Raw genomic sequence first — 60,948 nt, 5'->3', positions numbered from 1 at the left:
GCAGGGTTCAGGGTGGGCAGGGCTCCCGCGCCAAGGACGGTTATGTGGCTCTTTCTCTATGGCACACGAGAGCTTCTAGAGTGGAGGGTAGCAGAAAAGCGATTTAACTCTTGTTCTGCAAAGACATCCCTGGATGTTGACAAAGGAGAAAAACAATCACAAGGAGACTGGAGTGGGAGCCAGAAGTCAAGACACTGGGTATCTTGACTGGGTAAGAGCTGTAAGGGCAGTGGTGATGGGCCAGCATACTCCGGGCAAAACTGGGCAGAAGTAGAGGGATTCTGGAAGTACTGGGAGTAGACTAAAGGATGGCCGACCCCTCTTGACACCTGATGGTCTCTTTAGCACCCTTTTTTCCTGTGTGTCATTCAGTGCTGGGGCATCTAATCACCCCATGATAGGAATACCTGAAAAGCAGAAGGGCCTGGGGGCAAGCTGAAGGATTTTGTTTTGTGAGCTCCTTGTCTTGGAGCTGTTGACTTCTCCATCAACTCTGAGAAAGATGTCTGCAATAAACCCTGATACTTTGGTACTCAAAGTCATCTCCAGAGGGATCAAAACAAGGGGTTCTGTTCTTCTGTCCTCAGTTTTGCAGGCGGGAACATGAGCTGTTTGTACATCCACTTGCCCTCCTCCTTCCCAGCTCTCATATGAAAACCAAAAATTTGGTGTCACACAGGCTGGTTATCAGAGTCATGGTGCCCCCTGTGGCATTATTCCTGAGCAGAGGCCATGGAGAGGAACTGTACTGAAGAACCAGATCGTGTATCATAAAGTGGTTGCTTCGCACTGACAGTAAGATGAGGAGAGGGGGCTGGAGAGACAGCTCAGGGGTGAAGAGCCCTTGCTGCTCTTGCCTAAGACCCTGGCTCAGTTCTCAGCACCCGCAGCAGCTCACAGCATGTGCAACTCCATTTCTAGAGAATCTGTCGCCCTCTTCTAGCCCCCACAGGCACCAGGCATGGTGCACACACACCCATGCAGGCAAACTCTCATGCACATAAAATAAATCCTTTTTTCTAGAAAGATGAGGACAGAGCTATCCCATGAGTGGAGGCCTCGCCGCAGGCATCACTGAACACAGGTGTGGCTTGGGCTCGCCCTGGCAGGCATGTGCTCAGGCCTTGGCTAACCAGAGGCAGCAGGGAAGTTCAGCCGAGGCTGTGTGGCACAGATGTTCTCCAGCCCCTCCCCCGGTCAGCTCAGACAATTGCTTGGCATGTACACTGAGCTTCAGTAATACCCACGGGCTGGAGATGAGCTTAGTGTGAAGGAATGAGGACTCGCCCTTCTGCATATAGCCAACTCAGCCAGTTTCCTCATGGAACATAGAAGGGATGAGCCATGGCTGCAGGTGTGAGGCACATCTGTGTCCACTCCACGCCCTCCTTTCTTGGACCCTAGGGAGCCTCTACTCCTCCAATCAGTGAGCTTCACTCCCTTGCTCTGAGTCTGTCTCTGTCTCTCACTGCCTGCCCACACAAGGTGTTTGAGAAAACACCTGATTTACAGTTGCTCATAGATGTCAAATAAATTTGAGAAATGCTGCACTTAATAAGAGTAATTTATTCTCTCTCTCTAGCTCTCCTTCAAAATGCTTTAATAAGTTAATGTGTACTGAAATCTTGAAGGAAAATCTCCAGAAAAATATGGCATCATCCAGGAGGATCTTTGTTAAGGCAGAGAAGGGGAAAGATGGGGACGAAGGAAGGAGGAAGAGGAGAAGAAAACATGCCTGACATGCGGAAAGGGAGTTGCGAGGACCTTAGACAACAAACTTCTGCTGACGTGGCCAGGTGGCAGGGCCTGGGGAAAGCAGGCTCCACTGCTTTGTGAGAGAAGAGGCCCACAGGTGTCTTCCTCCTCATAGAACCAGCCAGTTCCACTGCTCAGAGCGGAGCTGGCCTCATGCCATGCTCTTCTAATGGGCAGGAATCATTTGCAGCACACCGGCCTAAAGGGTGGGCATGCTGAGACCATGACTCTCACATAGTGGGTGTTTTTTAATGAATCATAAATATTTGTACTATTATGAGAATATCCCAGGTATTGATTCTGTGTGGGTTTTGTAAGCAGTATAGTATATAGCTACAGTGGTACTAAACGTTAAAATTACCTGAGAAACACAGAGAAATCAACTGGGAGTTGCTGCTGCTGAAGACTGAAGCCTGGGTCCGCCTTTCTCAGAGCCGAGGCCCAAAGCAGTTTGGGCCAGAGAGCACCTACATGGCTGCCTGGAGAGCTGCCTCTCAGGGCTGGCTGGCTGGAGTCTACAGCCTCCTCCTCAGCCAGATGGCAGCCACCAGAGACGGAGGCACAGGATGTGTTTCCTCGCCAGATTCACGCTTCCAAAGCACACAGACCACCACCCCTTTCCACAAGTCTGCTTTCCTACAGGGACCAGATTTTTATTCCTGTTCATTTATTTTTAAAATGCAAACAAAGTGCATGTTGTCGACAGGACTAATAAGACATCTCAGGGAGGACCTCTTCCTTGCACAAGGTCGGTTGACTTCTGTTGCCATGGCTACCTCTGCCAGGGTTCCACCCTGGAAAAGATGGTCCTATGGAAGCACCAGCTGGGCGGGTCCTTGACTCCTTTCTCCAGCACTCCGCTAAGTGCCCAGATGTATTTCTCTTATGCATGAATTCCATTTCAGGGTGTCAGATCATCACCTAACTCACTCTTCAAATGTGGTCATGGAAAGAGCTAGGGCCTGGGTGCCAGGGGCCCTGGTTTCTAATCCGTACTCCCCAGAACTTTTACAAGCTGCAATCCAGCGGCCGCAGCTCAGGTGCCAGCAGTGGGCGGCAGCACTGAAGGCTGGGACAGGGCATGAAGAAAGCCCAACTCAATTCTCCCTCTCCTTGCTCACCCCTAGAGTAGTCTGAAACCTTGTGCGCTTAGCCGGGGCCTGGGGAGAGAGCTCAGTGGGTAGAGGTGCTCACTGTGTAAACATGAGGACTGAGTCCTCAGCACCCACATGCAAAGCCACACCAGTGTGTGGATCTGTAACCACAGTACCGGAGGGGTGGAGACGGGAGGTTCCCCAGAGCCTGCTGGCCAACCAGGGAAGCCAAATTGGTGAGCTCTGGCCTCAGTGGAAAACTGTCTCCAAAAATAATGTGGGAAGCACAGACCATCCCCAGTCTTCATAGGCATGCACACACACACACACAACATTAATTTGTGCTACAAACAAAAATATAACCTTAAGTTTGTCTGTGCCTTCTACACTTAATTCACGGAGACATGTTTTTCTCCCAGCTATAATCAGATCAGCCCAGGCATCACCTCTGCAGGACCACTGTTGGAAACAGTCTGTATCTGCTTGTTAGGAAAACAAAACCTCCACCCTGACCCAGTGTGAGATCTTCGCTCCTCTGCACTTGAAGGAAGGCAGGTTGTGTCTCCTAGCCTGCCTATGCTCTTCTGAGCCTAGCCACTGTCTGGTCCGTGAGCCCAGCTCCTGCCTCAGGCTGGGCTGGTGTGTAGAAGGTCCTTACCAGCTAGCTGAACAGTAGGCCCCACAGCTAATGCTGCCTCTTCTCCTGTGCTCTTTCCAGCTTTGAGACCCTTCTGTAGTTCCCTTGGTGCAGGCGGACTCCCCCAGCGTTGCTGGTAACCACTTCCATAGCCTCCAGGTCCAGGGGTTACCACCTGCTCTGGCTCCTGAAGACCCTCCCCTACCTAATGGCCTCTTGGACAGACCCTACCGGGCCCCCTCCTGCATGGGCCCACAAGTGACACTCTAAGAATAAACAGGCGGCTGCCTTGACCCTGTCCCCACTATCTACCTCACCTTCTCAGATAGAAGAACTCTGTGTCCACCCCTTCAGGGGACTCATTTCCAAGCGCTCTGAGTCACTGGCTAGAGATAGCCGCTCTAGCTCTCCCCTGTTCCCCTGGAGGAAGAACAACGGGCGGTACATGTCCCAGTGTTGCTGTCTCTTCAGACACTCCCCCCACAGTCTTTTATGGCCTTAGCTGTACACCTGGCGAGGAAGGCCGTGAATCATGGGGTCAGTTGCTTGGTTCAGCATCCCATTGGTGCGTCTTACATCCTGGATCCCAGTCAAAACGTCCATTTTAACATTCATGACACCCATCTCAGGTTTCAGTTAGTCACGTTTAAATGGAAGCTTGGTGGGGGCTTGGCTTCAACCCATTCATTCCACATTCCAGCATAGAGTAGGCGTAATCACTAAAATCATGAATTAACAGTAACTAGAGGAGCCCCCATGTTCTCAACCTGTGAGCATTAGACATAGGAACCCTACCATAGGAATGAGCCCTACCCCTGCCCCCAGAGCTGGGAACCAAACCCAGGGCCTTGCATTTGCTAGGCAAGTGCTCTACCACTGAGCTGAATCCACAACCTCCAAAATGATTTTTTATTTACCATTTGCTGCACCACTGGAAACTGCTGGCCACAGTAAGCACCTAAGAAAATGGTTATGAATAAAATAACAAGCCCAGGCAAGGGGCTACAGTGTGTGTGTGTGTGTGTGTGTGAGAGAGAGAGAGAGAGAGAGAAAGATCTCAGGATGGCCTTCTGATCCTCGTCCTTCCACCTCCATTGGCAGGGTTAGAGGCATGTGACACTCCATCTGTTTTATGAGGTGCCAGAGCTTGAACCTCAGGCTTCATGTGTGCTAAGCAAGCACTCTACAGCTGAGCCACATCGCCAGCCCAGGTCTAGGCTAGATCCAGGACAGCGCAGCATCCCTCCTGCCCTTCCTCCAAACCTCCCCTGACCACACTGTTTAAAAGCCCAGTAACAGATCCTCTGTGCTGCATGAGTCTTTCCTGACAATGTGGACCTCTCCATTCAGCCAGGGCAGCTGCCAGCCACTGCCCTGGACACAAGAAAGGGCCAGAAGGCTAGACTAAAGAGCCTGCACGGTGCAAGCCAGGAGGCAGTGGGCAAGGGAGTGGGCACTGTGAGAGGTTGGCAAGAAGGTAAAGAGAAAGGTTAGGTAAGGCCAATGCATTTTAAGGGCTTCCTGCTGGCACTTCGCCCTCCCATGCAACTTTTAAGAATCGGTTGATTTCTAGAGCTAGAAGGAATTGTTAATATTATCAGATTCTGTGGTTTTTAAACAGATCTGAGCCAAAGACGAAGATGCTTATTTAAATGAACTTTTACCAGTCAGCCAATAAGAAAATCAGATAAATGCCGTTCATCTGGTTCTGAGTGGAGAATGAACACACACATAGGTATAATTACATGCACACAAACACATACATATCACCTATGCAAATGCATACCTACACATATAGATACACATACATTCACTCTACATACCCACACGAACACACATACATATATGAAATACACACACACAAACATATATCAAGAAACACAGACACACAGTTTTCGCACCGGGTCAGTGAGTGCTCATGAAACAGCGTGTCCAGACACCGTGAGTAGAAGGCTCTGAGCACCCTCCACCACCGCCATGGTCAAGGGCTATCAGAGGTCAGGAGTAGACAGCAGTAGAGCAACATCTCCCTTGACCACAGAGTGCTGTCCTCTTCTCAAAGGTCACCCATTCTAGTCTATTAGCATTTGTGGAGACAAAAGAGCCCTTTCATGGGGCCACTGAGTACTTCCCTGTGGATTTACTGCCACAAACCCCGCACTCCTGTCACAGATGCGCATTGTTGTATTAACCAGGCGCGCAGTTCTTTCACCTTCTCAGAGCCATGTAAATTGCAGCTAATTGTGCAGCCCCATCGCTATCTTTCCTTTAAATGTGCTTTGCGGCAGCGTGGAGTGATTTGCTGAGATGCAGATAAACTCCATCTCTCAGCCGGTCTGGGAGTCCAGTAAGAGTTGCAGAAAAAAATGAGCACAGTTTGCTCTCAACAAACCTTTGCTCAGAGGTGACCACTGCTTCCTGTCTTTGGGACTTAGAAGCAATCTGTTGAGTAACGTGTCTAGGCTCTTGCCAAGGACTCCAGTCAGCAATTCCCACCAAAGTTGCTTAAGGTTTCCGGACCTCCTGCTCTTGCTTGCTGGACAGCGTCCAGGTCACAGATATGTGTTGGTATGTTTTCTTTTAATGTATACACCTTACCCTTGTTCATTTAAATACTGATTTTTCCCCCATCCCACCCCCAACTCTCTGGTTTCAATCCAGATATTGCATTGTGATACTCATTCTAAGCATCCTGTCTCAACTCTTGTATAAACAGGAACAAAATAAAGCAACTGGACACAATGTTGAGCAGGGAGGAGCCAGAGGACAGGAAAGAGGGGAGAAGCCAGAAGGCAGGAAAAGAGTGGGAGGAGAAGGGGCGAGAGAGAGCGAGGAGAGCAGAGCGGGAGGACAGAGCTTAGAGGACTTGGAGCATGAACCAGACCTAAGATTTCACAAAAAGCAAGTATAATGTGGGAAATCTAAATGTTAGGAAACTGAGGGCTTGGAGGTTTAGGAGGGACTAAATTTTGCCCAGCATTGTGTTCTAGGTTAACTAAAAACCCAGTCTCTGTGTGGTGATTTGGTTTTACAGTTGTTTAAGATTAACAGCAAAATTTACTAGAAGATAAAAAAATATATAGTAAATATTAATAGTCGCCTACAACAGATATGGCTTCTTCATCTCTGTCGCTCTACGTTTTATCGCAGGTATGGGCTACTCTCCCCTGGAGTGCTCAGTTCGGTGTAATTATTTCTGTATCAGCAACCCAGGCAGAGCTCAGGGCAGCTCAAGAACAGACTTTACAATCAAGCCTGCCTCCTCACTGTGAGCTGCTACATAATTACCTCTCTGATCCTGAGAGATGAGCTCATGGGAGAGCTTCAAGGATCGACACAGCTCCGTACAGGAGGTGCTCCCATGGTGTCTGCTACCTATCTGCATGGTGTTACTATAAGAAGGCGGGAGAAAGCAGAGCAGGCGTGGATGGAGGCCCACATGTGAGGAGACATTTACGGGAACACAACTGGGTTACATTTCAAGGTCTCCTTTGGCAGCTTGGGTTCTCACAGAAAAGAAATCTTGAGAGGTTGTCTATCTCTGGACTGTGAATCTGCAGCCCGGGTCAGATGCAAGTCTTAGGGGGTGCCGGAGCCAGCCAGCAGAGTGGAACGGTTCTTGAGTTGGGAATGAGGATTAATATTATTTAAATAAACACACAGCACACAGGAAACTTTTTTAAAGGTCCAGACTCGACAGCCACAGCAAAAGGCAGGCTGCTGCATCAAGCAGTACAAGCAGCAAGTCTCAAGTCTCTGCCTCCTCCTCTGCCTCCAGCCCTCTGTTTCCTAACATTTAGATTTCCCACATTATACTTGCTTTTTGTGAAATCTTAGATCTGGTTCATGCTCCACGTCCTCCAAGCTCTCTCCTCCAGCTCTGGTCTCCTCGTGCTCTGCTCTCCTCATGCTCCTCCCACCCTTTCCTGTTCTCTGGCTCCTCCCATTGCACAACATTGTATCTAGTTGCTTTATTTGTGTCCTGTTTACACAAGAGTTGAGACAGGATGCTTGGAGCATCATCTTCAGCCTTCTTCTGCAGTAACTGTCTTTATTGTAGAGTTTCTAAGCCAGAGTAGAAACATCTCAGAACAATGGGGAAGAGGTGTGATCCTCACAAGCTGTCCTACCTGCTGTCACAAACAAAAGGAGATGGACTTGCAAATTCTACCCTGCCTTTAGTAAAGGCTTCCTAAAAGCCATCTCTCCATCAAGATTTAAATATCAAAGCAGGCTGCTGGAGTCACAGCTCCCGACAAGGGGGCAGCCCCTGCTGATTCCTGGAAGAGCCCACCTTTTGGGGTACACACAGTGGGGTTCGTGGGTAGAGGCTTCTGGACTGTTCTTAGTGCTGAGGGAGCTCACCAGAGGATTTGGATATTCCCTGAGGTCTCTTGCCTTGGAGAGACAGGACCAGGTACAAGGCGGCTCCACAGAACACTGCAAACCCAGCACGCAAAAGACAGCCCTTGTGTGGAAAACCGCAGAAATGTCGTGCCAGGCCTTTCAGCTGCACTGGGCTTTACATGTTCTAGGTTGATTTTTAGAGCCAATTTGTGTTTGTTTGTTTGTTGTTGTTGTTGTTGTTTTTTGCAGGGGGGTTCTTTTATTTTTTTCAGTTTAAAACAAAAACAAAAGCAAAGGTTGCGAATCCTTTCATATTCTCTTGTTATAGATACGTCAGCAGGGGGACGCCATTGATTGTCCTCTGAAAGTGACCCCTCCAGTGCTGCCTCGGCATCAGCCCATCAGAGAACTCTGCAGCACTCACTCTCCTGGCTGAAGGCGAGGCAGTGACCTGGTGGGTGGCTTTCTTTTTCCTTAGGTACCTACTTCCGGCTGAATGGTCTGGGCCTGACCCAGAAAGGCCGCCTCTCCCTGTGCTAACCCTGACCAACGTCCAGCAGGAGTCTGGAGTCACTGAGAATGAAACCCCAACAGCCAGGAAGCCAAGCCCCAGAGGTAAAAGGCACACAAAACATCTGGCCTCTGCACTCATAGCCTTAATAAACACTGGCAGAAACCCATAGCCTGTTAGCTGTCCCGTCCCTCCTCCACACCCTGACCACGGTGCATGTTGGGGCTTTGACACTAGCCTTTAGCAAGCAGTTCAGAGGAGGTCCAGGTTCCTGCTCTGAAAAGCTCTGCAGTTTGTCCAAAGCTGTGGTGCCACCTTGGGGAGCCACACCAATTCACTGTAGGGCATCCTGCGAGGACGCTTGCCGGGTGGGTAGTTACCTCACACAGCTGCTCTCAGTGCAGGCCAGAATGGAATGTGGCTTCCCCATGCTGGCTTAGGGACTTCTTCAGCTGACTCTATTTACTTATGCTCCAGAGCTGGCATCTGTTCCTAAACCACTGCTGTGCTAATGAAGCTTCTCAGTGCACCCTCGTGCCCTGCTCCCATTTGGCAGGCATCCTCGAACCAAGTGTCATCCGCATGGGAGTTCAAAGCTTGCCCTGCGGTCCAGCTGAGGCCAGAGCTGCCCAGAGAGGAGTAGCCTGAGCATAGGCTCCAGGCCGGGATTTGTCCCCTAGCTTGCGCCCTTCACTAAGCACCCCGGTATATGCATATTTCCTCGGGGGCAGGGTACACACGTGCCCCTAAGTAGAGGCCAGAGAACAGCCTGTGGGAGTTGTTCCTCTCTTTCTTCGCTGGAGATCAAACTCAGGTCACAGCAAAGCACTCTGCAGTGAGTGCCCTGACCCTCTGAGCACCTCACCAGCCCAACCCTGTGTGTGTGTGTTTCCGAATTGGCTCTTAGCTGTTGACAACAGAAGCCACACACTAGAAGGACATTTTATTGTAGGAGCTGGTTGTTTAGTTCATTATCATCATGGTAAGAAGCATGGTGGCATGCAAGCAGGCATGAGGCTAGAGAAGGAGCTGACAGTTCTACATCTTGATCCACACACAGCAGAAAGACACTGTCTTCTGCAGGCAGCCAGGAGGAGGCTCTGATTCCACACTGGGTGGAGCTTCAGCATAGGAGACATTAAACCCACTGACACAGTGACAGACTTATTCAAACAAGGCCACACCTACTCCAACAGGGCCACACCTCCTAAAGTGCCATTCCCTGTGAGCCAAGCATTCAACCACATGAGTCTGTGGGAGCCATTCCTATTCGAACCACCACAGAAGGGACTTGGGGAGCAGGGTACAATCAATTTACTGGTGTGGGGTGTGGGGGCTTTATAATGGACCTATGGCAAAACCTGGGTGTGCTGGCTAGTTTTTTGTCAACTTGATGCAAGCTAAATTCATCTGAGAGGAGGAACCCTCAACTGAGAATATGCCTGCACTAAGACTGAGCTGTAGGTAAACCTGTAGGGCATTTTCCTCCTGATTGTTGTGGGAGGGCCCAGCCCATTGTGGTTGGTGCCACCCCTGGGCTAGTGGTCCTGCGTGCTCTAAGAAAGCAGGCTGAGCAATCTGGGAGGAGAAGCTAGCAAGCTATATTCCTTCACGACCTCTACATCGGCCCCAGCAAAGAGAATCTGAGGACTGCTGCTTTGGGGACCCTGCCCTACCTGAGCGTTTTCTCTCTCCTGTTCTCCTGGCAGTGTGACACCAGCAAGGGCCCTCCCTAGAGTCTGACCTCCCTGGGTCTCCTAGGTGGTGATTTCAGCTGCTGCTATGCCTGGTCCCTGAGTCTCCAGCCACACTGACATCACCCCTGTTGTCTTGGGCTCTGTGGTTGCCTGAGACAATTTCCATGATTGAAATCCATATTTGAGAGTCCATTTCTCCTTCAAAATCTCATCCCATATGGGAGTAACTTTTCTCTGTCTCACCCTGACATCTGTCCCCTAAATTATAAGCTCCACTCAGTACTTTGCTCCACTAAAAAACTGCCTGGAATCTCTGACATGGGAGTCTAAACTGGGAAACACGGGATTAAAAACAACAAAAACAATAGGTTCCCTAGCGATCTTTGTCAGACTGTAAGAGGGAAAATCTGAGCAGGAAGAAAATAGGACATCTTGTTAACTTTTCCAGTATCTGACCTTCTCAAGACTGTTTCTGTTGCATGCCGGAGGTTCAAAGTGCTTTCTGAGATTATGAATTATTTCTCTGCTCTAATTACTGCTGCATGTCCTAGGATCTGTAGAGATGTGTCTTTTGGTATGCTTATCAGCTGGGGGCTGGCAGTCCCATGTAGCTTCAGGATGGGGCTGCTCAAGGTAAATCAGAGTTAGGACTTTCAGCCAATCCCAGGGGAGCAGGCAAAGATCTAAAGACGAGCTGATCTTTAGCAAACAATGTAATAAAGCCTCCATAAAACCCAACAGGACAGGTTATTACGGGAGTAGCCAGGTGCTGAACACACAGAAATTCCTGGTTAAGTGCTCTGTCTGCCGCTACAGAGGGGCTTAGATACACTCCTCCACAGCTTCTTCCACCCCTGGCGTAAGGCAACCAGAGTGATAGACTTATGACCCGGGCTGTAACTTCACTAAGCAGCTGAACTCCTACTGTGTGGCAATCTGGAGGTGGGGCAGTACAGCAAGGTCAGCTGCCTGCCAATCAGGCACAGAGCAACCTAGCTATACCTTGATATATCTTGAACCATCACTAAACCGCTGAGATCAGAGATTCCTCCCTGTGAAAGCTGGCTGTCGTGTGCCAGCCTCTCCCACTGCAAATGACAAGGGCGACCACAAGGTATTCCATCTGAAATCTGTCCTAACGCTTCTCTATTAAACCTGAAGAGAATCTTTATTATTTAAAAACAGTTAGTGATGGGTTGCTGGGAGGCCCCAAAACTTGTGTTGAAACATCCAGGGCTAAGGAACTGGAGAGCTGGCTAGCAGTTAAGTGCACTCACAGCTTTTGCAGAGGACCCAGGTGCACTTCTCAGAATCCATATGACGGCTCAAAAACATCTGTTCCTCCAGTTTCAGGGAATCTAGCACTCTCTCTGGCCTTCACAGGCACCATGCATGCACGTAGTACATATACATACAGACAGACCCCTCCATGATATGGCTAAGGGAAAAGTGTTTATTGTGCATAGAAGAGAACATCCAGAGGCATCTGGAAGAGTCCAAACAGAGAGAAAGTAGTAGATTGAACATGGCCAGCAGACTGGACCTGTCAGGGATAGAAGCAGGAGCAGAGCAGAGAGGAAAAAAATAGAGGGGGAGAGAGGGGAGACAGAAAGGAAGACAGAGACAGAGGCAGACAGGCAGACAGACAGACAGGCAGACAGACAGACAGAAAGTAGCCAAAGGAGCAGGGTTATAAGGAGGATGAGTGGTGGAGGGGAGGGAAGCCTGTGAGCTGGAAGGAGTTTAGGGGAGGGGAGGAGGGGAGAAAGGCTAGGGAGATACATGGACTTTGGAATGTGTAACAGGTACTTGTGGTGCTGAAGGACCCTGAAGATGGACGTGCACTTTGCTGTGCTAATAGGCACTGCAGAGAGCTGTTTGTCCCTTGTGGAATTTAGGGAAAGAGTTTCCTTTGGAGCTGACAACTCACACACATACAAGTAAGATAATGAACTCCCAGGGCTAGTCCCTATCACTCATGCACAAGCAGACAAAGGGTTTAGCAGTGTCAGAAATTGCCAGAGCTAAGTTGCACGGATGTGCCTGTTCTAGGATGCCCATGGATGTGTCAGATTCCGGGATTCTCTGGTTCCTTCAAGGCCTTGTACAGGAATATATATTTAGCTATCATGTTGAGCTGGGGAATCCAGATTCTAGAAGATCCTCCATGGCTAAGAACTCCCTCAGCTGTTTTATGGCTGGGGTTCCGGATGATAAGGAGCCACTCCTAAAGTGACTAGAAAGGCTCCTTTTGCTTGGAGTTAGCATTAAGTCACAGGAATTGGAGATATGGGCCTTAGAGAGGGAAACATTACATTCAAGTGAGGCTAGCTTTTAAAGAGTTATATTGTGCAGGTTTGTTTGTTTTTAAGATCTTGAAGAACTGAATTCAATTCCTCTCTTAGTCATGTGAGAAAACACAACATAGAAACATACCCGATGGAGAGAGCAGGCTTCATGCCACCCAGAATCTGCTGGTGTCTTAATCTTGACTTGGCAACCTCCAGCAGCACAAATAATCAACTTCTCTTTCTTGTATATCTTATCAAAACAGGTGTTTTTAAAGGTCAGGAAGAAAACAGAATACCTGGCTACGGCTCCTTCACCCACAGCTGAGAAGGATGATTTGCTGTGTGGACAATTCAGGTGGCATTTGGCTTTTGTTTTTGTTTTTGTTTTTCCAGACAGGATTTCTCTACATGGCCCAGAATGTCCTGGATGTCACTCTGTAGACCAGGGTTAGGGTTAGGATTAGTGTTAGGGTTAAGGTCAGGGTCAGGGTCAGGGTCAGGTTTAACATTAGGTTAAGGGTTCAGGTTAGGTTTAGGAGTAGGGGTCGGAGTAGGGTTAGAGGTAGGGTTGGGCTAGGGCTAGGGTTAGGGCTAGGATTACTATTAAGGTTAGGCCTAGGGTTAGGATTGGGGTTAGGGTTAGAGGGGTTAGGGTTAGGATTAGGGTTAGGGATAGGGTTAGAATTAGGGTTAGGGGTTAGGGTCAGGGTTAGGGTCAGGGTCAGGGTCACGGTTGGGGAATCAGGGTTAGTGGTTGGGGTTAGGGTCAGGATTAGACTAGTTAGGGTTAGGGTTAGGGTCGGGGTCAGGGTCAGGGGGTTAGGGTCGGGGTTGGGATAGGAGTTAGGGTTAGGGTTGGGGGGTTAGGGTTAGGGTTAGGGTTAGAGGGTTAGGGCTAGGGTTATGGTTATGGTTAGGATTAGGTTAGGGTTAAGGCTAGGGTTAGATTTCGGGCTAGGTCTAGGGCCAGTGCTAGGTCAGGGTTAGGTTAATATTAGGATTAGGTTTAGGGTTAGTGTTAGGGTTAGGTTTAGGGTTAGAGGGTCAGGGTTAGGGTTAGAGTTAAGGTTAGTTTTAGGATTAGTGTTAGTGTTAGGGCTAGGGCAAGGATTCGGGTTAGAGTTATGGTTATGGTTAAGGATAGGGTAATGGTTAGGGCTATGGCAAAGGCTAGAGTTAGGTTTACAGTTACAGTTACATTTAGAGTTAGAGGGTTAGAGTTAGGGCTAGGGCTAGGTCTAAGGCAAAGGCTAGGACTAGTGTTAGGTTAGGGGTAGGGCATGGTTAGAGTTAGGGATAGGAAAAGTTTAGGGTTAGGGTTAGGGTTAGGGCTATGTCTTAGGCAAAGGCTAGGGCTAGGGTTAGGCGTAGGTGTAAGGTTGGTGTTGGGGTCAGGGTTAGACCTAAGGCTAGGCTTAGGGCTGGCATTAGGGTTAGTGCTAAGGTTAGGGTTAAGGCAAGGGCTCTAGCTAAGGCTAGAGGTAGGGTTAGGGTTAGGGTTAGGGTTAGGGTTAGGGTTAGTGCTAGATCTATGGCTAGGGTTAGGACTGGGGCTAGGGTTAGTGTTAGGGTTATGGCTAGGGATTGGGCTAGGGCTCATGTTTGGGTAAGGGTTTGAGTTAGGGTTAGTGTTATGGTTAGGGCTAGGGCTACGTCTATGGTTAGGTTTAGGGTCAGGGTTATGTTTAATGTTAGGGTTAAGTTTAACGCTAGGGCTAGGACTAGGGTTAGGGTTAGGGATAGGGTTAAGGCTACGGCTACAGCTAAGGTTAGGGATAGGGATAGGATTATGGTTAGGTTTAGGGTTAGGTCTAGGGCTAGTGTTGTGGCTAGGGCTAGGGCTATGTCTATGGTTAGGGTTAAGGGTAGGGTTAGTGTTAGGCCTAAGGCTAGGGCTAGGTTTATGGTTAGGGTTATGTTTAGGGTTAGGGTTAGCACCAAGGCTAGGGCTAGGGCTAGGGCTAGGGCTAGAGCTAGGGTTAGAGCTCAGGCTAGGGCTGTGTTTAGGGTTACATTTAGGGTTAGGTTTAGAGTTAGGGCTAGGGTTAGTGCAAGGGCTAGGGTTATGGTTAGGGCTAGGTTTAGTGTTAGGGTTAGGGCTAGGGCTGGGGCTAAGGTTAGGCCTACCTAAGGCTAGGGCTAGGGTTAGGGTTTGGGTTAGGGCTAAGGCTAAAGATAGGGCTAGGGTTAAGGTTAGTCTTAGGGTAGGTTTAGGGTAAGGGTTAGGGTTAGGACTAGGGCTAGGGCAAGGGTTAAGGCTAGGGTTATGGTTAGGGTTAGGGTTATGGTTAGGGCTAGAGTTAGGGCTAAGGTTAGTGTTAGCATTACGGTTAGGGTTAGTATTAGGGTGATGGTTAGGGATAGAGGGTTAAGATTAGAAGGTTAAGGTTAGAGTGTTTACATTAAGGTTGGGTTAGGGTTATGGTTAGGGCTAGGGCTAGGGTTAGTGTCATTCATTCATTTTAATGACAGTATCAAAGCTGTCATTAAAGCTGAGATACCATCTAACATATTAAAATTTTTATTTATATAAAAGTCAATCCCATTTTTATCAACAGTATCTTCATGGGATCCTAAGCTTACATATACATTTAAAATAACCTTTTTTCTAAAGTTTAATCTTATATTTTTTGTGGGGTCTCATCACCCCATTTTCTGTAATTAAGTGAATTAAAATAAGACATTTGATAAAGGAGGAGGCTACAGCTGGGATACAAAGTGAATAAATTGTATTAAATAATAAGAAAGAAAAATTTTAAAAATAAAATAGGAAATACAAATAGGACAAAAACAAGCAAACAAATTTCAAAACACAAAAGACTCATGTGAGTAATGGCACTCATTTGGCATGTGTATGTGTGTGTGTGTGTGTGTGTGTGTATTCTGAGATAAAATACACATAAAATTTATGTAACATAGGCAGGAGAACCTTAGATTAATGTGGAAATAAAATAAATATGATTTAAATATGTTGTTTGAGAATGAGGAAAATACAATTTAAAAATTTGAAAATATCCTTTATGGAAAAATATCATAAAATACCATTTTTTTAACTCTGGAAATTTTCAAGATCTTCCAAATGTTGAATTTATCTTTTACCTGTGTCACGAGTGCTTGATTATGCCGGAGGACTTTAACTGAGATGCCACAAAGGGCGGCAAGGTATTGATAAAAGCCAACACCAGAATGATTTTTGAATGCTGCTTTAGTCACACTAATCACACAGATATCTTTTATGGGGAATACAATCTGGCCACATGTAGGGTAGGCTACGTAATTTTATTGTGTATATTGATGGACAAGAAATTAACTTTTTGATGCAATTGTATTTTAAATAATCATGATTGTATTGTCAGTATTTTAATTTTTGCAGTATTTTAATTTATATATAGTTTCTTTTTACCTCAAGTTAATCCCTTCATTGTCTCAATTCCCTCAAGACCCATTAAATTTTGTGTTCATTTTTCACTTTCTTAGAGTATTGAGGTTCCATTTTATATGGGGATGACACCATGAAAATTAACTGTTCTATGCATGACACTGCTAATACAAAAACATCATTAAAATAAAAAGTAGGCCTGTCAGAATCACCCCAGACTTCTCAACAGAGACTATGAAAGCCAGAAGGGCCTGGGTGGATATCATGCAGACACTAAGAGACCACCGATGCCAACCCAGACTACTATAGCCAGCAAAACTTTCAATCAACATAGATGGAGAAAACAAAATATTCCATGACATAACTAAATTTAAACAGTATATATGCAGCAACCCAACCCTACAGAAGATACTAGAAGGAAAACTCCAGTCCAAAGAGGTCAACTACACCCAAGAAAACACAGGTCCAAATTGAGGCCAAGACCAGGAGAGGAAGTCCATGCCTGACACTGCCTGGATGAACCAGAGTCAGGACAGCCTAGAGACCCAGGATATATGTAAACATGGCAGGCAAAAAATGTCAATGAAAGATATTCTGCTATAATCATAGATTTGTGCCTAACCCAGTTATCATTAGAGAGACATCACCAGACATCTGATGGGAGTAGATGCAGAGACTCACAGCCAAACACAACGATGTATCCAGGGGAACCGCACAAATGAAGAAGGAAGTATTGTAGGAACCAGAGATATTGAGGACACAACAAGAACACGGCCCACTGAGTCAACGGGGCTCATAGGGGATCACAGAGACTGAAGCAAAAAAATGTAAATAGTCTGTGGGTCTTTTGAGCTAGGTCATCTGCACACACCTTATGATTACTAGCTTGATGTTCTTGTGGGACTTCCAACAGTGAGAGTGGGGGTGTCTCTGACTTTTTCCTGATCTAGCCACACTTTCTCTCCTTATGTACTGCCTTGACCAACTTTGAGGTGAGGGATTGTGCCGAGTCTTGTTGTAACTTGTTAGGCCATCAGATTTGTTTTCATTGAAAATAAAGTAGCAGTGGATCTGAAGGAGAGGTGAGGTGGGCAGAGTGGAGGTGGATACATGGAGGCTGGGAGGAGGAAAGGGTCAGGAAACTGCAGTTGGGATGTAATGAATGAAACAACAACAAAAATAAATGCTAAATTAAAATAAACTATCAGCAGCCAGGTATGTTGGTGAATGCCTGCAATCCTAGCACTCAGAAAGTCAGAGGCAGGTGGATCTCAAAGAGTTCTACAAAGAGAATCCAGGACAGCCAAGGCTACTCAGAGAAATCCTGTCTTCAAACAAACAAACAAACAAACAAACAAAAACTGTCAGCGTTTGTCTTTCATATTTGAGAACTTTGTTCTATGTCCCACTTTTTAACAGGGTTTTTGTTGTTGTTTGTTTGTTTGTTTTATGGTTTCTTCATGTCTACATTTTATGAGTTCTTTGTACGGTCTAGATATAAACCTGTCTTATGCGTAGCTGGTAAAGACGTTTCCCATTCTTTAATCTGCTTCATCACCTAAAGTATGGATTGCAAAAGCTTTTTAGTTTTTTGAAGTCTCCTTTATTCATTCATGGTCTTCATGTTTGTGCTTGTGCTATTTTGGCCCTGTTCTCCTGTTCAGCAAGTCCTTCCCCGCAAATTCAAGGGTAGACCTTATTTTTCTCTACTGCTTTCAGCATAACTTGATTACGTTGTAGTTCTTCCTTGTTATTTATGAAGGTGAGTTTTTTGCATGGTGAGAGATAGGGATATTTTTAATTTGGAGCTATACAGCTTAGCAAGCACTACTGAAATTGTCTTTTCTCTAATATTGCTTTTCAAGATTATATGGCTTTAAGAGTGTTTGGTTTTTTTTTATTGTTGTTGTTGTTATGGTTCTTAATTCTATTGTAGTATACAGTGAGTCCATTATTAAGCCACTACAATGCTGTTTTTAATTACTACACCTCTTTAATTTAAACTGAAACATGGCAATGCCTTCAGAAAATATTTTTTTGGTTAAGGATTGTTTTTTGTTATTCTTGGTCTTTTTGGTTTACACGGGACTTCAAGACTACTTTCAGTTTCTTTGAGGAATTTTATCGAATGTCTGGTGGAGATTGCATTGAATACGTAGCTTCCTTTCTAGGGTAATCATTTTAGCAAGGTTATTTCTGCCAATCCATAAGCATGTATGGTCTTTCTATTTTCTGGTTTTTATTTTTCCAAGTGTCTTAAAGGTTTCCTTGCATCTGTTTGGTACATTTGATGTATGTATTATAATTCCAGAGTTACTCAGTTTAGTTTATTTACAGATAGCCTGTTTATGGATAATCACTGTGTTTGGGTAAATCTTTTGTTTTAGATCTGTGTTTCTTTTATGAAAGAGTGCATTTGCATTTGCTAAATTTTTTAAATGAGTATAAAGTTCCACCCTTAGTCTATTGACTAATTTTAGATTGAAGTACATTTTGTCAGGCATTAGAATACCTATATACATGGTAGTTTTCTGGTTCCATTTGTTTGGAATTATTGTTGGCCATTTACTGTAGGTATCTATGTCTTTGAAGGGAGGTTCTTAGAGGCAGAAAACACGAGAACCCTGTTTCTTATTGTGTCTGTGTTTTTAGTGAGAAACTGAGACCAGTAATGTAGTTATTATTGAAAGATGTGCATTGATTCTTATCATTTATTTCATTTCATGCTGTTTTCTTGGATCTGTTTTAATAAATACAGATTGGGCTGGCAATATTCACTTGTCACTTGTGACATCTTGGGTGTGTTTGTCCTTCACTTCAGACTGAAGTACTAGCATTCCTCCTGATTTCCTCATTAGGGCCCTCTTTATACTCACAAACTGATGCTTCGGGAGTTAGAGTACATCTTTTGATTTTCATCTGACCTCAAAGCTTTTATCAAACCATCTGGTGTTATTCTAAAAGGCTTGCCTTTATAAGTTACTTGATCTTTCTCAATGCAACTTTCAATACCATTTTTTTTTATTTTGTTTCTAGTGTCTTGACTATAATGCATCATGGAGAAAGTCTTTTCCAGTCGTGTGTATTTGGTGTTCTGTAGCACTCTTGTACCTTGTTAGGCATCACCTTTAGTAGTTTCGGGAATTTTTTTCTATACCTTTACTGAAAATATTTTCTATGCCTTTGCTAATGTTTTTTCCTTCTCTTTCTATGATCAAAATTCAGAGATTTGGCCTTTTGTTGATATCCCCAAACTATCTCATGCTCCATTCATATGCACTGTTAAGTTTCTCCTTGCCTGTTATTGATTGATTCAGCTCCTCTACTTGGTCTTCTATCTTTAAATCTCTGTTTTTAGCCTTGTCAATCCTGTTAGTGTTTCCTTGTTCAGAGTTTTATATTCAATCTATTGGGTTTTGCTTTTCAGCATTGTTTCAGTTTAGGTTTTCTCTAAAAATTTAAGCTTTATTTTCAAGTTATAGATTGACTTCCCTATGTAATTTTTTTTGTCTTTGTGTTCTTCAAGTACATTTGTACTCATTATTTAAATTCCGTGTTTCTAATTTCTTCCGATCATTCTCACTAAGGGAAATTAATATGGGATTTAAAATATTTGCAGGTGACGTGTTATCTTGGTTTTACTTGTATTAAAATCAGTTATTAATTAGTTAAAACATAATTATATAATTTCTGCATTGGGAGTTCACTTGTTGGTTTCAATTTTTTCACATCACCATTCATCGTTCACCACAGTGTCTACAATGTTCCAAATAGTGGATTCACTCCAGTCTTGGGAAAATTTAAACACTTTTTACCCTTTTAATTTTGTGTGCATTTGTGTTTTCCCACATGTATGTCTGTACATGACATGCATGTATGTTACCTGCAGAAGCCATAACTAGGCATTTGAGTCTTCAAAACTGTAGTTACAGAAAGTTGTGAGTCACCATGCCAGTGCTGGGAATAAATCCCAAGTCTTCTGGAATAGCAGCCAGTGACTTTAAGTGCTGAGCCATTTCTTCAAGAACAATGTTGGACCCTTGACTTACTCTGTGTGGTATTTAAGGCTACAGCCTTGACTCAGGTAATTTTTTTTTTCTTGGCTACAGCCCATAGCTTCAACTTTTAGAAAAAGAATCTCTAAAAAGGTTCTTCTGGCAGTGTAGAGTGGTCCTACGTTTCAAATGTGGATAAGGCCACTAAATATTGTTAGTAAGGCATATTGTCATTATCTTTCACTCATGCATGGTGCCTCCAGATTCCCTGGGTCTTCTAGTTTTAGTTTCTATAGGGTCTGTTGTATAAAGTTTTGAGTGGGACCCAGAGAAATACAGGTCAAGGGGAAGTGTAGACTTACTTTTTTTTAATTTTTATTTTTTTATATTAATCACAGGTTATTTACTTTGTATCCCAGCTGTAGCCCCCTCCCTCATTCCCTCCCAATACCACCCTCCCTTCCTCCTCTCCTCCCTGCCCCTTTCTAAGTCCACTGCTAGGGGAGGTCCTCCTCCCCTTCCATCTGACCCTAGCTTATCAGGTATCTTCAGGACTGTCTGCCATGTCCTCTTCTGTGGACTAGCAAGATTGTTCCTCCCTCAGGGGGTAGGGAGGTATAGGAGCCAGTCATTGAGTTCATGTCAGAAATAGTTCCTGTGTCCCTTAATAGGGAACCCTACTTGGTTACTGAGCTACCATGGGCTACATCCTAGCAGGGGTTCTAGGTTATATCCATACATGGTCCTTGGTTGGAGAAACAGTCTCATAGAGGACCCCTGTGCTCTGATATATTTTGTCTTTGTGGAGCTCCTGACTTACTTATTTTTTAATTTTACTATTAACTATTAACTCAGAAATTGACTGATATGAAAGTAAATACAGTATTAGCATAGTTTACTGTTCTAGCTAGAGATGAGGGCTTGGAACTCAAGACTTTTACACATTAAAAGTCAGGACAGGAGCCTATTTTTTCCAGTCAATATCATCTGCTTACTAAGTAACTTATATTTCTTCAATGTTTATCCTTAAATACTTCTTAGAAACTAATTTTCAGCATCTTATGTTCTTTTCAGATTATGATGTCTGTATCATCAATAAAGTGATTGTATTTTTATAATCACTCACTTCACACATTGTAAAAATAATTTTTGTCAGAAAATAACAAGAATAAAAAGATTTTTTAAATCCCCAGTCCTGTTACCAGGACATTTTCTCAAACGCATGTGTTTAAGTGTCATGGATATCCTGAACCAAAGAATATTGTTGAATTATTTGTTCTTCAGGCTGAATTCTCTGTGTCTAAGGGAGGAAAAATTTTGTGTTGATTGAAACACAGGTTTGCCTTATTATTCAGGATTGTACTGAATGTGATTTACTGAACACCAGGTTTTTCTATGGCTTTTCATTACATACAGTTTTATAATAGACAGTTTTCTGCTATTATCTACTCATTGCATGTTGTTAATCTGAAACAAAAAATAAAGTCCCAACAAGCTATGGTTTGACCTGTTAATATTTCTTAATATAGTACTTTTTTGTTTAATTTTTTTTTTGTCACTCTACTCACCCATTCTTTCTTAGATGAGTCAATTTATTTGGGGGACCATTCTTTCATTACCACATCACAATACACAGCACATTCACTGCCTTAAATTGCTGGTTGCTAGAAAATAGAATTCTACTCAATATAGCTTCCCCCAGACTATTAAGTGAAAGAACACACTGTAATGCCTTTAAATTGTTATACTTTTTTACAGAATGGAGAAGGATTTCTCACACACCCTAAAGATTTTAGAGCATGGTAAGCAGTTGGTGAGCACACTGACTTAGGTGCAGGAATGGATTACAATGATGCCTCTACTCAAAGATTAAAAGAAAAAAAGACTAAGAGTCAAGTAGCTCAAATCTAAGGAAGTAAACAGGGGACTTGATTATTTTTACTGAACTTAGGTAGATAATTTGGAAATGAGGAATACAGCAGGACTATAGTTTTCCCAAAGTGACCAATAAGCTGATTGTGTTGGGTGCACTCGTCATATTGTTCTGCATGTGCAAATGTGTAATAGAAGAAATTTGTGAGGCACCTATAGTCAGTAGAGTAGACTCCATTGTTGTCTTTGGGTTGAAAAAGCATGATCCCCTTATTGTCTTTGTGTGTGCATGGCATGAACATTTTCAGGCCTTCTCCTGATTCCCCTATCACAGGAACCTCTGCTGTAGCATGTTTTCATCAGCCGAAGGTGTTTTCATATGAAAAGTTCCTTGCTTCAAACTTGGCCGAAACAGCCCAATCAGAAAGTTGATCCCTAAAGTACAGCTGTCCATATTCTTGTCTGAAATCATGGTGCCTGTGGTTAGAAGATCCGAAACATTTCCAACTTGTTTTCAAACAAAATACAGGACCCCCAGATGCAGAGCCTAAGGGAAGAAAGAATTTCATAACTCTCAGAGTCAGGAAGAATTTGGGGTGATTAGTGTGACAGCTACACTCATTAACACAGTGAGAAACACACATGTTCACAAAACTTGAGGTGAATTATACCTGCTGGACATTGTTAAATTTGTATTCACTAGTCTTATGGCTGGGTCTGTATTATGTTAATATGATGTTCTGGATTTTTATCTCCTGGCTCTTGTATATTCCCAATTTTGTTTGGGCCTTTTCTGACAATCACTGCTATGTAACCATAAAGGAAGGTTTTACCATCAGGAAGATGTGATGATCGGCGCATTTTCCCTCGTGTTTATCACACAGTGTCCCTGACATAAAGAACACACACTATTTCCAGGATGTTCACATACAGTTTCCCTCGTGTTTATTACACAGTGCTCCTGACATAAAGAACACACACTATTTCCAGGATATTCACATGCAGTAAGTCCAAGTATTCACTGTACAAGTGCAGAGTTTTTCCGACTTAAAGGATTTCTAGGTTAAAACTTTGTTTTTCACAGTCCCCGTTTTCCATTCTCAAATCTCTTCAAGTATATTTCCCTTTTTTTGTTTCAAAGGAAAAGTAATGACTTCTATGTTACTCATTTTGCTTTTTTCATATGAGAGTGGAACTTCACAATCTTCTTTTGTCATACTTGTTGTGCCAGACTATTTAAATATTTCTGGTGCTATGATATTAGAGTGTGGATAATTTAATCTAAGAACAACCTGGTACTTCTTTAAGTCTAAATGTGCTTGTGAGAAGAGTCGATGTTGCTGAATGCAGAGACTACTGAGCTCCTGGAATGCTGCTAGACTGGCAAGTCTTGATTGTTTCATGCAGCTGATTTCACAACAGGACAGCCACCAGGACATTTGGGGAGCAATTTTGTACTCCACACTTATCTTTGTATCTATGATTTTTTTGCATGTTTTGTTTTTGTTTTTGCTAATCTTTTTTATTCTCATATTTTATAAGTTTACCTGTTTGCCATGTTCCCAGTACTTTGTCTCATTTATATGGATGTACTCAGTAAGATGCTCTGTGAGGGTGGGCATTTAAGGCTGTTTTTAGCCTTTCCCAATTTTTTTTAATTCCCTCAGTTTGTGTTTTCTTTATTGATTTTATTTCCAGGTTCAGGTTTTGAACATTTTTATTTGTTTATTTAGTTTGTACTTTATTTTCTTTTTTTAAGAAATTTAGTTATTTCCTCCATTTTTTTTTGTGTGTGTGTTTTCCTAGGTTTGTGAGATTTATTCATTTTCTCTTTAAGGACCTCTACAATCTCTATATAGTTTGTGTTAAGGTCCTTTACTTGTGCTTCATGTATGTTGGAATATTAAGAGGCTGTTGCGATAGAATAGCTGGGTTATAGTGTAGACATATTGTCTTATCTGTTATTGATTGTACTGTTATGGCATCACCTAGGCATCTGAGTTCATGATGATTATATATCTAGGAGCTGATTTCTGAGTGCCTTTCTAAGGTGGATGTTTGTTCCTTGGTTTCTCTTTCCTCTCAGGACTTTTGGAGAGTGTGATGGTTTTCTTCTGGTGTCCTTAACCTCACTGGCTCCTTCAATCCTTCCTGCCTCTTCCACGAGGTTCCTCAATTTCTGTGTCAAGTTTAGCTGTAGTCTCTGTATCTGTTTCCATCACCTGCTGGGTGGAACCTCTCAGAAGACAGTTATGCTAGGCTCCTGTCTACAAGTATAACAATATCATTAATAGTGTCTGGGGTTGGCTCTCTCTCTACAAGTATAACAGAGTATCACTAATAGTGTCTGGGGATGGGTCTCAAGTTGGGCTAGTCATTGATTGCCCTTTCCCTCAACTTTTGCTCTTTCATTACTCTGTACCACTTGTAGGCAGGACAAATTTTAGGTTGAATGTTTGGTGGGTGGGTTTGTGTTCACATCTCTCCAGTGGAAGTCTGGTGTGGTTACTGGAGGGGACCATTTCAGGTTCCATATCCCCTGTTGCTAGGAGTATTAGTTAGGGCCACACTCAGAGATTCCTGGAAAGTGTTCCTTGTCCTATGTTTCTGCCTCATCCCAGAGATGTCCCTCCAAGGAGTCCACACTTACACAAGTCTGGAAATCATTTTTGTGGTTTCCAAGAAAATTAGAAATACTTCTACCTCAAGACCAAGCTATATCACTCCTGGGCTTATATCCAAAAGATGCTCCACCATTCCACAAGGACACTTGCTCAACTATGTTCATAGCAGTTTTATTTGTAATAGTCAGAAACTGGAAAGAACCTGAAAGTCCCTCAATGACAGAATGGATAAAGAAAATGTGTTATGTTTATACTATGGATTACTACTCAACTATGAAAAACTTGGACAACATGAAATTTGCATGCAAATGGATGAAACTAGAAAATATCCTGAGTGAGGCAACCCAGACCCAGAAAGACATGTATGGTATAAATGGATATTAGCCATAAAATACAGGCTAAGTATGCTACAATCCACAGACCCAAAGAAGCTAAGTGACAGGAGAACTCAAGGGAGAATGCTTGAATCTCACTTAGAAGGGGAAATAAAATAGACATCAGAAGTGGATGGAGGGAGAGGGGGTGGGTAGGGATACAGGAAGGATCATGTGTGGGAAGGACAGAGAAAAAGAAAACTAGGAGAGAGATTGAAAATAAAATATTCTTTTGTCGAACATTCCTCCCCTGCACTTTAACTATATGGTAGGCACATAAACATTCAATATGCACAGAGCAGGAGCATGTCAATCATTCAATTCAAACAATATATTTTAAAAATGTATGTTATTTTCTATTAGTGATTATACACAAAAGTGAAAGTAGGAGCTGGAGAGATGGCTCAGAGGTTAAGAGCACTGTCTGCTCTTCTGAAGGTCCTGAGTCCAATTTCCAGCAACCACGTGGTGGCTCATGGCCACTATAATGAGATCTGATGTCCTCCTCTGGCCTGCAGGCATACATGCAGATAGAACACTGTACACATAATCAATAAATAAAATTTTTAAAAGGTGAAAGTAGGGTAAAATGTAAATGTGATAACAATTTTAAAAATAAAATTAAAATATCACTGATTTAATATTTTAGAATAAGGAAAGCATATTTTTTTAAAAGAAGGGTTATTCTTACATAAATTAGTTAATGAAACACATATCATACACCTTAAGTCAGAGAAAGAATTCTATACTTGAAGCATACATTGTACAGTAGAAAAGAAACAACAAAACACTAATAATAGAAGCAAAGGAGTTAAGTTGTGATTGTTGAGAAAATATCTTGAGAAAAAAATTGATTATAGTTCCATGATCACCAAAGTAGGAAAAACAAGACATCAAAACAGATTTGAGTCTACTGAAAATAAACTTGATAAATATTTAGCTCAAACTATAAAACAGAAAAAAATCCATTGATAAAGTGATGTTTTCATAAATACACAAAGTTTTAATGTAGTAAAAATATGGCATTATAAACAAAGCTTCATATGTGTTTTAAGATAAAAGTCACAAATACCAGCAAAGTATTCAAAACCTAATTTTTTAATACCTAGAAATATTTCAATAGTTCTCTCCATAGATGTTAAAAAATAGTGCTATATCTAACTGCAGCAATATATCACTAGTGAATCATTTAAGACTCCAGAGTTTAATGGCATTTATTATTTCACAATCATTCCACATATGAATCAAATTGGAGTACCCAATGGATTTTCTGAAAATAAGTAAATATGGGTTCCAAATCTGAAAGCACCATATAATAAATGAATTTCAAAGAATATAGTTCATGTTGGATAAAATGTACGTCCAGAATTAGGAATTTTTTCATAAGGGGATGTAAGAATCAAATTAGGATTATGCAATATAATTCTGTAATCTTATGGCCTATTGAATAGATGCAACAGAGTCACACATTCCAAGTGCTGGTGTTGAAGATGTGTCATTGTTTCCAGCCATGTTGTGTTGTGTTCCAGCCATTTTTTCCTTCTTTGATTAAAAATAAATAAATAAATTCAATGGAATTGATTTCATTTGTCTTTGAACTCCAGAAGATTCTCTTATATTCTCTGTGTAAACTGAACCTTGTGAAATCACATTGTCTGTCAAGCATCATTTAAACAGGGTCTGATTTTCAGAAAGTTTCATGGTTTAGAGTGACAGCAGAAACTCTATTTTTACATCTCATTATTTTGTTAAAAATGAAGCCTCTTACTGCAGATGCCTAATTGGTAAGTAGTTGTTGTTTAGAAACATAGATCTCAGGAACAGGATGTGAGGGACTGACCAGGTGTTTCATAGGCTCTGATGAGCATAATGCACTGGAGCAGCGGCAAACAAGGAGAGTTCAGTTGAGCAACAGGCATTATGTAAGATGGAGTTTCTAAAACTCAACAGCAGAGTAATACGGATCTTATATAATTCACTGAGAAAAATGTCTTTCTTTCTTACGGAAGTGGAAGTCATGGATAACTGACAATGGAAGTAGAGATGTCATTTTAAGTGAGGTCAGGAAAAGACTTTGAACCTGTTCATAGAAACCATGTTTGGATGTTCAGTAACCGTGAAGAAAATTGACGGCTCTATAAAAACAGGATGTTAAAGACCCTTATTCTAGTACCATCCTAAACACCATGAGTGTAAGTGAGAATTAGCTGATGCAGTTTGGACATCTGCAGTCTCTTATGTGGTATGACTGAAGAGGTGGGCTTTTCAGAGGTGGGTAGGGAGGTTTAACTCCATGGATGCTGTTATATTTAAAAAGCAATATAGAAAGGGAGAAGGCAGAAAGAGACTAGACTGCCTTCAGCAGAAGTTACCGTTTGTTTCCAATAGCAGGGAAAGACATTCTCCAGTTGGAAAAAGGGTACCTGGGAAAAGGGGTACGGGACCCAGAGTTTATGGGGGGCGGTCAGAGATGAAAATTTGAATGCAGATTCATGTGCCTATGTGCTAGCCTCTACTCCCTGAGTCATTTCTTCATATGTGCCTGTTCTATTTTAATAATTGCCTTGTTCTGACTACCATGATGGATGTGGAGGTGGGTGACTGATTTAGGAAAGGGCAGTGAATGAGAAGGGGTTGGGGCTTCAAAATAGAATCAGTAAATTTCAGCAAGCCTTAGTGGAATTAAAAGTTCTTTGTCTTGGTGTAAACATCAGCACTTACTTACCAAGCCAGTGATACCTGATTATGGTCAAAGGATATTTCATCTTTTAGGCATGGGTCAGAGGGGCTACATGAAAATTAGGGATGTGACAAATTTATTGCATGCAGCAAGAATTTTAACATCATTATCAGAAGCAGGATATGATGGAAGTTTCCAGAGAGAATACAATTGTAACTGCCAGGATACAATGACATCTGCAAGCTATAAGGGTACACAGAATTAATGTCTAATTAATTAAATGTTTACCAAGCTTCTGGATGTTTTCCTGACTTCTAGGGAAGACAGAGAACACAGGTGGCTTGAATGTTCAAGTCTCTGAGGGAGTTCTTTAAGTGTTGGGACACACTGAAAGGGACACAGTGCTTCAGGAGCTAAGGTCTCTAAACTAAAAGACCACTGGCACATGCTTCTCATACCAACTGTATGCCAGGCCAAAACCATAATTCCCCACAGGCCCTCCCCTTCTTAATTCAAAGTATACATGTCAAAATTCAAAGAAGACATGCAGAAGCAAATCAGTCTCAAAGCTATAATGCTTCTCCGCATAACCAACTAAAAAATCCCAAAGAAATTCCTATGGACCACATTTTAGAGCCCAATTAAAATTAGAAAAATAATGACCAAAAATCTTTGATAGGTTTTGCACAGTAATGAAGGGGGGAATTTATCTAAATTTCAGGGCTGATTGCTAAATAGTTCATCATGCAAAGCCTGAACATCACTGCCTCGATTGTCATGTGACCATCTTTGCCTAGGGAACAGTATGATCACCAGTAACAGACGTATTCAATAGCGACAACACAGCAAGAAACAACACCCATCCACCAAGACTTCAACTCTTTTCCCTCAGTCAACTAGTTTCTTCATCTGAATCATTGCTGACAAGGAGACTCTTTTTCATGGCTCAATGACTCCATCACCCCCATTCACTTTCCTTTCCTCAGGTCTAGCCCCTGCAGACACTTAGGGCCTTCTTTGTCCATCTTCCACGGGTCAAGTCAGTCTTTCAGGTATCTACCTGAGTTTTCCATACCCTGAGAAAACAAACAAACAAGCATAAGCTCAGTTCCATTACTGGATCTGGGCAGTTCCAATGATATGACATAACAACTCTCAAAAGGACCATGATTATGAATTTGTTCAGGAGGGCCCAAGAAATTTTCTGTAGCAGTAGACTGTCCTTTCCCAGTTTTAAAAAAATTAAGTATAAAAAATAAAAGATATAATATTATTAGGGATATCCATACAATGCTTCTCCTCTCCTTTATTTTAAATAATATTTCAGCTGTCCATTGCTTCTTCCGTAAGACTGATGCTGACAATTATGTGGAATGCAAGTGATGTGGGTTATAGCATATGGCTGTCAATTTTTTTAATGAATTCTCTTGAAATAAAAGAGTTGGCAGTATATACAAAAGCATTATCAGTTTTTAATCTTTTACAGGAACTAAAATAGCTGTCTGGCATGCTAAACTAACATTCTTGTATGTCAGTTGCTTGACAGTAATTACTGCTGCCTCTCCATCAACCATAATGTGACTGATGACCTGAAAAAAAGATAAAAAGAATCTTGATATGGCTTATCAGGCCCCTCTGTAATTTTTATGAGTCATTAGTACTCAATTTAATTAAAATGAACAGTTTAGAAGGACTGCAATGGAATAGTGTTTAATATCAGCTTCTGGAAAATCACATTTATAGTAAAGAAATGCAACATGCCAGCAGAAGATGCAGCTCCCATTGTTGTACATGAATGAAGTGTGGTATGATAGTGCTTAGGCCGGGCCACAGGAGGAAGAGAAATCAAAGAGCATAAACCTCCAGTCTGCTCTTTTTCTAGATTTGAAATTCCACACTGGATTTAAAAAGACATTCATTATGTTAGACACATAGACGCTCTTTACAAACATAGCTGCTGTGCATTTTAACTCCACACATCATTGTTCCAGTCCTGTATGAGCTCTCCCACAGGTACAACATCTGCACACAAAAGCCCCCAGTACTCACACCGACAGCATCGGAAGTGAGTTTCTTTTTCATCCTTATAGGGAGCCGTGCTCTAGTCACTGTTTACTCTTAGAGCACTTCTGGCTTTGGTCATTTATATTAGAGCAAGAGAAAAGTAGCAGTTAATGTAAAGTAGCAATTAACTAATGTAATTCCTAGACTGCTATTACACAGTAAAATACGATTAGAAAAACAAACAAAGATCCCCTGCCACATTCATTAAAGTGGCAATAACTGTATGAAAATGAAAAAGGCTGTAAACATACAGAACAGTTAAAATTTTTCTTCTAAACAAATTACAAAATGATTTTTGCTTTTATCCTTGAGTGTCATTTAAAAACGCAAACCTGTGGATCCAGTTACCTCAGAGACTTATCCTAAGCACAGCTTTGACCTTAAAGTTTGGTCTGAGCTAGTTTGGTCTTCAAGTTTTATTCTAAGTTTGTCCATGAACTCAAATGTATTCAAGTAGTCAGAAGGTGGTACAATGGGTAAGCCATTAATGTAGTTGCTTATTGATAGTTATCATTGATTTACCTTTTAGTTAAACTGCAGCCATTCCTAACCCAGCTGTCTACCAAATCACCACACAGAGACTAGGATTTACTTAATTAACCTAGAGCACAATGCTGGGCAATGTTTACACCTTCCTAAACCTCCAAGCCCGCATAGCTTCATCCCATTCAGAATTTCCAACATTGCACTTCTTTTAATCATATCTTAGGTCCGATTCATCTCTCCCCATGGTTCCAAGTCCTGTCCTGCTGATCTCTGCTCTCCTCTCCCCCCACTCACTTCCTTCTCCTCCCCTCTGGACATTGATCTCCCACCTTATTCTCTCCATTGCACAGCACTGGTTGGTTGTTTTATTGAAAATACAGAGCACAAATGGTGGCATGTTTACACAAACTTGAGACAGGTGATGCTTAGAATAAACATCACAATGCAATGTCCAGATTGAGACCATAGAGTGGGGTAGAGAAATCAGCATTTGAATGAACAAGGGTAAATTGTATACATACCTTAAAAACATTACCCCTTTAAGTCCAATAAAAAGGCTCCTTTTCTTTCAATACAATAATAATTATAAAAGTTATGAAAACTTTTGGGTAAGATGTACATGTGCAATGTCCGGTTCAGGTGCATTTAGCAATTTAAGAGAAAGTATGTGTTTATCCAGCCTATCTTGACAAATTTAGAGTTCTATACCTAAATTAACTTTTATCTTTATTGTTCTTACCTATATGAAAACATTTTCTTAAATTCAAAACAACTTAAGATTAATTGTGGAACTATAACTATTTGGTCTTCAACCCCACCAGAGACTTGAGAAGGAATAAAATTAGTTACTGGAGTAAATAGGAAGTGCATGTTAGCAGCTTCCAAAAAATAAAAATTGACAGAGACAGTTAGCTGCCTGAACAGTCACCCATAACGCTCTATAACGTTGGAGCATCATCTTCAGCCTTCTGGCTCAGAATATTTGACAGACACATATGTGAAGAAGGAACTATTTAGGACTTGCTTACCCTGTCTTGGCAGAGTTCGGCAGTCGATTTGTCCTGCATTTAAGTTTGCCCATTTTTGGCAGAAGTTGTCTGTTGTGAAGCGAGGCTATTTTCTTTATCCGAGTGGCTTGTTTGCCACATTTGAAGCCATCTCCATATGGAGGTTCTTCGAAGCTCATCATCTTCTTTGAGGTGGGTGGGGTGCTGCCAGGAAATGACCTGTCTCATTGTCAAAGAAGCTTTAAAATAATAAAGACTTTTTAAATTCCATATTCTTTAGATTTCTGAAGGTTTTGAGGACTTACCTATCTTTATGTAATCGACCTGTCTACAAAATCGTATCTATCTGTTAAACCTAGGATGTATATTCTCGCGATAAATTAGATGAGAGTCTGACATGACTATGAGTTGATTAGCTAGCGAGTAACTTTCATTACCTAATACCTTAAACAATTTAAAATTATAGGAAGCAAACCTGAGTTTGTAGCAATAAACTAAAATTTACCAATGTATTAAAAATAGAATTTTGCATTAATATACGAAATCCTACACCAGAGTTAAAAATAACCATATTTGAAAATAACAAATAAAACCTTAAGTTGAGTAGATTCAATAATCTACCTTTTGTTGTATCATTCCTATAAGATATCCCTGTATTCCCCCTTATTTCTTTCCAACCCCTTTTCTCCTTATCTAAGAAGGAAAGATAGAGAAAAGAAAAAGGGCAAGAGAGAAATCCCTGAGTCTAACCTTGTTTTCTCTCTGAGTAAGACCACTAATAATTTATAACCTCCTCCCAATGACATTAAATTTTCATAGCGCCAGAAAACAACAAAAAACCTACCCAGCCCCCTTAAAGGAAACTGGATGTCGTTCTCATGAATTTTTTCTAGCTGACTTTTTGGACATGCAAAAATCATATTAGGGGGCCCAAAGGAAATTGGGGAAAATGGTTAATTAAGCAAGCATTAACATTTGTGGTCCAGTCTTTGAATGCTGAGAAATTTTAGGCTTAATAGAAGTCCTGTTTAGAACAGTCTAAAATGCTGCACCAATTGAGATTAGTAGCTTTCTTCAAAGCTCTCTTGGGAGCAGGCTTTGATGAGGAATAGCAATTGAAGCAGCTGAGCCAGAAACAACCAGAATATTGGAACATGCAAGATGCTGGAACAGATGTGTCAACTTCTCAGCATGCTGGAAGGATGAATTATGCCAGGTCTGATCCAGTGTCCCTGGTGTCCAGTCTTTTTGTTCTCCAAACATATAAATTCTCACAAGTACTATACAGTCCTAAAATTATAAATGTATGAGATGTACAGGATAAAACTAAACTGTAAACCAATTTTATCTATCCCAATTAAAAGAATGGCATAATATATTTTGAGGAAATTGTAGCCAAGGATTTATTGGTCATGTATTGTTGAAGTTTGGGCTGGAGACATTTTTGTCTCAGTCAGTTGTCAGAGTTGTTCCCATGTAAAGGGATCAGCACTTTATGTTACATTTCTGTTTTAGTCTTCCTGATTTTTCTCTTCTTGTGTGTGGCCAAGATCTTCAAGTGGTCTTCCTCTGTCATATCTGATTTTTATTAGTTTTGATGGAACCCATAATTTCTCTTCTCTTGCATAAATATACACAAAACCTCTTCCCCAGCATAAAACATTCCCTGTTCTCCATTTTGGAATTAAGAACTTTATATGCTGTTCTAATTCAGCAGTCCTTTCTAAATTCCGCTGTGTCTTAGGAGGTGTGCTACTTATTTCATTTAAACATTTTAAAATTGGCAAGCCCCAATTTGCAGTGGTTTCTCCAAACATTCACTATCTCTGACAAACATGTAACCTTAGGATCATGCTCTCCAGAATTTAAGGCAAAAGGCCACTGGAATTCCGAATATGAATCTATGGCATGATGCATGTGTTTCAGTTCTCCAAACTCTGTGAAATGGAGCAAACCAGCCACTGTATGACCTTTATCCAAGACAACACTAAACAGGATCTGCATTTCTACTTCAGCACATGGACTTTTATCTAGTACCTGAACCTTCAGAATATACATACAATATCCAGTGTGATTAAGTCAGCCTATAGCTGAAGACTTTCTCTCCAGCATCTGAATGGGCTGCCATTTTGCAATATCCTCAAGCCTCTGTGGATTTTTCTCATCTGGAACCACCTCTTTTGCTGTCATTGTAAGTACCAGATTGGATTGCTCTGAAGGCCTCTATTTTGATTCAACGATTTCCCAACCTCTGTTCTATGGCCTTTAATTTAGCATCTATTTTCTTAGTCTCTTCTTTCTCAAGTCTGTCTTATCTTGACCTTTTCCAAAGAGGATATACAAAACTGAAATCATCAGTGCAAAATTATTTGTATGCAAAGAGAAACAAACGCAAAGAGTATCCAGAAGCACTGTGTCACTGTGTCTTCCTCCATTTTCAACATAGAAAATTATCTTTTTTATTAAATTTTTGTTTTTATATTAATTAAAGTTTATTTACTTTGTATCCCAGCTGTATCCTCCTCCCTTATTCCCTCCCAACCCCACCTTCCCTCCCTCGTCTCCTCCCATGGCCCGCTCTAAGTTCATTGATAGGGGAAGTCCTCCTCCCCTTCCATCTCACCCTAGCTTACAGGTCTCATCAGGACTGGTTGCATTGTCTTCCTCTGTGGCCTGGCAAGGCTGCTATCCCCACATGGGTGAGTGGTCAAAGAGCCTCCCATTGAGTTCATGTCAGAGACAGTCCCTGTTCCCCTTACTAGGGTACCCACTTGGATACTGAGCTGCCATGGGCTACATCTGAGCAGGGGTTGTAGGTTATATCCATGAATGGTTATTGGTTGGAGTATCAGTCTCAGAAAAGAACCCTGTGCCCTGATATTTTGGTTCTGTTGCTCTCTGTGTGGAACTCCTCTGCTCTCCAGTTCTTCCTATTTCCCCCTTCTTTCATAGGATTCCCTGCATTCTGTCCAAAGTTTGGTTATGAGCCTCAACATTTGTTTTGATACACTGCTGGGTAGAGTCTTTCAGAGGCCCTCTGTGGTAGGCTCCTGTCCTGTTTCCTGGCTAGACACAAAATTAACTTAAAAAAATCAGAAGCCCTCTTGTATACCAAAGACAAAAGGGCCAAAAAAGAAATTAGGGAAACAACATCCTTCACAATAACCACTAATAACATAAAATACCTTGTTATGACTCTAACCACGCAAGTGAAAGACCTGTTTGAAAAAAACTTCAAGTCTCTGAAGAAAGAAATTGAAGAAGATATCAGATGATGGAAAGATCTCCCATGCTCATGGATCTATAAGATTAACATAGTGAAAATGGCCATCCTGCCAAAAGCAATCTACAGATTCAATGCAATTCCCATCAAAATATCAACACAATTCTTTACAGACCTTGAAAGGCAATTCTCAACTTTATATGGAAAAACAAACAAACAAAAAAACCCAGAATTGCCAAAATGATCCTGTACAACAACAGATCGTCTAGAGGTATCTCCATTCCTGATCTCAAACTGTACTACAGAGCAATAGTAATAAAAAGTGCATGGTATTGGTATAGAAACAAAATGGTGGGTCAATGGAACCAAATAGAAGACCCAGAATCCACACACCTATGGACACTTGATTTTTGACAAAGAAGCCAAAACCATACATTGGAAAATTATCATTTTTAATATCTAAATCTTTCCCTAAGGACTTTACTTTCTTAGACCCTGTTTCCCTTTCAGACCTTACCAGTTCAGATGCTTGAGGTTTCTAAGTTTATCTCTGGCTCCTGTTTCTAGGGAGAGGTATTTTTTCTGCCTCCCTCACTGGATCCTGACCCCTTCCTCACTCTGGGAAGTTATTGGGTCCACAAATGTTTGCTCTTCAGATGAACAAGAACCCTTTCTCAAAGGGATTGAATTTTCTGCCTTGGTTAGCAAAGTCTGGCTTTAAGAAGCTTTCTTGTTAAAGAGCCACTTTTATTCTGTACCTAAGGACACTGCCTCTCTGGGATTTGAATGTATCACTTTTGTTTTTCTGCAGCCTGCTGGAGGCCTTGGGGCTCTGCAGGGGGTCTGTCTAATCAAGAATCTGTGAGCTCCTTGTTTAGGAACTGCCTTTGCCTTGATTTTAAGGAACGGAACTAAAAACCTGCTCTATAGTTTTCCTTTCTATGTAAATTCTTACTAGATTGTTGTAAATTCTGCTACACATTAGTACGCCATTTGTTGTTGATTATTAATACTTATCACTGGTTTATCTTTTAGTTAAACTGCAGTTATTCCTAAACCATCTGTATACCCAAATCACCACACAGAGACTAGGATTTATTTAATTAACCTACAGCACAATGCTGGGCAATGTTTACACCTTCCTAAACCTCCAAGCCTGCATAGCTTCATCCCATTCAGAATTTCCAACATTATACTTGCTTTTAATCATATCTTTGGCCTGGTTCATCTCCCCTCATGGTTCCAAGTCCTGTCCTGCTGATCTCTGCTCTCCTCTCCCCCCACTCACTTCCTTCTCCTCCCCTCCAGACCATGATCGCCCACCTTATTTTCTCTATTGCTCAGCATTGGCTGTTTGTTTTATTGAAAATACAGAGCACAAATGGTGGCAAGTTTACACAAACTTGAGACAGGTGATGCTTAGAATAAACATCACAATGCAATGTCCAGATTGAAACCAAATAGTGGGATAGAGAAATCAGCATTTGAGTGAACAAGGGTAAATTGTATACATTCCACAAGAACATTATACCAACACTTTAATGCAAGCAGCAAAGCCCTTAGTCATAAAGTCAGTCAGTAATCTCAATGCAGACTTTGCAAAGAAGCTGAGCTCAATATTGTTTATTAGCTTTGCTCTGTGTGCTAAGGCTCAGGGCCAGGCAAAAGTGGAAGCAATGGGGTTGGTGGATGTCTCCTGTCCTTTCTGGTACATGCGGTGTGATAGTGCCATGGGCAGCCTTGTAAGACCTGGGGTCTCACAGCTCAGGAGTTTAAGATTGCGCCCTTCCCAGAAACTCCCCCAGACCAGGACTCCTTGCAAAAGCAAGAGGTTTATTAACCATTGCGCAATGGGGTCACCCCTGCCAGTCAGCAAAGAGTGGCACCCTTTCAGCCTCTGCTTCTACAAATCAGCACACTGGTGATCGTGCCAAGGGAGCCATAACATTGGGCAATGGAGTCTGACTGCACATTGCCATTGAAAGGGTTAGACTAACTTTGTAACCTGTATGTCTTCTAAAGCCTATAGTTTTGAGTTTTAGGTCCAGGTTAAGCTGAAGCCTCTTAGTACCTTTCCAGAGAATGGAGGAATGTGACCCTATCTGTGAGGACAGATATAAAAAGCAAGCAAGCAATGACCTTCACTCAGCAAAAAGAAGGACCATTGTCTTGGAGACCCCAGGTCTTACACCATCATAGTTTTTACGGTCCCAGATGAAGCATTCCCTCTGATTTCACAGCCTGGGCCACCATGTCATCAATGAGCCTGTGCTCACACTGCTCCTCTGAACTTCAAACTGGAATAATGTGTTGCTTGTCATAGATCTCCTGAAAGATAACTTTGAAGCATTTGTCATACTTCTTCAGAATCGTGTTTTTGGTGTTTAGAGACAGAAGCCATGCCTTGAACGGAGCCATTTTGAAGGAACTGTGTGCAAAATCTTCAACTGATTTTGCAAAACCTGCACTCCTGGTGCAGGGTCCGTACCGCTCCCTCCCCCAAAGTGACTCACAGACCGTGGTTCGATGCAAAAGCAAGAGGCAGTTTATTCCGATCGTGATGGGGGTCGTCCCTTCAAAGCAGGAGACGACCCGAGCACACAAAGCACAGAGTTTTTATTCCTAAAAAATCAGGCCTTTACATCGATTAGTCAGCAGAAAAGATAGCAGTTATGCAGTTGGCAGCTGTAGCAGGGACCTCACAGGTCCAAGGACAGTCCTCCCATCTTTTCCCATCTCTCGGTTCTGTAGCGGGCCGCTTACAGCTTCAAGGACAGTCCTCCCCTAAATTGCCTGACTTGTTTTTTTTTTTTTCTTAGCTGGCCCTTATTCAAGGTCCAGTTGTTTTTTCGTTTTTTGTTTTTTTTTTTTTTCTAATTTGGGATGGTCTCATTTCTCAATTTGTCCTGGTTGTACATGCCATGACAACACCACCACCTTCTTCAAAGTTACGTAGCATGTATGTCACCTTTTGGCTTCTGTCGTTTGATGTGTAGGTTATCTCTACTTTTTCAGGCCTGGAAGCAACAAAATCAGTTGCTCAATATTGGTCCCCATAAGCATGAGAGCCAATGATGATGGGTTTTACCCAGCCTGTCAACACTGGGGGATATTTGCATATAATAGCTACTCTGAAGACAGTGCCACCCAGAATGTTTCAGATGGTGCCTTTTGGTGGTTTCCACATTTGTTTCAACTTGAACTCCCGACCCTCTTCTCATCGAGCAGTGAGAGTAGCACACTTGTTACCAATGTTGTATTTCTTTATTGCCTCTGCAGAGTCCTTAGTGACCTAGTCATTTTTAGCCGCATGATTCTTATGCCTAAGTCATAACTATGCAGATCCAGTTCCACATATGGAAGACTGAGTTTTTCTTTAATCAATTCCCAGATGTTTCATGCCATTTCATCCCCTTACATCTCCACCACAGAACCGCCATGGATTTTTCTGGACATATAACCCAGCTCACAACTGCAGGCACACAAGTGGTCCAGACCCAGCCCCCAGCTGGCTCAGCATCCACCACAACCTTTGTGACTGCCTTGGTAATTTTAGAAAGATCCTCTTTCTTTGCTTCTTTGTTTCTTTCTTCGTTTCTGTCTGTCTGTCTGTCTGTCTTTCTTCCCTCCATAACCCTCAGGAGAACATGTAATCTGCCACTGAGCATCACTACACATGCCTTCTCTCGCTAACATCTCAAAAGTTATAGCAGTTTATTTTGATGATTTCTGTCAGCTTAGTCTTGACATCTTTCTGAATAATCACCCCTACGCAGTAAATATTCAACCACAATAAGACATGCTTTTGCTAGAATCTTTGAATCAAAGAGAACAAATGTATCTCCAGAGATAAACTCAAGGAGAGACAATGTAAGGAAAGCAGTCTGTCCACGCTGAGAACAAGCCTACTTAAGGTCATTAAGAGTCTTAAATGAAATTGGTATATAATTTTAACTTGTTGCCCTAGTTTATCAGGATTGGGCATTTCACAAACCAGGGAAAGAAAAATAAAATCCTTTCTCTCTCCCTTCTCCTGGACTCAATGCAGAGCCTCTTACACAAAAGACCTGTAGTGTGACTTAAAAGTTGATTTCTTTTACCTGAAAGCTCCTCTTGTACCATCCATTGAATGTGTGTATGAATATGTACTGGTATATAGTCTAATTGTTTGCCTATATGTGCACATGGCCTGATACCATGCAACCAGCAGCCTAAACTTGCTGCAGTTTCTGCAGAGGAGATGCTGGCTAAAATCAACACCGTTGTCGCGTGTAAGTTTGTGGGAGTTTGTTACAGTGAAGTTTTTTTACTTCATCCACCCTTTTTCCTTGAGCTTGTGTGCATGAGTGGTCAGTGCTTACTTACTCTCCTCTTTTCCTTTTCCTATTGATTCACAAGGTGTGCAGATTCAGGACCTAATTACCACCCTTATAGGATAAGCCAGCCAAAGTTTACTTTATCCTGTGGAGGCCTCCACAAGACCTGCTCCTGCTGAGAAGCTGCTCTCAGATCAAAGAGGCCCCTTTTTCAACCCCTTGCAGTTTTTACTAGAAGCTGTTTTTACAACTCTATTCAGAGATGTCAGGAGCGCTTGATTATGCTGGAGACTTTAACCGAGATGCCACAAAGGGCAGCAAGGTAAAAGGCAATGCCAGAATGATTTTTGAATGCTGCTCTAATCACACAAATCACACAGATATCTAAGAATTGCATAGCACATTATACATCCTATGGGGAATACAACCTGGCCACAGGTAGGGCTCGGACACTTTGCCTCCAGCATCTGGAGTTCGCAGTTCCAGCCAGACCTCAGATGACTTGATGGGCCTCGAAGGTTCTCTGCTCCGGCCAGGCCTCAGATGCGAAGGAAGCTGCGGTTGCCTTCCAGGGCCAGTCTGATAAGGTGGTCCTTTCAGGGCCGGTTTGTTAAGGTGGTCTGGGATTTTCAAACAGGCGTTGGAGAATAGGCTGGTTATCGGCAGTCTATCAGCTTCCTCATCATGAGTCTAGCCTGCCGCGCCTGTGTAGGCTTGGGCTGCATTTTTATACACTTTTTGGGGGCATGACTTGGCTTATCGCTCTTTCACACACACCAGCTGCTAATCAGCTGACATCACCTAAGTTCATTACTTAATGCCTTAAGGGTGTTGCCCAGTCACTGTTACCAAAAATGGCTCTTAATTTTGCTCCCGACAGCTCTGCTGTCTCACAGGCTCATTATATTCCACCCCCTAACACCTGAAATGAAATCGGCATAAAAGGTGTCAACTTGCGCTCACAGGCGAGGGGTTTACTTTCCGATGTTCCTCTGCCTCCTGTATCTGTTGTCTGTTATCAATATCAAAAAACCTCAAAATTGGTGAGCAGCTGACTAATTATAGATTGTAAAGTTCCTCTTTCTACGTAGTTAATATGTAATCTTCTCGATTTTTTGTAAACTAAGTAATATATGCTGAAAATTCAAACAATAAGTCTCTATTAAAGTTTCTACTGAAAGCTCTAACACAGTAAGCTTCGATTGATTTTGGTTCCTTTTTCTGTGCTAATGTATCTAGAGTACCAATCATCATCCAATAACACGAATGCCCCGTGGGTTGTGTATCTTACCAGGGACCTGCACATCCCATAGTTTGGTAGTCGCTTTCGGTAACATAGCAACTCAGTAAGGAAGCCAATGCGTGCAGGGCTCTGTCAAATGCATGTTTATGTATTGGGTTCCATTCCCTTGGGTAGTGGAACACTACATGCTTTATTATTTCAGCCATCAAATCATTATTATTATCTCTATGTCCCAAATACATCATAGACGTTTTAGATTTACATAGGTAACAATTATACATCGGGTTTCCAAACAATCCCGTTCTAGTAAGTACATCCGCAATTGGTTCCCAACATTTACAATAATAATAATTTAGCCATTTTTTAATTTTTCTTTTTTGTAGAAAATCAATTCTCCTCCTTGATCTGTTCACATTTTGTCTCTTTGCCTCAGGATTCCCTCTCCTTTGGGATGGCATTTCTGAGGAGAAATAAACTGATTCTGATAATAATTATTGCAATGACTATATATATTACAGTCCAAAAATTGTTTTTATCCAGCCCCACCAAGTGTAAATAGGTGTACAAGTAAAATCCAGGTGTACCGTTCTTGCGTTCTGGCTAGTGTAGAGTATGCCAGAGAAGATGTCTGCATGAATCCTCCTCTGCAATAATTATCAGTGGTTTAAGAACTTATAAATCTATGTTTAGGGAAATCTTCCTAATTCTAGGAAATAATATCACTTGGGCCACGGCAGTTTTATCACATTTGGGGGGAGAGATCATCTCTGGGAAGCAGAGCTCAGAGATGTGTTGCCTGGTTACTGGTCTCTGGTTACACATGGGGACCTGACACGGCTATCCGAAGTGGGTCACATGGATGCTCACATTGACATAATTATCAGCTTTGTTTAGTGTGAAGAAAGCAAGACCACAGACTCAGATTGGAGCAATCAGAAGGGTCTTCAGTTTCTTCCACACAGCACCAACTGCAGTGAACCTCCATCTTCCCGCTTACCTGTTCATGTTGCAGTGGCTTCCCGACAAGGTGTCCTTAGTGGAGGCCGCCAGGCAGAAAGCATTCTCCTTCCCTCTGTGGGCCTCTTTATCTCCCTGGAGTCTTCTTTGTTGTCACACTGGGCGGTAATAAACAGAAGCCAATTAGCTTTGGGCTCTAAGAAGTGCCAGTGGGCTGCAGGGCACTGCCTGTCACACAGCTGGGCCTCTTGGGAGTTGTCCCCACTTAGCTCCTCTAAATAAGGCAACAACAAAGGCCCTGGCATAGTTTCCACTCAGCAAACTGCTGGAGGTGTCCTGCTGGTTGAGGTTGCAGCTCTTGTTTGGACCGGATAGCCATGTCCAGTTTGGTGCTAAGACTGAACTCCCTCCCCTCGGCAGGGTGCCCTGCTCTCTGCATAACTTCATCTGGAGAGTGCCTTTACATTATAGATTCCCCTAGCCACACTTGACAAAGCTCCACGCTATCTCCCCCAAACGGGACCTGATCTATATGCAAGTCAGGCATCCTGGAAATGCCTAGTTTCAGCCACTTATGTACATCCCCTCTTGTAGCACCTAACCACTCCCTAGGGTACACATTCTTTGTTCTCTGTAAATAGTTAAACTAGCCATCAGCTGTTCCCCGGGTGTGCCATTCCGGGCACACTTCTGCTCTCCAGCCCCTCCTGACTTCGTGGGCTCCTGCGAAGAAGCCCCCAGGCAGGAGGAGAACAACTTTTGGTGCCAGTCGTCAGCTCTGGACTGCACCAAGAAAAGTGTGTACCCCCTTTTTACCCCGGCCTTCCCTTGAGGACTGACAAAGAAGGAAGGGAAGGTCTCAGGCGCCTAGGGTCCCGGTTTCAAAGCTGCAGTTTGAAGTCCCCCATCTCGATAAACAGTGGGCAGTCTGGGGCCCGAGGCCTCTCCCGCACAGACAGTGGGTAGGGAGATTTGCCCAAGCGTCCCATCCTGAGGACGGGTAACTTTCTCTGTTTAATTTACAGGTTCGCGCTCCTTAGAGTGTCCCACTGGCCTGAACTGAGTGTCCCGAGACTGTAAGCGTCTCTAACGCTCTCCTTCCTTTCTGAACATGGGGATCCAACACCACGTCAGAGAGATTCCAGATTCGCTCCCTTAGAGCTCCACTAAACCTGGAGGACTTAAAATCTCACCAAAGAAAGGCTATCATTTGTCTCCTTTCTCCCAGTGATAGCCGCTACTAGACGACAAAAAAAAAAATCCCCATCATGGGAAAAAACACGCAGGAGGACAAAGGGCAGGACTAAAATTAAAAAAAAAAAAAAAAAAAAATTCCAAAAAATTGTCTAGTAGCTGCCAAAAAAAAAGCAATGTTCTTAAACAATGCAATGTTTTTAATTAAACAAAAGCTACTCTTTCCCATCTCCCTCCCCCTTACAAGTTTTCACTGACCACGGAGAACAAAGACCCTGACTTCTCATTGGCCAAAGAGAGTGAAAATGCAGGAAAGACTAAGGCTCCTGCTGGGCTTTCGCCTCGGCAACGCTGTCTGGTCCTACATCCGCCTGCAGCACCTCCCCCCATAGAACAGCTTTGCAACTAGAGATCAACAGCTCTGTAATCTCTGAGTTGCTGGCAACAGTGGCTCTCAGGAAGAAAACCAGTATCCCCAGCTACCCCAGACTCAATGGCCTGTGGCCCAGGGACCTCTACCGGTCAAAACCCTCCCTGTTAATCTACATTTAACTAGACAATACCCCCTTTCAGCTACAGATTTAAAAGGGCTACGACAAGCTGTTCCTGAAGATGGAATTCATGACCCATGTACCAGATCTATTTTACAAAGCTTTAATAGAAACCTTTTAACTCCCCAAGAGATGTATGCATATCTTCTCTCCCCAGCTCCTTGTTGGTACAATGGGAGACCCTATTTAGAGATGAATGCCAGTTACAGAATAGAAAAAAGAAAAAAAGAAAGGAAGAAAGAAGAAATAACCAACAAATAGGACTCCAACAAGGAATAAACTGGGAACTATGACCAACTGTTCGGCCAAGGCGATTTCTCTACAGGAAGCCAGGAGGCTTGACTCACTGCCAGCTGCCTGGACCAAGCCTGGACATGTGCACTTCGGGCACTTTAGCCCAGGAACCTGGAGAGTCTCTCCACTGTCTCTTTAAAACAGAAACTTTACCAGAATTTATACTAAGGATTCATGCCAATCTAGGCAGAAAACTAACAGGCCCTGCCACAAAAGCAGTGCTTTTAAACAGTCTCATTTGGGATGGAATGACCCCTGAACATAGGACTAAGACATGCCAGTGACTAAGACATGATCCTTATGACAAATGGATTCTAGCAACCCATGATATTGGGACTGCCTCTTATCAGGCCTCCTCTCTGTCACAGCCTTTGCAGCTGCAACACACAGTGACTCATCCTGCTTTAAATGTGGAGGGGATGGACACTGAGCAAGAGATTGCCCAAAATATAATTCAGTTGCCAGCAGACCTCCTACAAAACCACGTCCTCATCGCACGATGGGTGTGCACTGGAAAAAAGACTGTAGATCAGGATGTGATAAGGAAGGCGGAGTCCTGCCACCTTTAAGTTTATTGAGGAGCAGCCCTCAACCACACCAACAACAGGGAGAAACAGACATATCAGAAAAATCTCACCCTAAGCTCTCAATAAGAGTTGACAATAAAACCTTTAAATGCTTAATAGTCACAGGAGCTGATAAGACCATTTTAAGACAAGCTGAGGTCCCCTCACATTGGACTCTCCTACCAGGCCCCCAACTGATGGGAATCAGTGGCCTATCTAGCATTTATTACCCAAGATTCTTATAAGTGGGAAGACCTAGATGGAACAAATGGGACTATTAGGCCTCTAGTGGCTGATGTGACCACTAACTTATTAGGCAGAGATCTCTTAGAAGATTTAAATGTGGTCATTAAATTCTACTGGAGAAGAGGGAGACGGCCTCCAAAAAGAGTGACTAAGCAGATCAAAACCGAAAACACCACCAATTCTAAAGGCCACTGTTGAATACCTTACTTCCTGTGCTTCTAGCAATAGACTCTTGCTGACAGCAGTATCAGCTAATACTACCCTTCTTTACCTCAAGGACACAAAAAATTTCACCACTTCTGGCCTATCAGATATTCCTCTATTTGACCAGTCGTCTAACTATCCCGTTCGTGTCTCCAGCAGGAATGGACTCACTCACCACCAATGCCTCACTAAGATTACTCTTGCCAGGCCAACATGTGTCATTCCCCCTCTTCTTCTTTGGTGCCAAAGAAATGCCCAACCGTATGTTAATCTCTCATTGCCCACATGCTGTGTACCTGTAATGAGTACTCCCCAGGTATATCTGTTCAAGGAAAAAGAAGCTGCCCTTCTCCTCCAGACCCGTTTGCAGAGAGAGAGATATCTTCATCCATCTTCTGGTGGGAATCGGACTCACCCTCTCCCTGGGCGCTGGGAGCACTGCAACTGTCACGGTTGTACAGACCCATCATCTAGCAGGAGACTTTCAGAGTCAACTGGACCAGCCCATAGTATCAACTACTGCAAGCCTGGAGTCACTACAAAGACAGAGCGCTCTTGCTGGAGTAGTTCTCCACAATCGAAAAAACCTCCATCTGAAACTGCACAACAAGGGGGGACATGCATGGTCTTGGGGAAGGAATGCAGTTTCTTTGTCAGTGATTCCAATTTAATGGAACAAAATGTAAAAATCCTTAAGGCCCTCTGTAAAGATCTCTTGACCTGGTATAATCCTAAGGAACTTCTGTCCTGGTTTTAAACCCCCTTGTTTTCTTGGCTCCTACCCATTATTAGCCTTTAAATTATGTTATATTTTATTTTGATGCTTGTTCCTTGCATTATACAGTTTCTCTAATGACAAATTACCACCATTGTAGAATTACCGCAAACCAGGCCATAGTTTGATGTCAGGCCTTAGACTCCACTGATATAGATGGAAACTTTCTTAAAATTCAGTGACACTTCTCCATTATAAAATAAAATAGGGGCAGATGTTGGAGGTGCCCTGCTGGTTAAGGTTGCAGCTTTTGTCTGGACCGGATAGCCGTCACCAGCTTGGCGCTAAAGACTGAACCCTCGATGGAGTGCCCTGCTCTCTGCCTGACTTCATCTGGAGGGTGCCTTTAGATTATAGATTCCTGTAGCCACACTTGATATATGGCCTCTGACACAGCTCCCTGCTTGCTTTCCCCTTCTTGTACTTATTTTTATGCAAATCAAGCATCCTGGAAGTGCCTGGTTTCCACCAATTATGTACACCTATTCTTGGAGCCCCCCCAGCCACTCCCCTCGGGGTATATATTCTTTGTTCTCTGGAAGTACAGTTGAACTAGCCATCAGCTGTTCCTGGGGTGTATGATCCCTGTACAGTTCTCACCAGCCATTCCAGGTACACTTCTCATCACCAGCCCCTCTGGACTTCCTGGGCTGCTATGAGGCAGCCCCCAAGCAGGAGAAGAACAACACAAATGAGGACATGTGTTGGTCCAACAATTGGGACCATTTGAAAGCTTAGAAATACAGTTTAGTTTACACTGCTGGCAAGAAACATTAAAGTTTGAATCTTGTTAACATTTCCAAACAATAAAGCATAAGGAGAATTTACATAGGCAGTTATAGGGCCTCCCAAGAGTTTCTGTGGCAAGCTTCCAAATATAGGTTGGCTGAAAACCAGAATCAGACCAAAGCCCCATAGTCAGTCCTTTTTTCATTCTTCCTGATTTTGTTGAGAATTGTCCTCATTAACAGATAAATCAAGTCCAGCCCATTATATAAGAGGTTTCTCTGCATGACATCTTCTCCAAGGAGCAAATGAAACAAAGGTGGATCAGGAGCATAAGCCCAGTGCAGCTTTCCCTTCACCATCAGGGCAGAATTCACCGTGGTCAGCAGCAGGAACATCTTCCCTCCAGGAATCAACTGCAAATCGCACCAGCCTTTCCAGGACCCACCTGGCTTCTTCTGCGTCTTGTGGAAAAAGCACAACATGCGCTCTTCCCCATATTAACCCGGGGTCAGGGCCCTGCCATATTCTAGTCATGAGATCTTTCCATTTTACTTGGGCATAATTATCTCTGGTATTAGGGTGCCACAATCCAAAGCTCCACAACAGCCTTGTAGATCCACATCCAAAATTTTAAAATCAAGAGAGCTTGATTAAGATAATTCTGTGGTGTTTGGGCTATAACACGCCCTTTTTTATTTTTTGCAGTTGGTTCTTAAGATATCCATGGGCAGGCTCCACAATTCCTTGGCCTTAAGGATTATATGAAATACCTGTTTTGTGACTTACATTTGTGCACAAAAACGCTGAAAAGCTTGGCTAAGATATGCAGTACCATCATCAGTCTTTATAGTGGAAGGAATGCCAACTGTAGCAAAACACTTCAAACAATGACTTATGTGCTTGGTGGCTTCTTCTGCTAAGGGAGTTGCCATGAGAAATTCTGAAAAGGTATCAACTGTTACGTGAACATATTTTAGTTTTCCAAATTCTGGGATATGAGTAAAGTTCATTTGTTGTTCGTAATGGTTCCAACCCTAAGTTTTGAGTAAGTTAACTTTGTTACAGATTTTAAACATACCCAATGACCAATAATCTATAACCAAGACATATTGAACATAGTAAACATATACCTTTAAAACAGACAGACAAAACACCTTGCTATTTGTTGAATTTAATTTTTTATGACCATAGAAGCTTTGTAGCAGAATTAACCATTAGCTTTCTTACTGGAAAAACCAAGAAGCTGCCCTTTTTTTTCAGCTCCAGTGATTTTGGCCCTAGTTTGACACTGCTCAGCAAATTCTAACTTCCATAACAAATGATCTTCTGCTAAACAATCTCTTGCAAATTGCTTCCATTCCTCTGGGTAGAAGGCCTCAGTAGAAAAGGACTCTAACAGAACTTGAGTAAAAGATGCTGTATGACCATATTGAGAGCATACAGCTCTCAATTCTTGTATTTGTTTAAAAGATATAGGTTCATGGACTGTCACTGTATTACCCTGCCCATCAGCTTGCTTCATAGTTGGAAAACCGTAAAACTCAGTTATATCTTCTCCTTTCTGCCCAGCTTGTTCTTCTTCCAACTCTGCAACTTCATCAGGATCTAAGTCATCCTCAAAGTCTTCTCCTAACAAGAAATTATTAGTATCAGGAGGGACATATAACTAATCTGAAGGAGCTGATCTCATTTTGTCTCCAAGCCTCCCATCTTTCTAACCTTTTTCTCTCTAAACCTGAAATTTTAACTTTCTCAGTTCCGTGCAACATATACAGACTATCTCTAATTAAATTCCATACAAAAAACATGCCTTGTCCCATTTTCATTCTCAGATTTACTCACCATACTCTTTTCAGTTTATCATTCAAGCTCACCAACACCCGCAGTGTCCTTCACTGATTCCCAGTATCTCAAATCCTACGTTCATGGGCTAAACTGCCAGAGGCCGCCAGCAGAGTCGAACAGTTCTTGGTTCGGGAATGAGGATTGAAATTAATAAACCAACACACAACACATGGGCTCTTTCCAAGAGACTCCAGGGTAAGCTTGTTTTATTCCAGACTCCTTTCAAGCCACAGCAAGAACACCTCAGCACAATGAGTAAATTCACAAGAAATCAAGCGAAAGGTGTGACTTTGCCAAGACATCCACCTGCTGTCTCAGACAAAAGGAGACAGACTTGGCAGTTTTTCACTGACTCCAGTGAAGGCCTCGGTGAAAGCAGTCTTTCTGCTTAGATCTAAATAACAAAGCAGGCTGGCAGAGCAGTGGCTCCCAACACATGGGAACTGCAGTGTTCTCTACTGAATGGGAAGATGGTTTTCTTGTTCTCGGCACACAGGCAATTGGCAAATTGGCTCTGCAAGGTAAAGGCACTTGCTGCCAAGCATGAAAACCTTAATTCAATTACTAGGACCCAGTGGAAAAAGAGAACTGACCCTCACAAGTTTGTGCTGACTACCACAGGGTGACAAATACACCAGCACATATACACATCCAAAACATTGGAAAAAGAAAGCCTTTTTATATGTATCAAGAACAAGCAAAGTAGCTGCCCTTTGCAGGTCTTTCTTTTCCAAGGTTCAAATTCTACTTTATAGCAATAAACTGTTTAATGTTACTATGTGTTTAAACATATTTGTGCCTATATAATAAATTCTCTTGCTGGTAATAAAAAAATTACTGTAACCAGGAAGGGACTATGCCTTTGATATATACCCTTCCAAAATGAGGAATACTTTCATCTTGACCAGGAAAACTATCTAATAAACACTACTTCCAAGTCACCTCATTTAGTCAGTGTGTGTGTGTGTGTGTGTGTGTGTGTGTGTGTGTGTGTTTATTTGTGTGAGTGTGTGGACGTGTGTGGACAAGTGGACATGTGCACGTAGAGGTCAGAGTTTGACTTCAGGTGCTACTCATCTTGTTTAGACTCTTACTGGGAACTAGGGCACACTGGAGAATGTCCCAGAGGTCTGTCTCTACCTCTGCAGGGATCCAGGGAGAGAGGGGGCAGGAAGAGCACTATCAACTGGGATGGACCGCGAGCCAAGAGAAGTTCACCCCGACAGCAGACTGATGGCACAGAAGCTGCCTCAGAGTCACCAGATGACCAGGCATGGGCATTTATGTGGGTTTTAAAAGGTTAGTGTGTCTCAGAATTGCTCTGCATAGCGCCTACAGCTTAATAATAAAACATAGTGTCTCTGTGTCATTTACTCAGGACCAATATGGCAAAGCGTACATTAGATACTCCCCAGTAGCTATAAGGAGTAAAAAGGGGCAAGCAAAACTTCCAGAAAAATAATTACATGAAATACTATTTCTCCAACCCTCCAAGCTAGTTTTAAAAGGATTTTTTTTTAAGTCCTGAAATTTGGCTTTATGTCAGAAGCATTTTCCCGCTTAGAAACCTTCAAAGCCTGCTATGTACTTGAGTCACTGACAGAGGCTGGCCCAGCTTTCCAGTTCTAGAGTTGCCTCTGTCAATTCATGCTTCACCAGTTCAGCCTATTCATTCCGCTACAAACATCCTTCCTCCTTAGAGTCTGAGTCTCAGCCCTCCTCTACCATGAAGCTTTTCCTCAAAACTGCTAGAAGCAGCTGTCATCTTGGACGCCCTCAGAGACCTTGTTATTCATCTTCCACGCCTTAAATTCCCTGAGGCTTTGCAGTGGATGTGTGATCTCCCCAGCCACACTACCCTGTCCTTCTCAGCAAAGACTGGGGTCCCCCCTGTGCCCAGCATTCAGCCCGCATCTGCACACTCAGGAAACGTTGCCTTTATGAATGTTTCTTCGGGCCAGGAGCGGTGCTTGGGTATCTACAGCTCTACGGTATGGTGCCGCTTCCTCACTACTTAACCACTGCTCATGTAAGCACTGCTTATGCAATTGCTGGAAGACACAGCGGTTTATAATCCACGGTCCAGCATCACCCGACTGAAAAGAGCGCCTGCTCCTCCTCCTTGCAAAGTCTTTTCAGCAGATGTGTCTAAAGCATGGCTGGTTGGAGGCACTCACTAGCAATGTCCTTGGCTTACAGGGGCGCTCAGGAGAGTCAGTTCAGTTTTGACCCAGAAAGACCTGAGCTCATCGCTGTCCTTTAGCGGAGAAAGCACCTCGTCCCTGCCAACGGTGGCCAGCGTGTAGAACTGCTCCTCTAGCTCCTTGGTGGTCCTGGCCTTGATGGAGGCCACAGAAGCCCGGGAGGTGCTGCTGCTGGGGGCCTCCTTCAGCTTCTGCTTGCTCCCAGTAGTGGTCTGAGCCTTGAACAGGATGTACTCTTTCTTTCAACTTCAGGTCTAAGTCCGAGGAGGAAGAGAAGATGAAGACTCTGAATAAACTCCTTGGATTTAGCGTTGAGTCTGCTCAGAGTGCGCTGCTTCTCGCTTCTCACCGTACCAGAGGAGTGCTCCTTGCAGTGGCTTGTCTTGCTGTTGCCTCAGGGCCTGGTTGGGGGGAGCTTTAGGGATCCTACTACACTGGACCCAGCCTGCAGCCGCCGGCTCCTGCAGCAGATGTTAGCTGGCACCACACCTGGCTGAAGTCCTCTTCGGGCTTCTTGCCTGCTGACTTCCGCTCTCCGCGGGTGTGCTGGGCACCCCACAGGCAAGGGGCGGCTGCTGTTACAACCGGGGCGGGGACTTTCCTTAACTTTTTGCTACCAGGGGCCTTGTTTGCAGTCCTCAGCCCTGCTGCTCCTCCTGGCAGTGAGATTTGAGTTTCTTGTCCCTCGGGCTGGCAGGCAGGAAGTTTCCTGCAGTCTTGCCCTTGGTCTTTCACCGGCGAGTAGTATTGATCCCTTTCCCGGGTGTGGCTGACATTTTTGATCAGGGTTGGAGGCTTGTGAGGATTAACTTTGTTTACCCATTTATGCAACTGCCGCTTGTTAAAAAGGAGCAGGTAAGGCCTGAAAACTGAAAACCCGGGACAAACAAAACAGTTTTTATAACAGACTCACTTAAAAGCACTGGCTGTTTTCATCTTGACATTCTCTGCTGAGCAAAAGAAAACTGACTGGGCTGGCAACAAGCAAAATGGAATCCCAGGTTTGTGTGGCAGCTCTGCTGTTACAGAGGATGACCAGGTGGCCCCTGGCATCTCAGTATACACGAAGCACTTTCGTTGAGAGGCCCTGTTTTTTTGTTTTTTTTTTTTTTACTTGACATCTTTGGGAAAATCTTTGACTCCATAACCCGACTCGCCTGCCCTCTTAGCATATACTTTATGTGTAGAGGCCAGTGGGCCACAGGTATTTAATGACAAAAGCAGCAACAATGGGAAGCTGACCCAGTGTGCCTTATATTAGCAGCCTGACTGAGTCCACCCTCAGCCTGCTTCTGCCATTTCTTCTGCCACACTCTGCTGGAAATGTCAGACACAAATGACTTCAGAAACCATTCCTGGAGGCAATTTTGCTAACTTAGAACAAATCACGGATGTCACACTTTTTATTTTAAACTCTGATCTACAGATCAACTCATGTGGAGGTGCAGGGAATGCCCAGAAACAGAATAGGAAAGACTGGGTTGATACCCCTCCCCTAAGAAGTCCACAGTTTTGAGTTGAGTCTGTAAGGATGTATGTTCCAAACAGTTTAAAATTTAAGATTTTTAAAGAGAATGTTGACTTCTAATAAACGCTCACTTTTGTAATGCTATAATTTATTAAAACAAATAGAAACGTCTTTTGAGAGGCCTGGAGCTTCAGTCACAAATTGGAAATTTCTGTGAATGGCATGGGGCAAACATTTGAAGAATCAGAGTAATGATTCCCCTAATATTTTTTCATGGTCTCTTCTCTCTGAATCTGTGGCACCCATAGCTTCAGGGGCCAGACACTAGCCTAGAACACGAATCTCAACCTTCCTGATGCTGTGACCCTTTAATATAGTTCCTCATATTGTGGTGGCCCCAACTATAAAATTATTTTCATTACTGTTTCATAACTGTAATCTTGCTACTATTATGAAACAAAATGTAAATATCTGTGTTTTCTGATGTAAAAAATGAAGCTAGACGACCCCTATGAAAGGGTCATTTGATTGCTAAAGGCCTAGAAAAAGAGTGTCTTTCTGAGTCAGGTCTATCATCTACCTTTCTGTCTACTCGTCATTTATCTCCTATCTACCTATGATCTATCTATCTATCTATCTACCTATCTATCTACTTACCCACCTGCTATCACTTATCTTGTTACCACTCACTCACCCATCTGTCACTGTGATGGTGCACTGGGTCTTGTACATGCTAGGCAAATGACACCCCTGATCTCCACTTCTGTTTGTGTTACAAGATTGTCGGTCATAAGCCTAGAGTTAGAATCCGTTAGGTTCTTCTATGTGAGAGAAAGAAGTTTCTAACATAAAAACTTCTAAAACCCTCCTTGGCATAGCAAGATTTTTTTTTTTTTCACAAAGAGGTACATACTGACAGCAGAGCTGGGGCTCCTGGTATAGTTACAGATCTAAGTGGGCAAGGGGAGGGCTGTGTTTGAGGCACTAGGTTGCTAGAGAGGCCTGCAGGAGGTGAGGGCACACAGCTCAGGGAGGTGGGAACCATAGAGAACCTCAGGAGATGGAGCCAGCAAGAACTGACCTAGTGTGCGTGTGTCCATCAGCCACAGCTTTGGTGCGGAGCCGGGATATACTGCTGGTAGCTCTTACAGACACAGGAGAGGGGATCTGCAGCAAGAAGTTACAAAATTCAAGTATCTCTGGGATGTGTGCTAGGAGGAAACGAAATTAACGTAGAGGGTTAAGACTAGAGTAATAACTGTTCAGTCAATGTGTTGTGATGCTTATTATTTAGCACATATAAAAGGGTCTCAATTATTTGTGTGATAGCCAGGTTAAAAGAGAAACAGAAACACAGTTTTGTAAAAATAAACATGTGACCATATTTTTAAAAACTAAAATTTAGAACAAAAATATTTAGGTAAGTGTAGGAAATGTATCTTTTGCTGTACACACACACATACAATAAAGGAAATGCCACTACTTTTCAACTGTAACTAATGGTGTCATGGAATTGTAATAAAACTAGTAACACACACCTTACAAGTATACAACTCAGGCGAACAGTCATTGGATGCTTTCCAAATTAGTACCTTAATACATGATACCTAATGTTGTCAGCATTAAGATGCTCTGTTTTTCTGTACTGTGTGCTAGTTTGTTCCCCTTTCTCAGTAAAAGTATCACCCTCATCAATCAGTTTAAAGAGGGGTATTTGTTTCTGCGGTTTGCATGTGATGACTCAGACAAGGGCACCACTTGAGCATTTTGTATAGAACTGTCAGTAGTGAAGCTATGTTTTAATGAATGACCTATTCAATACCACGTTAACGGTGTTCTTAATGTTCTAAGACACACAGTATTTTGTCTTTCTTATAAGATAAAGTATCCTTAATATGCCAGATAAATTTTTTTTAATGCTGCTATGTTTCCATCACCATGAAAATAGCTTTTGGGCTGGAGAGATCATTCAGCACTTGAGTACCTACTGCTCTTCCAGAGGACCAGAGTTTGATGCTGAGCACTCAAATCGGGCCGCTCACCCTCACCCGTAACTTCAGCTCTAGGGGATTCAGTGGCCTCTTTTGGCTTCCTTGAGCACACACCATGCATGCACACACATGTGTTCATATGCACTCACGAATTAACAGTAAATAAAATAATAAGACAAAAAGCATTTGAGTGCAGAGCTTGTTGCTTCATGACTGATCCCAGTATTTGAAGGTGGAGGATAACGAATTGTAGGTTCCGTGAGCTAAGCAACACTCCCGTGTCTTAAATGAGGATGTAGCTCAGTGTTGAGCACTTGCCTATCACACAGAACGACCCGGGTTTGCACCACTAAAGGTTTACATAATGAAATGATTCTTTCAGATGTTATCTCTCTGAGGATACCTAGTTGTTTTTCTCCTTTGCAGTCTGTTTCCTCTAATTTGCTTTAATATTTTTTATTTGAATGTGTGGGGTACGAATGTGTATGTGTGTGTGTTTGTGCACGTGTGGAGTTGAGAGACTGACATGGGTGTCTTCCCTGTTGTTCTCTGTTTGGCTGGAACCCCTGCCCTCTGCTGCACAAGCAAGGACTCCATCTGCTCACTTTCCCTCAAACCCATCTATACACATCATCACCTTTTGCCTCTTTCTGGCAACCCACCAAAGAGTGCCAGCCCAGGGTTTCAGAATTTGACCATATCTGGGCACAAACCCTGCTCCTACCTGACATGTCATTAGTCCTTATCTAAGCTCTATAAAACCCCCTTGCTTTAGCCTGGGTGTGTGACTTCATTGACTTCTACCTATAAGATCAGAGAACCCACCCGAGAGCTGCCTCCCAATAAATCTGCCTTTATACTCTCAATTTGGTTTGAATTACTTTATTACTTTGAAAGAAAAGGTTATTACTACCCACCTTAGTTTTGAGGCAGGGTCTCTGGTTGAAGCTGGAGCATACCAATTTGGCTAGACTGGCAGGCCAACAACCCCCCAGTATCTGCTTGTCTTAGGGTTACTATTGCTGTGATACAACACTTCCTCCTCCCTGGGGGCTGGAGAGATGGCTCAGAGGTTAAGAGAACTGGCTGCTCTTCCAAAGGTTCTGAGTTCAATTCCCAGAAACCACATAGTGGTTTACAACCATTTGTAATGATGTCTTCTGGCATGCATGTGTAAGACCTGGGGTCTCACAGCTCAGGAGTTTAAGATCGATAGCGCCCTTCCCAGAAACTCTCACAGACCACTCAACTCATTGCAAAAGCAAGAGGTTTATTTAACCCTTGTGCAATGGGGTCACCCCTGCCAGTCAGCAAAGAGTGGCACCGGGAGACAAAGGCTTTAAGTTTTTAAAAGAAAAATTGTGGGAAATTTGAAGTTTCAGTTTTGGCAATTTAGGATGGATGAGGAAGCTATAAAGTAAGATAATTGGTTAGTCTTAGGTGCTCGAGCTTGGCCAGTCCTGCCAAGTGTGGATGCAGCTGCAATTTAAGGTGGGGGTGGTTAGCTCATCCTTGAAGATTAGGGCTGCGGGCTCTTGGCTGGAGGTCAAAAGCTACTCAGAAGAAGTCTGGGTTCATTGCTAAGAAACGCTATCTCAAGGACAAGGGTCTGGTCCTTCTTTTGCTGAGTGAAGGTCATTGCTTGCTTGTTTTTGTTTTTTGTTTGTTTGTTTGTTTGTTTTTGTTTTTTTTTTTTCTATCTGTCCTCATTTTTAGGGTCACATTTCTCCATTCTCTGGAAAGGTACTAAGAGGCTTTAGCTTAACCTGGACCTAAAACTCAAAACTATAGGCTTTAGAAGACATACAGGTTACAAAGTTAGTCTAACCCTTTCACATGCATACATGCAGGCAGGATACTGTATACATAATAAATTGAGGTAGCCATTCCATGTGACCTGAGATGGTCACGTGGGTGCAAGTCCTGCTGGCTCGCTATTCTTGTTGTTTTCAACAGACACCTCCTGTTTTGCTTGGTTAAGCCTCCTGTTTTGCTTGGTTAAGCCTCCTGTTTTGCTTGGTTAAGCCTCCTGTTTTGCCTGGTTAAGCCTCCTGTTTTGCCTAGTTAAGCCTCCTGTTTTGCCTAGTTAAGCCTCCTGTTTTGCCTAGTTAAGCCTCCTGTTTTGCTTGGTTAAGTTTCCTGTTTTGCTTGGATATATTTACTTGGAAACCTATGTAAGTAGTTTACTCTGTAATAAAGATGGCGCCTTGATCAGAGCACTGTCTTGGCGTCACTTCGTGTTCTCTGTCTCTTTTAATTCCCAGACCCTTGTGCAGGCGGTTACTATTGGTGGTCGTGGGCGACTACAATAAATTAAAAAAATATATATTGAGGCCCCTTTGGCTCACCTAATTAACATGCCCAATTAAAATGAAATACCTCACTCTAACACAGGGTTTCCATTTTACCTTTATAAGCCACCACATAAGCTACAGATGTGTAGAACATCTGTCTCCTCTCTAGCCAGAGTCAGTAAGTCCTTTGTCCTCCTGGTCAAATACCCCTGCCCCTTGTGCCCCACCCCATCTATCTTTTGTGTTTGCCACTTATTCGCTAGCCTTTGTCCCTCTAGGGCAAATAAGTCTCCTTTGTGCTGAGAATTTGCTCTTAGGTATCGTGAACCAATACTTTTTTCAAGCACCCTTTAATAGCTGAGATTAAAGCTGTGTACAGTGGTGCAGGCCTGTAATCCCAGAACCCAGGGACGCAAAGGCAGGTGGATCTCTGTGAATTTAAGTCTAGCTTGGTCTATGGCCTACAAAGTGATTCCAGGACAGCAGGGCTACACAGAGAAACCCTGTCTTGAGAAAACACACAAAAAAAAGAGCTGGGATTAAATAAACCTATTTGTTTCCCTTACCCCTTTTTATATAACTAACATAGGCTAATCATAGAAACTGAAAGGTCAGGAATGAGATAAAAGCACAAACCTTTTTGAAAAAAAAATTGTTGCATAATCTCTGTCCAAGCACTGGGGAGAATGCTTGCCTGCCATACCAGAAATGCACAGCTGCACTCACAAACAGAAGCAAGAGGATTAAAAGTTCAAGGCCAGCCTTGACTACATTGTAAATCCAAGTCCTACCTGGACTACATGAAACCCTGTCCCAATAAATAAATAAATAAAGATGTCGAGTTACGTTTAAGGAAATAGATATGCTACTTCTGCTATGGGAGGCTGATTTATAGAAATCAGTTCTGTATGAGAAACTGTGAGTTATAAATGTTAAATTTGGTTTTATAGAGCAAGCACAAAGGAAACAGCAAAAATCAAAAGTTCGTGCCCAGCTGGGGTGGCAGTGTTCTCCCAAAAGTCCCTGAACTCGGAAAGCAGAGCAAGAGCACAAGTTTGACCCAGGTCAGGTACATAACAAGATCCTGTCTCAAAACAAAATAATCACACATGCACATAAAATAACACGCTTCATGCCTTATTTCATTTAGATCTTTGAAGATGGCCACAAGAGCCATTATGTCAATTGAAAAGTTTCTGCAAACTGGGTGTCCTGTGTCACCTATGCATGCTTCCCCAAGAAACAGAACCTGGTTGCAATGCAACATCAAAGGCAGTTATTTTACAAAAGTTGCAATGAAATTCACCAGAACTAGGTCAGATCAACATCACTGCTTGTGTGGTCTAGAGGCTGCTATGATGTTTCTGGACATTCCCATGAGCCTTCAGGTCATGGAGAGAGACAAGCAGCTGTCTATGCTTGCGGACAGTGAGGGCCTTGTTATGCCCAGATGGCAAACACCCCAAATACCCCCAGGAGACTGAGCACATATGCAAGAACATACATGCTCTTTGTTCTTGCATTAAAAAGCTGGGACTCCAGCCCATCATCAACTTAGTGGATTAGGGAGCAAACCCTGAGTAGCTGCAAAATTTGGTTTTTGTGGTTTGAGTAGGGAACGGGACTTTCCAACTCTGACAGTTACATGATTGGTTCAAATTTAGCAGAAGCAAGCTTGTCATAAACTGATTGGTTGGTGCTGATCTAGGGGATAATAGAGGGACTTCATGGAGTGTCCAAGTAACAAGGTTTGCCCAGGGAACAACGAGTGCTAACAAAAAGAACCCAGGTAACAACATCATTTTGACTCGCTAAGCAAAGATTTCTAACTAACCTTTGATTGGTCAAGTGTTTGCAAAGGAAAATAATTTCAAGCTCAAGTCTAGTGTGAGCTAAACAGTGAGATTCTTTCTTTCACAACAATCAAAGGCATTTTGGTGAGACTGAAGAGCATCTTCCCATATAAGGTCTCAGGCTGAAAAGGCATACTCTGAATTATCATCAGTGGGTTATTTGAAACACAAAGCATGCAGCCCTCCATGAATTTCCCAGGGACTGCATTGCCAGATTGGAACTGCTGAGCTAGCCTGTCCTGTAGACTGAACTCCTGCATTCCTGGTCCTTTCTGTCAGGACACAAACATTATTGGACTACTATGACCACAGCCACTCTAATAACTCCCCCTTTTAATATCCATATATCTATACTCATTCTATTATAGTTTCTGTAACTTTATAGAACACTAACTAATACATAGGCTTTGCTTAGGCATTTCACAGAAGAGTGCATCTAAATGATCAACACAGATGAGAGAGGTGTTCATCTTGTGATGGTTAACTTTGTATTTAAAGATTAGACTGTGTTTGAGAGCTCGAACATGAATGCCCCTATATTGTATACTGTTCTCTTGCAGCCCACTTCTTTTTTTGTTTTTTTCAGATGTTGAAGACTATTCTTAAGTTAACTGATCTTGTAAAATCTGCTCTTCTTGTGAGGTAGCTAGGTCATAAGACTAACTGCTATTTCTGCTTTTGTAATTAATTCTTTTTTTACTCTGCTAAATGACTAGTATAGCTGCAAGACATATGTACTGGCTGGTGCACAAGCTAGAGTCCTCAGTCGAGGGAATGCTGCCATAGAGCAAAGCATTTTCCTCAATTAGTGACCAGCAGGGAGGGAGGACCCAGCCTATTATGGATAGTTCCATCCCTGGGCTGGTTGTCAGCATATAGGCAATCTGCTTCTGGGTTGCCTAGTAACCTATGATGTCATCATTTGTCGCCCACCAGGTGTGTGGCAGGCTCAGCTCAGCTGTGCATGCACAAGCTATAAAGGACCAACCTGCCACCTTCTCTCTCTCTCCCTTCCTCTTTTACTTTCCTCTCTTGCTCTCTCTGCCTTGTTTCCCTGGGGTCCCCACCGTGTCTTTCTTTTTCTTTTTCCTCTCTATCTCTCCACCTCCATCCAATAACTCTCCTTCATATCATATCTGTTGTGTGTGTGGTATCATTTCTAAATAAATACTGACACTGGTGATCCTGGGTTTTATAATAAAGCAGGGTGAGCAAGTCACGGGAAGCAAGCCAGCAGCACCCCCGCATGGCCTCTGCATCAGCTCCTGCCTACAGGATTCTAGTCCTGTTTGGAGTCCGTATCCTGACTTCCTGCAGTGCTGAACAGCAAAGCTGCAGTGTAAGCCAAATGGTGTTTTGTCGAAGCAATAGAAATCCTAACTAAGATAACATTAAAATTAGACCCTGCCTCTACATTGACAAAATGCATGTAATCTTGTGGGGTCTGACTTCCCTTGTGCTGATGAGGCTAGGGGCTGCATCTTGGGGGTGCTCTCGGGTGCAGACCTGGTCTCTATCATTTTGTGTGCCAGCATCTAAACTAAAAAGTCTCTTCTTATTAAAATATGGTCACGTTGAATCTCTGAGTGACCCCAAGCCCATAAAAAATGTTTTGTTTTTTTTTAAGTTTTTAAAGACAGGATCTATCTACATACCCTGGCTTTTCTGGAACTCAATATGCAGAGCAGGGTGGCCTTGAACTCACAGAGATCTGCTTGCCGCTGCCTCCCTAATCATAATTTTAAAGGTGAACACCGTCAAGTTCAGTGATATACACATGTTGATGGGCCATCAGGGATATACAAATAAGAAGAGTGATACTGCACACCACTGAGCCAAAGCTTACACTGGTGAGGATGTAGGGCAGAATTCTCAGGAGCCTCAACTATGGAAGATGATTCCGTAGCGGTTGCCAAAGTAAAACCCAAGCACCTCCAGTGACCGGTGAATCCCATATCTAGCTCAACACACGGAAGGAAACTCTAGGAGGATGTGCTGCCGTCACACAGCTGACTGCCCTGTACAGCTCACACCTGAGCAGCTGTTCCCCTGCTGGTGGCGGTATTTGGGAGGTGGGGTCTCGTTGGTGACCGTGGCTCACTAGCAGCGGGACGTGGAAAGTTACAGACTGGCTATTGGCTCCACTGTCCTTTCTGCATCTTGGTCTTTTGTACTGGGAGGAGCCTCTGCCACATGCTCTTATTGCCATAAATATCGTCATGCCTAACCCAATGTTCAGTTCAGTGTTCAATGTTCAGGCTGAAATATCCTGAAAGCATGAGCCAGAATCAATTTCCTCTCTCCTAAGTGTTTTCTGTTTGGAACTTCGGTCACAGTGATGTTAATGTGACTAATACAGAGATGGAAATAAAAATCTACAAGGTACTGTTACATTCAACAATTCAAGTGAGAGTTCCTCAAGCAAGGATAAGGGGAAGAAGGCAGCCACAAATGATAAACACTACATAGTTCCATGCTAGCCGCCAAACCTGGACAGCCAATCTTGAGTATGAGTAGTCAGGCGAGTGGTTACTCTTGCAGGTGGCACAGCTGTAGGAGATATGTGTGACAACTGAATGATGTTTCTGTCTGGCTTCTGACCACCCAGAAGTTTCAACTTCTGCAAATACACCAAAATGTGAACGCTCAACTCACAAAGTTTCTGCATACATTGTATATTCTGATAAAAGGTCGAGAAATGAGAACAAAGCTCTTATGGTTTGAATGTGAAATGTCCACACAAGCTTAGTGTCTGAAAACTTGGTAACAGACTGGTGATGCTATGTTGAGAAGCAGAGCCAGAGGAGGTAGCCACTGGGGACAGATTCTTGGGGATATGTTATCTCTGGCTCTGTAATAGCTGCTCTGCACCAGTTGAACAAGCTGCTGTCACATATTCCAGACACCACAAATAAGATACTGCATTTCTTCCCTGCCATGAAGTGTGACCTTCTGAAACTATAGTCCCAAATGGAGCTTTTCTTCTTAGGTTCCTTCTGTCTGGTATGTTGTCACAAAAAGCAAGTAAAGCAATGGAGACAGGTCATTGCAGGGTCTCACACAGTGACTTGGGAATCCTATGACTGACCTGGGTAAAGGATTGTGTTGACCTAGGCCACAGAATCATCCATGAAGGAGTCTCCAGAGTACAATAATCAACTACCTAAGGTGGAGTTGAGGGGAGTAAGGGTGTCTCTGTGAGTTAAGAGCCAGGGTTGACTCCCCTGTAGGTATGAGTTTAACTAGTCTCCATGGGAGGTCTGTGTAGGGGAGCAGTCTCAGCCTATAAACATCTACAAGGAGGAAGTTGCAGCCCATTTTTTCTATGCACTCTGTCAACATTCACACCTGGACAGGAAGGCTTCCCAACCTCAATTGGTCTGAGGCACTGGGGTCCCTGTGAGTAACAGAGATTCATACATGCTTGACTCATAAGCAGCAAGTTCTCTTAACCCATGAGCCATTTCTACTGTCCCTATTTTTATTTTTTCAGAAAAGGTCTCCATTTATAGACCAAGCTCCCTGGAGCTCATTATGAAGGTTGGCTTCAAACTCACTGTCCTCAATCCCTAGAATCTTCCTGAGAAAGAGAAATCACAGCAAAGCACTTCAGCAGCTGTGCCCCAACAAAGTCAACAGTAATAGCTTTGTAACAGTAAACACTACGATTTACGAATGTCAGTCTTTTGTGTGTAACTGTTATGAACAAATCAATTGTAATCATAAAATGGAAATGAGAAGCAAAATGTATAAATACCTATTGCTATGTTTGAGAATTGTATGTGCCCAGATTCGTTTGTTTGTTTGCGTTTGAGACAGAATTTCTGTGTAGCCTTGGCTGTCCTGTACTGACTTTTAGACACGGCTGGCCTCCAATTCACAGCTATCTGCCTGCCTCAGCCTCCCAGAGTACTGGGATTACAGGCGTGCACCACTGTGCCCGGCTGCATCCAGCTTTTTAAGTGAAGTCATCTGAAATACTTCAAAGAAGTCTTTTTTTAAAAATTAATTTTTTTGTTATATTGCATGTATGTGGGTATGCACATGCCACAGTATACATGCATCAATGATAAAAACAACTGTGTGGACTTTTCACTATAGCCAACAACAGCAACAATCTATACACAGAGCCACACATATTAGAAGACAATTTTATATACCCATCATATTGGCCTAATGAAA

General features: G+C 42.8%; 1 long non-coding RNA gene and 1 pseudogene across 1 annotated transcript; both read right to left on the bottom strand.

The window, feature by feature from the left end:
• Window positions 1-24,189: 24,189 nt before the first annotated feature.
• Window positions 24,190-44,626, bottom strand: LOC132649068 (uncharacterized). Its single transcript, XR_009587504.1, has 5 exons — window positions 44,023-44,626; window positions 40,593-40,710; window positions 38,781-38,972; window positions 30,835-31,052; window positions 24,190-28,332 (listed from the first exon to the last, which is right to left on the bottom strand). It is a non-coding gene; the product is annotated as an uncharacterized LOC132649068 (long non-coding RNA).
• LOC132649067 (isocitrate dehydrogenase [NADP] cytoplasmic-like) lies at window positions 34,313-38,774 on the bottom strand (annotated as a pseudogene).
• Window positions 44,627-60,948: the final 16,322 nt, after the last annotated feature.

Source organism: Meriones unguiculatus, chromosome 18 (genome assembly GCF_030254825.1).
Source record: "Meriones unguiculatus strain TT.TT164.6M chromosome 18, Bangor_MerUng_6.1, whole genome shotgun sequence".
Classification (NCBI taxonomy): domain Eukaryota; kingdom Metazoa; phylum Chordata; class Mammalia; order Rodentia; family Muridae; genus Meriones; species Meriones unguiculatus.
The sequence above is the reverse complement of the archived record's forward strand: the minus strand, read 5'-3'. Positions and strand labels throughout refer to the sequence as shown.